General features: G+C 39.8%; 2 non-coding genes across 2 annotated transcripts; one reads left to right on the top strand and one right to left on the bottom strand.

Moving 5' to 3' along the window:
* The first annotated feature begins 22,267 nt into the window (after nucleotides 1–22,267).
* On the top strand, nucleotides 22,268–22,371 carry LOC130953067 (small nucleolar RNA R71). Its single transcript, XR_009075240.1, has one exon. It is a non-coding gene; the product is annotated as a small nucleolar RNA R71 (small nucleolar RNA).
* Nucleotides 22,372–64,896: 42,525 nt separating this feature from the next.
* On the bottom strand, nucleotides 64,897–65,004 carry LOC130953967 (small nucleolar RNA R71). The gene has a single exon (XR_009076126.1). It is a non-coding gene; the product is annotated as a small nucleolar RNA R71 (small nucleolar RNA).
* Between the last annotated feature and the right edge of the window lie 7,085 nt (nucleotides 65,005–72,089).

Consider the following 72,089-nt stretch of genomic DNA (forward strand, 5'->3'; position numbering starts at 1 on the left):
TTAAATGCCCATAATGGTACCCATTCTGGCGTTTAACGCCCAGAAAGGTATCTTTACTAGCGTTAAACGCCCAGAATGGTGCCCATTCTGGTGTTTAACGCCCTAAGATGTCTCTTATTGGCATTTTCGTGCCAGTGAGCTCCTTTTCTCTACTTCCTGCTCTGAATCCTTCTATAACTCTGTGAACTCCTGTAATTCAGAATTAATCTTGAAGATAATTTATATCAAACTCCAATAATTATTATTTAAATAACAAATAAACTATGCCAATGGCTGGGTTGCCTTCCAGCAAGTGCTTCTTTATTGTCTTTAGTTGGACCTTACTGAGCTTTAATCTAGTCTCGGTTTTGAGCATTCTTGCTCAACATTGCTTTTAAGATAATGCTTGACTCTCTGTCTATTAACAATGAACTTTTTGTCAGAGTCAATATCCTGAAGCTCTACATATCCATATGGTGACACACTTGTAATCACATATGGTCCTCTCCACCAGGATTTTAATTTCCCAAGGAATAGTCTGAGCCTAGAGTTAAACAGCAGAACCTTTTGTCCTGGCTCAAAGACTCTGGATGACAGTTTTTTGTAATGCCACATTTTTGCCTTCTCCTTGTAAATTTTTGCATTTTCGAAAGCATTGAGTCTGAATTCCTCTAGATCATTCAGCTGGAGCAATCTTTTCTCTCCAGCTAATTTGGCATCAAGATTTAGGAATCTGGTTGCCCAGTAGGCTTTATGCTCCAATTCCACGGGCAGGTGACAGGCCTTCCCACACACAAGCTGGTATGGAAAAGTTCCTATAGGAGTCTTGAATGCTGTTCTGTATGCCCATAGAGCATCATCCAAGCTCTTTGCCCAATCATTTCTACGGGCAATTATAGTCCGTTCCAGGATTCTTTTTAGTTCTCTATTAGAGACTTCAGCTTGTCCATTTGTCTATGGATGATATGAAGTTACCACCTTGTGGCTAATTCCATATCTGACCATAGCAGAGTAAAGTTGTTTATTGCAGAAATGAGTGCCTCCATCACTGATTAGTACTCTAGGGACACCAAATCTGCTAAGGATATGTTTCTGGAGGAACTTCAGCACTGTCTTAGTATCATTAGTGGGTGTTGCAATTGCCTCTACCCATTTAAATACATAGTCTACTGCCACCAGAATATAAGTATTTGAGTATGATAGTGGGAAAGGCCCCATGAAGTCAATACTCCATACGTCAAACAAGTCAATCTCTAAGATCCGTTGTTGAGGCATGGCGTAACAATGAGGCAGATTACTAGCTCTCTGGCAACTGTCACAGTTACGTACAAACTCTCGGGAGTCTTTATAGAGGGTAGGCCAGTAGAAGCCACATTAGAGGACTTTTGTGGCTGTTCGCTCACCTCCAAAATGTCCTCCATATTGTGATCCATGGCAATGCCATAGGATCTTCTGTGCCTCTTCTCTAGGCATGCATCTACGGATTATTCCGTCTGTGCATCTCTTAAAGAGATATGGTTCATCCCACAAGTACTATATTACATCAGAAATTAATTTTTTCTTTTGCTGCCTGCTATACTCCTTGGGTATGAATCTCGCAGCCTTATAGTTTGCGATGTCTGCAAACCATGGTACTTCCTTAGAGTCTCAAAGGCCTGCAAACATTCCATATCAAAGATAAATGGCGTGTCAGCAGCTAGCAGATTGCTCAGAGATTTTGCAATTTTTGAAAAATCCTTTATAAACCTCTTATAGAATCCTGCATGCCCCAGAAAACTTCTTACTGCCTTAACATTGGCAGGTGGTGGTAATTTTTCAATTACCTCTACCTTAACTTGATCCACCTCTATTTCCTTGTTCAAAATTTTGTGCCCAAGGACAATTCCTTCAGTCACCATAAAGTGACATTTTTCCCAGCTAAAAACCAGGTTAGTCTCTTGGCACCATTTCAGAACACATGCTAGATGATCAAGAAAGGAGTTGAATGAGTCTCCAAATACCGAGAAGTCATCCATGAAGACTTCCAGAAATTTTTCCACCATATCAGAGAAAATAGAAAGCATGCATCTCTGAAAGGTTGTAGGTGCATTGCACAAACCAAATGGCATCCTTCTGTAGGCAAATACTCCAAATGGACATGTGAATGCTGTCTTTTCTTGATCTTGAGGATCTACTGCAATTTGGTTGTAACCTGAATAGCCATCCAAAAAGTAGTAATAGTCATGACTTGCTAGTCTCTCTAGCATTTGGTCTATGAATAGTAAAGGAAAATGATCCTTTCTGGTGGCTGTATTGAGCCTTCTGTAGTCAATACACACACGCCACCCTTTAACTGTTCTCGTAGGAACCAGTTCATTCTTTTCATTATGAACCACTGTCATGCCTCCCTTTTTGGGTACAACTTGGACAGGGCTCACCCAGGGGCTATCAGAAATAGGATAAATAATTCCAGCCTCTAGTAATTTAGTGACCTCTTTCTACACCACCTCCTTCATGGCTGGATTCAGCCACCTTTGTGGTTGAACCACTGGCTTGGCATTATTTCCCAGTAGGATCTTGTGCATGCATCTGGCAGGGCTAATGCCCTTAAGATCACTAATGGACCACCCAAGAGCTATCTTGTGTGTCCTTAGCACCTGAATTAGTGCTTTCTCTTCCTGTAGCTCTAAAGCAAAGCTTATGATTATAGGAAAAGTGTCACCTTCTCCCAGAAATGCATATTTCAGGGATGGTGGTAGTGGTTTGATATCAGGTTTAGGAGGTTTCTCCTCTTCCTGAGGAGTTTTTATTTCCTCTAGTTCCTCTAGATCTGTTTGAACATTTTTAAAGATGTCCGCTAGCTCTGATTCGAGACTCTCAACCATACTGATCTCCTTTACCAGGGAGTCAATAATATCAACACTCGTGCAGTCTTTTGATATGTCTAGATGCTTCATTGCTTCAACAACATTCAGCCTAAACTCATCCTCATTGACTCTCAGGGTCACTTCCTCTTTTTGGACATCAATGAGTGTTCATCCAGTTGCTAGGAAAGGTCTTCCTAGAATGAGAGTTGCACTCTTGTGCTCCTCCATTTCCAGCACTACAAAGTTAGTGGGAAAGGCAAACGGCCCAACTATGATAATCATGTCCTCAATTATGCCCGATGGATATTTAATGGAGCCATCAGCAAGTTGAAGACAGATCCGGGTTGGTTTGACCTCTTCAGTCAAGCCAAGTTTTCTGATAGTGGATGCAGGTATTGGGTTGATACTTGCCCCAAGATCACATAGAGCTGTCTTGGTACAAGTACCCTCTAATGTGCATAGTATCATAAAGCTCCTAGGATCCTTAAGCCTCTCTGGTGAGCTCTTTAAAATGACTGCACTGCATTCTTCAATAAGAAAAACTTTTTCAGTTTCTCTTCAATCCTTCTTATGACTTAAGATCTCTTTCATGAACTTAGCATAAAAGGTTATTTGCTCAAGTGCCTCTACAAACAGAATCTTGATTTCAAGAGTCCTGAGATAGTCTGCGAAGCGGGCAAATTGTTTATCCTGTTTTGCTTTGGCGGAGTTTCTGAGGATAAGGCATCTTGGCTTTGTATTCTTCAACCTTTTTTGCTCCTGGTTTATTTCCTACAGAGGTGGTTGGAGAAGCCTTCTTAAAGGGGTTGCTATCAGCACTTGCAGGTGTCTAATCCCTCATTGGCATTTGAACGCCAGGATTGGGGAATGGACTGGGCGTTTAACGCCAGTTTTTCACCCCTTTTTTGGTGTTTGAATGCTAGAACTGGGCATCCACTAGGCGTTTAACGCCAGTTTTTCATCCATTTTTGGCGTTTAAATGCCAGAATCATTCCTCTCTGGGCTCTTACTGTCCTCAGAGGGATTTTGGGTGGTAGTTTGCTCATCCTTTGTCTGTTGTTCTTTTCTTGGCTTTCTATTGCTTTGAGTTGAGGTATTTAATGTTTTTCCACTTCTTAATTGAACTGCTTGGCACTCTTCTGTTATCTATTTTGATAACTGCTGTTTTGTCTGATTCAATTGTGATTCCATATCCTTTTTAGCATTTTTGGTTTCTTGTAGCATCTCCTTAAATTCTGCTAACTATTTTGTTATAGAAGATAGTTGCTGATTGAGTTCAGCAACTTGTTCCTGAGGACTAAAGTCAGTTGACACTGCCTTAGCATCTTCTTTCATGGAGGACTCACTATTTAAGTACAGATGCTGATTTCTAGCAATCGTATCTATAAGCTTTTGAGCCTCTTCAATCATCTTTCTCATGTGTATAGATCCACCAGCTGAGTGGTCTAGAGATATCTGAGCTTTTTCTGTAAGCCCGTAGTAGAAGATGTCTAACTGTACCCACTCTGAAAACATTTCAAAGGGGCATTTCCTTAGCATCTCTCTATACCTCTCACAGGCATCATAAAGAGATTCATTATTCCCTTGTTTAAAGCCTTGGATGTCCAGCCTTAGCTGTGTCATCCTTTTAGGAAGGAAATATTCATTCAGGAATTTGTCTGACAACTGTTTCTATGTTTTTATGCTTGCCGTGGGTTGGTTATTTAACCACCTCTTAGCTTGATCTTTCACAGTGAATGGAAACAGTAATAGTCTATAGACATCATGATCTACTTTTTTTATCACGTACTATGTCAGTAATTTATCAGAATTGTGCCAGAAACACAGTAGGTTCTTCTTGTGGAAGACCGGAATACTGGCAATTTTACTGCACCATAATAATGAGATGAGGATTTAGCTCAAAATTGCTAGCTTTAATGGGGGGTATACAGACCCCCATATGAAGCAGTAGTGGGATTAGCATATGACCCTAGAGTCCTTCTTGACTTTTCATTTCAACTTAGGTCCATAATGGAGAAAGGGAGATGATGTGGATTGCAAACAAAATAGATTTTTGTTTTTTTTTCGAAATAATAAAATAAAAAAAGACTAAAATAAAAAAATATTTGAAAATTTTTTTATGAGGATTTTCAAAAAAGTGACGAGAGAGAAAGTGGTTAGGAAGTTTTTAAAAAAGATGTGATTTTAAAAATCTTAAAAAGATATGATTTGAAAATTTTTGACCAAGTCAATCCAAGGGATTTGAAAATTAATGAGTAAATAAAGGAAAAGATGTATGTTTGAACTTAATGAGGAAAGAGAAAAACACACAAAAGACACAAGACATAAAACTTTTAGATCTAGCTCCCTTATTTTTCGAAAATTTTTGGAGGGAAACACCAAACTTAAAAATTTTAAGATCAAAACACATACAAGACTCAAGAACACCTTGAAGATTCACAAGAACACGAGGAACATACTAAGGAACACCAAACTTAAAATTTTTTGAAAACCAAAATAAAATTTTCGAAAATCACATGGAAAATAACAAGAAAACACTAAACTTAAAAACTGAAGCAAGATTTAAACAAAGAAAAATTATTTTCAAAAAGATTTTAGAAAGGAAGACTCAAAGGAGTAACTATTCACAAAAACATAGACACATTCAATAAATGCAAGGATTAAATAGAGAAAAAATATTTTTGAAAAAGGTTTTAATTATTATATTTTTTTAGATGACAAAAACACAAAGGACACCAAACTTAAAACATGCAACTAGACTCAATGAAAAACTAACAATTCATAAAGAAAAATAATATTTTTGAAAAATTTTTTTGAAAAGAAAGAAAGAGGCCACCTGAAGTTGACCCCAAAAGGCCTGCAAAGCTACCTTGATTTTTCAAAATAAAGTTGCTAAAAAAGCAACTAGAAAGTATCCAGAAGTCAGAACCATATAACAACAAAATAAAAAGAGTTTAAAGCCTACAAGCCGGGATATTCACAAATACACCAAGAAACAATCATAGAGGATCCAAGACTTCCCAGTTGTAGCATCCTGGGGTGAAGGAGGACGAGTCTGAAGAGGAACCGCATCAACCGTCCCATCATCCCGGTTCAGAATCTAGACATCTGGATCAGACTTAGGCTGAGCAACTTCAGCTGCCTAAACTGAAGAGGGTAGCGCAACGGAGGCTTTGGTAGCAGGAACAGAAGGAGGGTCGACTTCATCATCATCAGGGTCATCTAGGACTATCTTACCATCTTTTACGATGTTGTCCAAACTGAAAAAGAGTAAGGTCAAGATCGGGCGCAAGAACTCAAACTTGATCCCTTAGATTCTCATAAGCAGCATTTACACTGCCCACAAGATGACCCTGGAGCTCAGCATAATTAGCTCGGGCAGACTCCAACTCCTCCCTCATACCCATCATTTCTATCTAAGTTATAACATAGATATCCTTGTGCTTCAAAGCCATATCTTCAGACAACTTGGCAGAAGCCGCCAAAGCAACAACCCGAGTCTTCTCCCCCTTCAATTCTTTCTCCAACTTGGCCACTTTCACCTCGAGCTCCTCCTTCAGGCCCTTAATCTGATTAAATTCCAACTTGGCCTCCTCCATAAAGGCCTTTGTAGCATGAATAGGAAAATCTTGAGCCGTCCGGTATAAAGCTGCTCCCATGTGTGCCAGTTTAATGCCACTCCAAGTGATAAAATCCAAATGATGAAGAATGGATACATTATCAGTAGGCATGACACCATAAGGAGCAATTTGTTGATCAACAAACCTGACATCATCAAAGTCGGGAGCATCTAGATTAAAAGGCTCGACAGTCCGGGGTATTTTTGGATGAGGAACGGTAGTAGGTGAAGAAGTAGCAGCAGAGGTCTGGGGAGGATTAACTAAATGGACCTGAGGTGTTGGCATCACCCTCCTCGGCCCAGTAGAACTCGAGATCGGTCTCTTAGGAGGAACTTGAGAAGATCCCTCCCCTGCAGTCTTTGCCAAAATATTATGTACAGCAGTAGCCTTCCTCACCTTTTTAAAGGATTTCATGGAATCATTGGTCTTGGCCATCTCTGAAAAAACAAATCAAAACAAGTTACAAAACTAGAGGAAAAGAAGTAAAAGCAAACAAAACATAACAAAAGAAGTCGGTCACTACCCATTTTGGCCCGGACAAGAGAAGTGTACCCCAAAAATCTCTTTGTGTCAAGATGGGGAGCTTCCCCACAAATATCCTCCAACACAATTACAAAGGCCTGCTCGACCCCATCAAGCATCTCCCATGACTATCGAGACACTACAACATTCTTTTGCCAACACAAAGGGAAGGCAGGTTCACCATTCGCCTCTAGGAAAAAAGGTCGAGCTCCCTCAACAGCTCGAACTTTGAAAAAGTAATTCTTAAAGTCCCTAAAGGACTCATCATACATGGAAAAGACTTTGTGCCCTTGGGCAGACCTGAAAGAAACCCAAGAAGCTTTCTTTTTGGTAGTCCTAGGCTTGGTCAGAACACAAAGATATAGAAAGAGAGTTTGAGAAGGTGTGACATCTAATTCTTGGTAGAGCAACTGAAAGATCTTGATAAAACCCCAAGAGTTCGGATGGAGCTAGGATGGAGCAACGTTACACGACCACAACAAGTCAGTCTCAAAAGAAGTAAAAGGGAAAGTAATGTTTAGCTGGATGAAAAAATAGTCATAGGCATAAAAGAAGGGACGCTCCCCCTGAACCAAGGTCGGGAAACAAACCCTCTCATCAGAATCAGGTGCTACAAGCTCATAATCTTTCTCCTGGGCATGATTACTACAAATCCTATGACATTTTCTCAGCTCTGCACAGAACTCAGCATCTACCACAGAGACACACATCAACACGAGGGAGTCCAGCCAGTCGGACATGGCCAACTAGTCCTACAGCAAGAAAAAGAAAATGGATTACTAACCAAAACAGCTCGGACGACATGAAAACATCTCGGACAAACATGACTTCGAGCATACAAATAGTAAAAGGAAAACCCCACCAAGACGCACACCAAGGTCCAGGGGCATCCTTTGGAGGCAGTAACAGAGTAAGGGCTCAGAAAATATCTACAAGGCTAACATCCTAACAAAACTCTCAGCAAAGAAAATAACCCTCTTCCAACAAGCAATGTCCCGAGAGGAAAAAGATGAAAATCAAAGCAAAGTCATCAGAAAATCGTCGTCTCTTGCAAATTTATCAGCAAAACTATCAACAGGGCGAAAGTCATCAAATGAACAACCTTTTTCAAAACAGCAGTTCATAAAACCTCAAAAAATTAAAAATACGATCAGAAAGTAGTGACAACATGCGAAGCCCTAAAAACACCAAACTACCAGGAAATCCACCCAAGAAGATACATAAGGTCGAAAGAAAACTAGAAAACAAGCATCACAGTGGTAACCAAGCATGGTAATACGAAAAGGATCAAGCTTTCCAACATAAATTCAAGCAAAACCAAAACTTTACCCAGAATAGAACAATGCAAGCACAAGAAAAGAACGACGAAAGAAGTAAAAGAAACAGAAAGAAGAACCAACCTGAAAGAAAGTACTAAAGAAGCGGGAGACGAAGGGGCAAAAATCCAGAAGTTGCCTTGCAAACGGAGGAAGCTCCAGCAACCACCAATGACCCCACGAAGAGAAGCGCAAAAAAGGCTCAGGCAAAGACAGAAAAATGAAGAAAGATGGAGTTACAGCGAGCGGAAGAGAAATTGCAATAAACAAAGAGGAAGGAAATGGAAGCGAAAGGTTTTTTGAAAAAAGTTCAAAGTAAGAAGGAAACGGCGAAGGGAGGAGTTAATGGGTTTTTAAAACCCTCGCACATTCCAAAGAAAATGTAAAATGCGTGCTACAAGAAGAAACGTCACACATTTAAAGCTACTTAAAGGAAGTTCCACAAACAGACCCAATAAAAAAATGCTCGAGTCTGGCTTCCCCAAAAGAAATCGAAAACTCGACTTCAGAAGAAAGACCGAGCTCGAGCAGTGGCACTGTTCATACCCGAGGTCAAGCTGTTCGACCCGGGATGCTTAAGACAAGTCGACGGACCTTTTCAGGTCAGGACTATCCGACCTCTTCTTCAAGAGGTCGGCCAAATCACCAGGAAAAGCCCAAAAAAGGGCCCAACAGAGGAATACGACCCAAAATCCTAAATCATCCTAATCATATAGAGATAAGGGCGGTACCCTTAAAAGATAAGATGACTTTACCTGAAGATAAGATAACATAACATAACTATCTTATCTCCAGAAAGGTCACTCCTTATCATTATAAATACACTGGAGAACCTAAGTATAACTCATACTCTGATTCTACTAAAAACCTGCTTAATACACTTGCTAACTTAAGCATCGGAGTCCCTTACAGGTACCACCACCCTCCGGTGATGAAGGATCAGCACCATCACCAAGTCCAACAAGTTGGACACGACGGCTCTAGCCACCATCATCAAGTCGGACACAACAGCTCCGACCAGTACAAAAGATCTCGTTTGCTAAAGTGTTTCATGAATGGGTTCAACTGCACATTTTCTATGAAGGTCTTTCTTATGAGTCAAAGAAGGTCGTAGACCATTCATCAGGTGGCTCTCTAAACAAGAAGAAAACCATTGAAGAAGCCATATATGTCATTGAGACTGTCGCTGAGAATGACTACTTCTATGCTTCTGAAAGGAGTAATACTCGAGGAGTAATGGAGCTGAACCACATGGATGCATTGCTGGCTCAAAATAAGATGATCACCAAGTAGCTAGCAGATCTTACCAAGAAGGTGGAAGAAAACTAAGTTGCAGCAATCATCACCTCATCACCAGCTCAAGAAGGAGTAAATGCAGGAGAAGTAGGTGACTGGGAACAAGCCAACTATGTTGGAAACTCACCCAGACAGACCTATGATCCATACTCCAAAACTTAAAATTCTGGTTGGAGAAACCATCCTAACTTTGGGTGGGGAAATCAACAAGACCAAGGCCAAGACCAGAGACGCCACAACCACAAGTCCAACAACAATGCAACTCACCAACATCCCTCACAGAGATCCTATCAACACCCACCTAATCACCCTTCTCAACCACCTAACCTCAACCCACCATCACCAACCAAGGATAGACTCTCCAGAATTAAGACTCTACTTGAAGACATATGTAAAGTCCAAGATAATAGAGTGTTCAAGGATGAAGTGTGAGCCAATATAAAAAACTAGGGAGACACCATCAAGAGGCTGGAGTCCCAAGTGGGGTATCTATCTCAACAGTTTCCCAAACCCACTGATAGTTTCCCAAGTGACATAGAGAAGAACCCAAGAGGAGAAACAAAGAAAGTAAAGTGGGAAAAATGCAAGATGATCACTATAAGTGATGAGAGGAGTGTGGAGGAAGTGCACACACAAACAGAACATCTCCAAGACATTCCAAGGGAAAAGCATGAAGAAAGAAACCACGTACCCCATCCCACACAGAGGGAGGAGCTAAAGAAAGGGGAGACCCTAAACCCATATGCACCCTTTCCCCAAAGACTCAAAGGTGGTGTAGCAAGGAGAATGTATTCAGGGTTCCTCGACATGTTTGCATCTCTTGATGTAAATATACTATTTATTAAGGCCCTCCAGCAAATGCCCTCCTACATCAAGTACATAAAGGAACTGCTGGCCAAAAAGAGTTCATTGAAGGGTGGGCAAACAATAAAGATGAACAGGGAGTGCAGTGCTCTCATTCAAATAGACCCACCTACAAAGAAGAAGGATCCAGGGAGTTTTCACATTCCCTGTGATATAGGAGAGACAATGATTGATAAGGAGCTCTGTGACCTGGGAGCAAGTATCAACCTGATGCCTCTATCCCTCATGAAAAAGCTTCAAATCAATGAGCTGACACCCACAAACGTGATCATCAAATTGGCTGAAAAAACTCAAAAATAGGTGATAGGAGTGGTTGAAAACGTGTTAGTAAAGGTTGGGAACTACTTCCTCCCCACAGACTTTATGATCTTGGAGATGGAAGAAAATCACATCCATCCCATCATCCTGGGGAGGCTATTCTTAGCCACAGCCAGGGCGCTTATAGATGTGGAGCGAGGAATGCTAGTATTGAGGATACACGATGAACAGCTCACCTTCAACGCATTCAAACCCTCACAGGAAGTAGATCATGATAATGAAAAGTCAAAGGAAGAGCACAATGAAGAGCTGATAGAAGAGCCAAACAAGGGAGCACAAGCACCACACCTAAGAACTCCTATGGTTAGCAAGCAATGTGGTCAGAAGGAACAACAACCAAGTGTGACCCAAGAGGAACTAGACTCACCAGAGTTATATGAAACAAGCAATAAAACCCTCCTGAAAGAAGGAACCACAATGAGCAAGGTAACATCAAGGGAAACAAAGAAGAAGGCCTCAAGGGAATGGAGGAATAAGAAGATTCCTACAGAGGGTTTCTCTCTGGAAGATGAAGTGGTCTCTACTTATCTTCCACTCATCCCACTTCATCTCCCTACCATCCCATCTCAGCTACCTCAAGTGTACACCATCAGCAAAATTCTGTCCTTAGAACATGTGGAGCTTCTCAACAAAGCAAATGGAAACAGATTCATTGCAAGAGGGGAAGACTTGAAACACTACCAACCACCCTGACAAAGGCTGAACGTCAAGCTAATGACGCTAAAGAAGCACTTCATGGGAGGCAACCCATGTTCTATACCCTTTCCTTTTAATCTTTAATAGTAGTAATAAAGCAAAGTTCATGGATTTAAAATCAACTTTGACAAACACCTATAAAAATCTCTACATGCAGCATATGGTAAATGATAAGTTTGGTGTTCAAGGCACATCAAGAGGGCTTAAACACAACCCATATTATGTTAATTTTAGAATTCTAATCAAATCTTATTGCACCATATGATCACAAGCTAAGTTTGGTGTCACCAACGTTGCATGCATGGGTATTTGATTGGTCGGTTAGTTTGCATTCATGAATGGCTCTTAGTTAGTCAAAAGCTAAAACAAAAAAAAATAAAAATGGAGGGTGGCTAGCCTCCCCAAAGTTTTTTTTACCGCCATAATTCAAACTAATTTCCATTTCCTTTTGTTTTGGAAGGAATTTGAAGGGAATATTGGAGGAACTTGATGGGACAACCAATTGAAAAGGGGGGGTTCGGCCACCTCACCCATGGAACTACACACTTGCCTTCAAGGGGAGTATCTTGGGAAGTGTTACCATGCAACATTGGGAGTGGGATAGCCTTGGAGACCGAACCAAGACCCTCATAAAAGGAGTGATCCTTGTGCCCATCCAATGCTAAACCCCAGCCGTTCACCATTAAGCCATGCTATCAATCCACACCCTTCAATCACCTATCATCTTCCTATATAAATGACCACCACTCTACACCTTGCAATACGCAATTCTCATCCCAATCCATCTCTGTTCCTTCTCTCGAACACACACACTCAACATCTTCACACTACCAATTCTAACCTATGGCATCGTTGAGCTTGAAAAGAAGAAAAAAAAAGGAGCCTATGGAGCAGCCTCCTTTTGATGAGAAGAAATTTAGAACCTTTTACCATGAATTACAATTCGGGTGGATGGCCGAGAAAGAAATCATATACGAGTTAGGCTTCCAAGTCACAAAAACTAAGTGCCCCGAAATCGCAGAGAAGGTAGAAAAGAGAAGATGGGAGCTCCTTACTGATCTGGTCACAAGAGTAAACGCAACTCTTGTAAGAGAGTTCTATGCAAACGCGGTCAGATATGATTAGGTAGATATACAATCTTCGTAAGAGGGATGACAGTGGAATTTAGTCCCATGAACATCATGAGGGTGCTAAAGCTACGAATCATACCATTCGTGGAAGAGAGCTATCAATCAAGGATAGATAGCAGCCCCAACTATGACTAGATTGTGGGAGACATTTGCATACCAGGAGCGGATTGGAAAAGAGATCCCTATAAGAAACCCAGGTTTATAAAAAGATGAGACCTCCTTCCTGAGGCTAAGGGGTGGTTCAAAATTGTAAGAAGATCCATCCTCCCAGCTGGAAACAACTCAGAGGTAAACCTTAAGAGGGCAACAATGGTGCAATACATAATGAAAGGAGGAGAAATCAAGGCTCATGAACTCATAGCCCAAGGTATTTGAAAGTTCACTGAGAAAAGTGATTCTGGAAGAAGGTTAGGCTACTCCAGCACCATTCTCCGTCTTTACACAAAGGCTGGGGTGGTATTCGAAGATGGAAACCCCGAGTGGATAAAAGTCGGCATACCCATTACTCTTTGATGGATGCATGCCGCTGCACCTCCCCTACCTCAACGAAGACTAAGAAAAAGGTCAGCCCATCAAGTGGAAGAAAGATAAAACCCACAAGAGCAAGCCCCAGCCACCTTGGACATGCACCAATTACAAGAGGCTATTGATACACTGTCGAGGAAATACATGGAGAATCAAGGGGCACAAAAGGAGCTTCAAATGCAAATAATGGACTGCCAAGAATAATCACTCTCTAGATGGATGAATCAACAAGGAGAGTGGCAAAAACAATTGATGGAGCAGCAATTGGAACAAGGGAAACAGTGGAGTGAATCCTTCCATAACTTGAACCAAAAGCAAGATTAACAACAAGAAGCCATCTAGAAGCTAATCAACATCCAAGCACATCAAGGTGCACACATTCATGAGATGCATCAGAAATAAAGAGAACAGGCAGATCTTTTTGACGAATACAGAGCTTTTTCGGAAGGGGTTTATATGAATGAGACTGGATATCATGTAAACACCCAAGCCAGGCTCGGGTACTTAGTCAGCCAACTACCTGTACTACACCCTGGGATCACAAGATATGAGGACGTAAAGGATGAATTAGCACGAGTGGAACGAGAAAAAGCCAAAAAGAGTCATGAATCAGTAAAGAAAGAACTGGAAGATTGGAAAAAGGCCAGAATGAATCGGATGCAAGGAAGTGCAAGTGGACATCAAGAAGGATCCCAAGACAAAGGAAACAAAGTGAAATGAGCATTCCAATAAGTGAAAGGTGGTGGAGTTCTTTCTTAGTTCTATCCTTTTTCAAGCTTTAAATAAGGAAAATCATGTATGAAATAGAACATGCTTTCATAGTAGCTTAGGAATTTCCAATTCTGTCTTTAAGATTTTGTTGTTTAGGTCTAAGTGTGTTGGTCTAGGCCCTAGTTTTGATTTTCATCTTGCTTATATGTATGCTTGTCCCCTTAAGTCAATCAAAAAGAAGATGTTATAAAAAACAATAGTGGAGTTATCTGGTGAAGTAAATTCTGAATGTTTGTGGTAGGGTGATTAATTAGTTAAGTTTGTTCACCAACAAGGTATATAGGCAACTATATGCTCTAAACCACATGCTTGAAACACATCCTATGAGACTAACCAAAAAAATAAGATCCTAATAAGAAAAGAGAAAGAGCAATAAGAGTTGAAAAGGAAAGAAAAACAATAAGAGATAATGCTAGGCACCAAGGGTTTGAATATTGAGACATGTGTCTGTGGTGTTCATGTGCAAGGGATATGCTTGGATGACTAGGCTCTTAGGGGTGCCTTATCACTTGGTAACTTGGGTTAACTAATCCGGGATTACCAGCTGAAAGTCCACTATCAAGAGTAACCTTTGCTATAGAGCACTTAGTAACCCAAAGAGGTGCTGGACACCAAGGTCTCAAGAAAGAAAAATAACAAACCATGTGCCTGTGGTGTGTATGTATGGGGGAAAGATACTTGAGGGAGTAAGTCCTTAGGGGTGTCTTAACACCTAGCACCTTGAACCAACTGGTTCGGGAGTGTTGGCTGAAAGCTTATCATAAAGAGTCGTCCTCTTACAGAGCACTTAGCCTAAAAAGAATGCAATAAAACCTGAAAAAGAAGGGAGGATCAACAATTAGGAAGTCTCAAAGGATGCAATCAAGTGAGTGTTCAAGGGCATAATAAAGGCCTGAAAACCAATGAAGGAATGAACCTAAATTGCTATGCATGAAACCCCATAAACTAGGAATTTGACTTCTATAATGATTACTTGTTTATCTTGTTCTTTCACACATTTTTTCCCATGTTTTAGTACTTGTTTAGGGACAAGCAAGCTTTAAGATTGGTGTTGTGATGCCAGGGCATCTTGGCCAGTTTCACTGACCTTTTCTTTATTGTTTTAGGGTAGTTTCATGCATTTTCTTAGTAAATAAGCAAGTTTTGGATGAAAATACACTTACACCTTGATTCTAGCAATTATTGGGAACTTTACATGATTTCATGTGGATTAGGTAGGAATTGTATGATATAATTGATGATGCGTAATCTCATGACTTGGAACAAAGCTTTGATTCACTCTAATTACTTGATTTTAGGACAAAGGAAGCAAGAAGGAACCACATTAGCAGCCACGTTAATTACGTTAATCTAATTAACGTGACCACTAACGAGGATTGGTAACAAGCTTGTAGTGTTAATGGAAAAAGTAATCGCCAATAACGCCTTCGAAGCCATCATAGCCCACGTTAGTTGCCACGTTAACTACATTAACGTGGTAGCTAACGTAGAGGAGGAAGAGGAGTTCCAACGTTAGTGGTAAAAGTGATTGCCACTAACGTTCCACAAAGGCACAATGAAGCCACGTTAATAGTCACATTAATCCAATTAACGTGAACTCTAACGTGGGATGAAGAACCAATCACCAACGTTAGTGACACTCACCTTTGTCACTAATGTTGGACTAACCCAAGAGTGCCCACGTTAGTGGTCACGTTAAGACCACTAACGTGAGAGATAACATGGAGCTAAGCATGATAAGCCAACATTAGTGACACTCACCTTTGTCACTAATGTTGGAGATGGCAATCACTACCACGTTAGTGGCTGGTGGACGAAATTGTGATTCATTTGTTCTCTTTGTATTTGCATGAGATTTATTTAATGGCTCTATGCTATGTGTGGACATAACTCCGTTCAACTTAACCAGCAAGTGTACTAGGTCATCCAAGTAATACCTTACGTGAGTAAGGGTCGATCCCACATAGATTGTTGGTATGAAGCAAGCTATGGTCATCTTGTAAATCTCAGTCAGGCGGATTATAATTGATTATGGATTTTCGAATAATAATAAATAATAAATAGGAAATAAAGATAAATAAAATAAAGGGATAGAAATACTTATGTAAATTAATGGTGGGAATTTCAGATAAGCGTATGGAGATGCTGTGTTCCTTCTGAATCTCTGCTTTCCTACTGCTCAAATTACAGTTTTCTTACATCATTCCTTTCCATGGAAAGCTGTATGTAGGGCATCACCGTTGTCAATGGCTACATCCCATCCTCTCAGTGAAAAAGGTCCAAATGCTCTGTCACTGCACGGCTAATCATCTGTCGGTTCTCAATCAGGTTGGAATAGAATCCCTTGATTCTTTTGCGTCTGTCACTAACGCCCAGCCTTCAGGAGTTTGAAGCTCGTCACAGTCATTCAATCCTGGAATCCTACTCGGAATACCACAGACAAGGTTAAACTTCCCAGATTCCCATGAATGCTGCCATCAATTCTAGCTTATACCACGAAGATTCTGTTTAAGGAATCCAAGAGATATGCGCCCGGCCTAAGGTAGAACGGAAGTGGTTGTCAGTCACGCGCGTTCATAGGTGAGAATGATGATGAGTGTCACGGATCATCACATTCATCAAGTTGAAGTGCAACGAATATCTTAGAATAGGAATAAAGAGAATTGAATAGAAACAGTAGTAATTGCATTAAAACTTGAGGTACAGCAGAGCTCCACACCCTTAATCTATGGTGTGTAGAAACTCCACCGTTGAAAATACATAAGTGAAAGGTTCAGGCATGGCCGAATGGCCAGCCCCCATGGTCTAAGGACTAGGCGTCCAGAGATGTTCCAAGCTCTCTAATACAATAGTAAACTATCCTATTTATACTAGACTAGCTACTAGGGTTTACATGAGTAGGTAATTGATGCATAAATCCACTTCTGGGGCCCACTTGGTGTGTGTTTGGGCTGAGCTTAATCTATCCACGTGCTGAGGCTTCTTTTGGAGTTGAACGCCAAGTTATAACGTGTTTTGGGCGTTCAACTCCGGGTCGTGATGTGTTTCTGGCGTTTGACTCCAGACAGCAACATGTAACTGGCATTGAGCACCAGTTTACGTCGTCAATTCCTGAATAAAGTATGGACTATTATATAATGCTGGAAAGCTCTGGATGTCTACTTTCCAATGCCGTTGAGAGCGCGCCATTTGGAGTTCTGTAGCTCCAGAAAATCCATTTCGAGTGCAGGGAGGTCAGATTCCAACAACATCAGCAGTCCTTTGTCAGCCTCCTATCAGAGTTTTGCTCAAATCCCTAAATTTCAGCCAGAATTTACCTGAAATCACAGAAAAATACACAAACTCATAGTAAAGTCCAGAAATGTGAATTTAACATAAAAAATAATGAAAACATCCCTAAAAGTAGCTTGAACTTACTAAAAGCTACCTAAAAACAAAGCCAAAAAGCGTATAAATTATCCGCTCATCACAACACCAAACTTAAATTGTTGCTTGTCCCCAAGCAACTAAAAATAAAATAGGATAAAAAGAAGAGAATATACTATAAATTCCAAAATATCAATGAATATTAATTATAATTAGATGAGCGGGACTTGTAGCTTTTTGCTTCTGAACAGTTTTGGCATCTCACTTTTTCCTTTGAAGCTTAGAATGATTGGCATCTCTAGGAACTTAGAATTTCAGATAGTGTTATTGATTTTCCTAGTTAAGTATGTTGATTCTTGAACACAGCTACTTATGAGTATTGGCCGTGGCCCTAAGCACTTTGTTTTCCAGTATTACCACCGGATACATAAATGCCACAGACACATAACTGGGTGAACCTTTTCAGATTGTGACTCAGCTTTGCTAGAGTCCCTAGTTAGTTGTGTCCAGAGCTCTTAAGCACACTCTTTTGCTTTGGATCACGACTTTAACCACTCAGTCTCAAGCTTTTCACTTGGACCTGCATGCCACAAGCACATGGTTAGGGACAGCTTTGATTTAGCCGCTTAGGCCTGGATTTTATTTCCTTGGGCCCTTCTATCCATTGATGCTCAAAGCCTTGGATCCTTTTTACCCTTGCCTTTTGGTTTTAAGGGCTATTGGCTTTTTGTGCTTGCTTTTTCTTTTTCTTTCTATTTTTTTTTTGCCATTTTTTTTTGCAAGCCTTTTCTTTTTCACTGCTTTTTCTTGCTTCAAGAATCAATTTTATGATTTTTCAGATCATCAATAACATTTATCTTTGTTCATCATTCTTTCAAGAGCCAACAATTTTAACATTCATAAACAACAAGATAAAAAATATGCATTGTTTAAGCATTCATTCAGAAAACAAAAAGTATTGTCACCACATCAATATAATTAAACTAAATTCAAGGATAAATTCGAAATTCATGTACTTCTTGTTCTTTTGAATTAAAACATTTTTCATTTTAAGAGAGGTGAAGGATTCATGGAATTATTCATAACTTTAAGACATGGTTACTAAACACTAATGATCATGAAGTAGAAACACAAAACATAAATGAACACAACATAAAAACTGAAAAGCAGGAAGAAATAAGAACAAGGAATGAATCCACCTTAGTGGCATCTTCTTCTTGAAGGACCAATAATGTCCTTAAGCTCTTCTATGTCCCTTCCTTGCCTTTGTTGCTCCTCCCTCATTGATCTTTGATCTTCTCTTATTTCATGAAGAATGATGGAGTGCTCATGATGTTCCATCCTTAATTGTTCCACATTGTAGCTCAAATCTTCTAAGGAAGTGTTGAGTTGTTCCCAATAGTTGTTGGGAGGAAAGTGCATCCCTTGAGGCATCTCAGGGATTTCTTGATGATGAGCTTCCTCATGCATCTCTTGAGATCCGTGGAGGGTCTCTCTTGCTTGCTCCATCCTCTTCTTGGTGATGGGCTTATCCTCTTCAATGGGGATGTCTCCTTCTATGATAACTCCAGCTGAGGAACATAGATGGCAAATAAGGTGTGGAAAAGCTAGCCTTGCCATGGTGGAGGGATTTTTGGCTATTTTGTAGATTTCATTGGAGATGACTTCATGAACTTCTACTTCCTCTCCAATCATGATGCTATGAATCATGATGGCCCAATCCACAGTAACTTCAGATCGGTTGCTAGTGGGAATGATGGAGCGTTGAATGAACTCCAACCATCCTCTAGCCACAAGCTTGAGGTCCAGTCTTCTTAGTTGAACTGGCTTGCCTTTGGAGTCTCTTTTTCGTTGAGCTCCTTCCACACATATGTCCATAAGAACTTGGTCCAACCTTTGATTAAAGTTGACCCTTCTAGTGTAGGGGCGTTCATCTCCAGGCATCATGGGTAAGTGGAACGCGAACCTCACATTTTCTGGACTAAAATCTAAGTATTTCCCCCGAACCATTGTGAGATAAATCTTTGGACTCGGGTTCATACTTTGATCATGGTTCCTGGTGATCCATGCATTGGCATAGAACTCTTGAACCATTAAGATTCCGACTTGTTGCATGGGGTTGGTTAGGACTTCCCAACCTCTTCTTCGGATCTCATGTCGGATCTCCGGATACTCATTTTTCTTGAGCTTGAAAGGGACCTCAGGGATCACCTTCTTCTTTGCCACAACATCATAGAAGTGGTCTTGATGGCTTTTGGAGATGAATCTTTCCATCTCCCATGACTCGGAGGTGGAAGCTTTTGTCTTCTCTTTTCCTTTTCTAAACGATTCTCCGGCCTCAGGTGCCATTGATGGTAATGGAAAAACAAAAAGCTTATGCTTTTACCATACCAAACTTAAAATATTGCTCACCCTCGAGCAAGAGAAGAAAGAAGAAAAGAAGAAGAAGAAGAAAATATGGAGGAGATGGAGAGATGGTGTTTCGGCCAAGGTGTAGAAGAGGGGGTTTGTGTTGTGTGAAAATGAAGTAGAATGGAAGGGTATATATAGGGAGGGGAGAGGGTGTAGTTTCAGTCATTTAGGGTGGGTTTGGGTGGGAAAGTATTTTTGAATTTTGAAGGTAGGTGGTGTTTATGGGGAAGAGTGGATGGATGTGAGTGGTGAAGGGGATAATTGGGAAGAGAGATTGAAGTTGTTGGGAAGTGTGATATGGGGAAGAGTGTTATAGGATTAGGAGGTTAGGTGGGAATATGTTAGGTGGGGATCCTGTGGAGTCCACAGATCCTGAGATGATCCTGTGGGATCCACAGATCCTGAGGTGTCAAGGATTTACATCCCGGCACCAATTAGGCATGTAAATTGCCTTTGCACACCATTCTGGCGTTTAAACGCCGAGGTGATGCACGTTCTGGGCGTTCAACGCCCATGTGTAGCATGTTTCTAGCGTTGAACGCCAGTTCCATGCTTGTTACTGGCGTTCAGCGCCAGCTTTTCTCAAGGCACATTCCTGGCGTTCAAACGCCATAATGTTGCTTGTTTCTGGTGTTTAGCGCCAGATTCATGCTCTGTTCTGGCGTTGAACGCCAGCCAGATGCTCCTTACTGGCGTTGAACGCCAGTATGTCCTCCCTCTAGGGTGTGATTTTTCTTCTGCTGTTTTTGCTTCTGTTTTTAATTTTTATATTTTTTTTCGTGACTCCACATGATCATGCACCTAATAAAACACAAAATAAAAATAAAATAAAAATTAGATAAATAAAAATTGGGTTACCTCCCAACAAGCGCTCTTTTAATGTCATTAGCTTGACAGTGGGCTCTCATGGAGCCACAAAGTTGATCAGGTCATTGTTGTATAGTCCCAACACCAAACTTAGAGTTTGGATATGGGGTCTTAACACCAAACTTAGAGTTTGGTTGTGGCCTCCCAACACCAAACTTAGAGTTTGACTGTGGGGGCTCTTCTTGACTCTGTACTGAAAGAAGCTCTTCATGCTTACTCTCTTTTGTCACAGAGGGATGGCCATGTGCCTTAAACACAAGGTAGTCCCCATTCAATTGAAGGACTAATTCACCTCTGTTGACATCTATCACAGCTCCTGCTGTGGCTAGGAAAGGTCTTCCAAGGATGATGCACTCATCCTCTTCCTTCCTAATGTCTAAGATTATGAAATCAGCAGGGATGTAAAGGCCTTCAACCTTTACTAACACGTCCTCTACTACTCCATAAGCTTGTCTTAATGACTTGTCTACCAATTGTAATGAGAACAAGGCAGGTTGTACCTCAATGATCCCCAGCTTCTCCATTACAGAGAGTGGCATAAGATTTATCCCTGACCCCATATCACATAGAGCTTTTTCAAAGGTCATGGTGCCTATGGTACAAGGTATTAAGAACTTGCCAGGATCTTGTCTCTTTTGAGGTAAAATTTGCTGAATCCAGGTATCTAGTTCATTAATGAGCAAGGGAGGTTCACTTTCCCAAGTCTCATTACCAAACAACTTGGCATTCAGCTTCATGATAGCTCCTAAATATTGAGCAACTTGCTCTCCAGTCACATATTCATCCTCATCAGAGGAAGAATAGTCTTCAGAGCTCATGAATGGCAGAAGGAGATTTAATGGAATCTCTATGGTCTCTATATGAGCCTCAGATTCCTTTGGATCTTTAATAGGAAACTCCTTCTTGCTTGAGAGACCTCCCAGGAGGTCTTCCTCACTAGGATTTTCGTCCTTCTCCTCCCTTGTGCATTTGCCATATTGATTACATCATTGGCCTTGCACTCTTCTTTTGGATTTTCTTCTGTATTACTTGGGAGAATACTGGGAGGAGTTTCAATGACTTTCTTACTCAGCTGGCCCACTTGTGCCTCCAGATTTCTGATGGAGGATCTTGTTTCACTCATGAAACTGAAAGTGGCTTTTGACAGATCAGAGACTAGATTGGCTAAATTAGAAGTGCTTTGTTCAGAATTCTCTGTCTGTTGCTGAGAAGATGATGGAAAAGGCTTGCTATTGCTCAGCCTATTGCGTCCACCATTGTTAAAGCCTTGTTGAGGCTTTTGTTGATCCTTCCATGAGAAATTTGGATGATTTCTCCATGATGAATTATAGGTGTTTCCATAAGGTTCACCCATGTAATTTACCTCTGCTATTGCAGGGTTCTCAGGATCATAAGCTTCTTCAGAAGCTGCCTCTTTAGTACTGTTGGATGCATTTTGCCATCTATTCAGACTTTGAGAAATCATGTTAACTTGCTGAGTCAACACTTTGTTCTAAGCCAATATGGCATTCAGAGCATCAATTTCAAGAACTCTCTTCCTCTGAGGTGTCCCATTATTCACGGAATTCCTCTCACAAGTGTACATGAATTGGTTATTTGCAACCATGTCAATGAGTTCTTGAGGTTCTGCAGGTGTTTTCTTTAGGTGAATGGATCCACCTGCAGAATGGTCCAATGACATTTTCGAAAACTCAGATAGACCATAATAGAATATATCTAATATGGTCCATTCTGAAAACATGTCAGATGGACACCTTTTGGTCAACTGCTTGTATCTTTCCCAAGCTTCATAGAGGGATTCACCATTTTTTTGTTTGAAGGTCTGAACATCCACTCTAAGTTTGCTCAGCTTTTGAGGAGGAAAGAATTTATCCAAGAAGGCTGTGACCAGCTTATCCCAGGAGTCCAGGCTATCCTTAGGTTGTGAATCCAACCATATTCTAGCTCTGTCTCTTATAGCAAAAGCAAAAAGCATGAGCCTGTAGACTTCAGGATCTACTCCATTCGTCTTAACAGTCTCACAAATCTGCAAGAACTCAGTTAAAAACTGGTAAGGATCTTCAGATGGAAGTCCATAAAACTTGCAGTTCTGTTGCATTAAAGCAACTAGTTGAGGCTTAAGCTCAAAATAGTTTGCTCCAATGGCAGGAATGGAGATGCTTCTTCCATCAAATTTGGACGTTGGCTTTGTGAAGTCACCAAGCATCCTCCTTGCATTATTGTTGTTGGGTTCGGCTGCCATCTCCTTCTCTTGTTCGAAAATTTTAGAAAGGTTACCTCTGGATTGTTGTAATTTAGCTTCTCTTAGTTTCCTCTTCAGAGTCCTTTCAGGTTCTGGATCAGCTTCAACAAGAGTGCCTTTTTTCTTATTCCTGCTCATATGACAGAGAAGAGAAAAAGAAAAAAGAAAGAGGAATCCTCTATGTCACAGTAAAGAGGATCCTTATTATTAGTAGAAGAAGAAAAGGGATAATGGAAGGAGAGGAATGAATAGTCTGTATAAAGAGTAAGGATAGGAGAGGTGATAAGAGATGAAAAGAAGTATTAGTAAATAAATAAATAGAAAAAGATGAGAGAGGGATTTTCGAAAATATTTTTGAAAAGGAGTTAGTTATTTTCGAAAATTAAAGATAAGATATAATAAAAAAAATTAAAATTTAAAACAATTGAAAATAATTTTTGAAAAAGAGAGAGGTATTTTCGAAAATTAAAGAGGGAAAAGTAGTTAGGTGGTTTTGAAAAAGATAAGAAACAAAAAAGTTAATTAGTTAGTTGAAAAAGATATTAAAATCAAATTTGAAAAGATAAGAAGATAAGTTAGATAAGATATTTTGAAATCAAATTTTGAAAAAGATAAAATTTTGAAAAAGATATGATAAAAGATAAAAAGATTTAATTTTTAAAATTAAAATTAATTACTTAACTAACAAGAAACTAAAAGATATGATTCTAGAATTTAAAGATTGAACCTTTCTTAACAAGAAAGTAACAAACTTCAAATTTTTGAATCAATCACATTAATTGTTAGTGTAATTTCGAAATTTTGAAATAAAATTAAGAAAAAGATTTTTTTTGAAAATAATTTTCAAAAATAATAATAAAAATGAAAAAGATATGATTTTTGAAAAAGATTTTAAAAAGATAAGATTTTTAAAATTGAAAATTTGACTTGACTTGACTTTTAAGAAACAACTAATTTTAAAATTTTTGACTAAGTCAACTCAAATTTTCGAAAATTATGAGAAAAATAAGGAAAATATATTTTTTTTATTTTTGAAATTTTAATTATGAGAGAGAAAAACACAATTATGACCCAAAACTTAAAAATTTTGGATCAAAACACATGATGCATGCAAGAACACTATGAATGTTAAGATGAACACCAAGAACACTTTGAAGATCATGATGAACATCAAGAACATATTTTTGAAAAATTTTTGATGCAAAGAAAACATGCAAGACACCAAACTTAGAAATCTTTAACGCATGGACTCTAACAAACAAAAAATGCATATGAAAAACAACAAACAACACAAAACAAGAAAACATCAAGATCAAACAAGAGGACTTACCAAGAACAACTTGAAGATCATGAAGAACACTATGAATGCATGGAATTTTCGAAAAATACAAGAAAAAATTTTAAAAGCATGCAATTGACACCAAACTTAAAATTTGACTCAAGACTCAAACAAGAAACACAAAATATTTTTTATTTTTATGATTTTATGAATTTTTTTGTATTTTTATTAATTTTTTTCGAAAATATTTTTGGAAAAACGAAAAAGAAAAGAAAATTTTGAAAAAGGTTTTTGAAAAATTTTGAAAAGAAAATTACCTAATCTGAGCAACAAGATGAACCGTCAGTTGTTCAAACTCAACAATCCTCGGCAACGGCGCCAAAAACTTGGTGGACGAAATTGTGATTCATTTATTCTCTTTGTATTTGTATGAGATTTATTTAATGGCTCTATGCTATGTGTGGACACAACTCCATTCAACTTAACCAACAAGTGTACTGGGTCATCCAAGTAATACCTTACGTGAGTAAGGGTCGATCCCACAGAGATTGTTGGTATGAAGCAAGCTATGGTCATCTTGTAAATCTCAGTCAGGCAGATTATAATTGATTATGGATTTTCGAATAATAATAAATAATAAACAGGAAATAAAGATAAATAAAATAAAGGGATAGAAATACTTATGTAAATTAATGGTGGGAATTTCAGATAAGCGTATGGAGATGCTGTGTTCCTTTTGAATCTCTGCTTTCCTACTGCTCAAATTACAGTTTTCTTACATCATTCCTTTCCATGGCAAGCTGTATGTAGGGCATCACCGTTGTCAATGGCTACATCCCATCCTCTCAGTGAAAAAGGTCCAAATGCTCTGTCACAGCACGGCTAATCATCTGTCGGTTCTCAATCAGGTTGGAATAGAATCCCTTGATTCTTTTGCGTCTGTCTCTAACGCCCAGCCTTCAGGAGTTTGAAGCTCATCACAGTCATTCAATCCTGGAATCCTACTCGGAATACCACAGACAAGGTTAAACTTTCCGTATTCCCATGAATGCCGCCATCAATTCTAGCTTATACCACGAAGATTCTGTTTAAGGAATCCAAGAGATATGCGCCCGGCCTAAGGTAGAACGGAAGTGGTTGTCAGTCACGCACGTTCATAGGTGAGAATGATGATGAGTGTCATGGATCATCACATTCATCAAGTTGAAGTGCAACGAATATCTTAGAATAGGAATAAAGAGAATTGAATAGAAACAGTAGTAATTGCATTAAAACTTAAGGTACAACAGAGCTCCACACCCTTAATCTATGGTGTGTAGAAACTCCACCGTTGAAAATACATAAGTGAAAGGTTCAGGCATGGCCGAATGGCCAGCCCCCATGGTCTAAGGACTAGGCGTCCAGAGATGTTCCAAGCTCTCTAATACAATAGTAAACTATCCTATTTATACTAGACTAGCTTCTAGGGTTTACATGAGTATGTAATTGATGCATAAATCCACTTCCAGGGCCCACTTGGTGTGTGTTTGGGCTGAGCTTGATCTATCCACGTGCTGAGGCTTCTTTTGGAGTTGAACGCCAAGTTATAACATGTTTTGGGCGTTCAACTCCGGGTCGTGACGTGTTTCTGGCGTTTGACTCCAGACAGCAACATGGAACTGGCGTTGAGCGCCAGTTTACGTCATCAATTCCTGAATAAATGATGAGCGGATGATTTGTATACTTTTTGGCATTGTTTTTAGTATGTTTTTGATATGATCTAGTTAGTTTTTAGCATATTTTTATTAGTTTTTAGTTAAAATTCACTTTTCTGGACTTTACTATGAGTTTGTGTGTTTTTTCTGTGATTTCAGGTATTTTCTGGCTGAAATTGAGGGACCTGAGCAAAAATCTGATCCAGAGACTCAAAAGGACTGCAGATGCTGTTGGATTCTGACCTCCCTGCACTCGAAGCGGATTTTCTGGAGCTACAGAAGCCCAATTGGCGCGCTCTCAACGGCGTTGGAAAGTAGACATCCTGGGCTTTCCAGCAATATATGATAGTCCATACTTTGCCCAAGATTTGATGGCCCAAACCGGCGTTCAAAGTCACCTCAAGGAATCCCAGCGTTAAACGCTGGAACTGGCACCCAAATAGGAGTTAAACGCCCAAACTGGCACCAAAACTGGCGTTTAACTCCAAGAAGAGTCTCTACACGAAATCTCTTCATTGCTCAGCCCAAACACACACCAAGTGGGCCCGGAAGTGGATTTTTATGTCATTTACTCATCTATGTACTAAGTTTTCTATAAGTAGGACCTTTTACTATTGTATTAGAGAGCTTTTTGACATCAAGGACTTTTGGTAGCTATCTTTGTATGCTATCTTAGACCTTTGGGAGGCTGGCCATTCGGCCATGCCTAGACCTTGTTCTTATGTATTTTCAACGGTGGAGTTTCTACACACCATAGATTAAGGGTGTGGAGCTCTGCTGTACCTCGAGTATTAATGCAATTACTATTGTTCTTCCATTCAATTCCGCTTGTTCTTTTACCAAGATATCACTTGTTCTTCAACATGATGAAGGTGATGATTGACGCCCATCACCATTCTCACCCATGAACAAGGTGACTGACAACCATTCTTGTTCTACAAGCATCTGAGGCTTAGTGAATATCTCTTGGATTTCTGATTGCATGATGCATGGTTGATCGCCTGACAACCGAGTGCTCGCCTGACAAACGAGCCAGCCATTCCATGAGATCAGAGTCTTCGTGGTATAGGCAAGAACTGATGGCAGTATTCAAGAGAATCCGGAAGGTCTAACCTTGTCTGTGGTATTCTGAGTAGGATTCGATGACTGAATGACTGTGACGTGCTTCAAACCTGTAACCTACTGGGCGTTAGTGACAGATGCAAAAGAGTTATTCTATTCCGGTAGGGGAGGGAACCAAACCGGTGACTGGCAGCACTGTGACAGAGTGTGTGCATTAGCTTTCACTGCGCGGATGGGAGGTAGCTGCTGACAACAGTGAGACCCTACACAAGTTTGCCATGGAAAGGAGTAGGAAGGATTGGATGAAGACAGTAGGAAAGCAGAGAGACGGAAGGGAAGGCATCTTCATAGACTTGTCTGAAGCTCTTACACCAATGATATACATAAGTATCACTATCTTTATCTTTTATGTTATTTTCGTTCATCATCATATACACTTGAGTCTGCCTGACTAAGATTTACAAGATGACCATAGCTTGCTTCAATACTAACAATCTCCGTGGGATCGACCCTTACTCACGTAAGGTTTATTACTTGGACGACCCAGTGCACTTGCTGGTTAGTTGTGCGAAGTTGTGTAATGCCATGGTATTGAGCGCACCAAGTTCTTGGAGTTCATTACCGGGGATTATTTGAGTTGTGAAAAAGTATTGTTCACAATTTCGCCCACCAATAAAGTATGGAGTATTATATATTGATGGAAAGCTCTAGATGTCTACTTTCCAACGCCGTTGAGAGCGCGCCATTTGGAGTTCTGTAGCTCCAGAAAATCCATTTCGAGTGCAGAGAGGTCAGATTTCAACAGCATCAGCAGTCCTTTGTCAGCCTCCTATCAGAGTTTTGCTCAAATCCCTAAATTTCAGCCAGAATTTACCTGAAATCATAGAAAAACACATAAACTCATAGTAAAGTCCAGAAATGTGAATTTAACATAAAAACTAATGAAAACATCCCTAAAAGTAGCTTAAACTTACTAAAAACTACCTAAAAACAATGCCAAAAAGCGTATAAATTATCCGCTCATCAGTGGCCACGTTAATCTAATTAACGTGAACTCTAACGTGGGAAGGAGGGGCGTTTGGAGCGTTAGTGACAAAGGTAAGTGTCACTAACACTGTCGAAGCTTAGGCATTCCCACTTTAGGAGTCACGTTAGTTAGACTAACGTGAACTCTAACGTAGGGAAAGGGGGCACAAGGCAACGTTATTGGAAAAGGTGATTCCCAATAACGTTTGCGAAGGACCAAAAGGCAACATTAGTGGTCACGTTAGTGTCACTAACGTTGAAGTTAACGTTGATCATTTTGGGTTAGAACGTTAGTGGAAAAGGTGATTGTCACTAACGTTCTCGAACCCACATCCTCACTTAATGTTAACGCCACTAACGTCCTAACTAACGCCCATGCCTAACTCTCATTTTTTTGCAAACAAAGCTGAGCCCACTGAAGATTGTAACTGCTTCAACTCAAGATCAAAGGCCCATATCCAAGACTTGAAGAACTCACTAGAAGATCAAGAAGAGTAGTATATATAGGAGTAGTTTTGAACTATAGAGAAGCTGAGCACTTTTGGAGAACTACACTCTGTATATTTACTTTCTGCATTTTCTAGTTTGGGAAGCATGTACTCTTTCCTACCATTTTACATTTCCAGAGCCATGAACAACTAAACCTCTTTCATTGGGTTAGGGAGCTCTGTTGTAATTTGATGGATCAATTATAGTTTTTATTCTTCTTTCTTTTTCTTTTCTCTTGATTTACAAGAAAGCTTTCAATCTTAATCTAATTGGTTACTTGTCTTAGAAAAGAAACTCTCCATAATTGGATCTCCTCTGAGCCTTGGAAAAAGGATGAGGAGATCATGCTAGAAATGCTTTCTCATGTTAGACCAAATTGTGGTTTGGGCGGATATAGTGACATGTAATCCTCCCAACACTTTGATTTGGAAATACATGTGGTATAATCAGTGACCATACTTCATCTCTTCCCATGAGCAATTAAATAAAGGAATTGGGCAATTGTTCAAGCTTAGAGAGGTTGGATTGCTAAGGAATTGGGATCCAATCACTTAAGATTGTCAACGAGATCAATGAATGCATTGATTGAGGAAGAGATGAGAATGAACTTGATCCGGAGAATGCAACATCTCCTAAGCCCAATGAATTCCCCATATCTGATCTTACTCTTTCTCTTTACTTTATGCCATTTATTTTCATGTTCATTTCCCCATATCCGCATTTAAGATTCTGCACTTTATTTTCTGTAACTTACTTTCCCGCCATTTAATTTCCTGCAAATCTCAACTACATTTCTATTTAGCTCAACTAGCTCACTTTTCCAACTAAAGTTGCTTGACCAATCAATCCCTGTAGGATTCGACCTCAATCTATTGTGAGTTTTTACTTGATGACAATTCGGTATACTTGCCGAAAGAAAATTTGTTGAGAGACAAGTTTTCGTACATCAGTAAATTGTTTAGTTGGGACCCGTACAGGTGGCTAAGTCCTATTTTTAAAGGAGATTATGTCCAAATTTTTATAAAAGTATAAGGACTTAATCAAAATCAATATTTAAGGCTTATTTAATGATAATAACTTCAATAATTCTTTTAAGAAAAGATTATTTAGTATACGAGATTGTTGACAAGGGCGTGGGTCTTGTCCCGCGTGCGTATTTGCAATTATGAAAGAAAAAGGAAAGAGTAAAGTACTTATTGTATGATTATCTGTTGCTTGAAGCAACCCAAGAGATGTTTATTTATTTGTTTGTTGCTTAAAGCAACCCAAGAGATGTTTGTTTGTTGTTTGAAGCAACCCAAGAGATGTTTGTTTATTGCTTGAATCAACCCAAGAGATGTTTGTTTATTTGTTGCCTTGAGGCAACCCAATAGTAATTTTCCGTTCCCAAGAGTATATGTTTCTTGTGAGTAGAAAGTGGAGGCTGTCTCAATAGAGCTACTGATAATTATATGCACATTTATTTGAACGGAAAATTGTATCCGGGAAATCGTGAACTCGTGACCGGATAAATGTCGGGAATGCAGGTGCTAACCGACACATGAGCTCATGGCCTGCACTAGGACTAGACATTCATCATATGCATCAATGTGACATTATTTGGGTGTGCATATTGTAATTGGTATGCCTATGTAGAATAATTCTGTTTATCTGCTAATTGCTATACTTGATGTAATTTCTCTTGATTGTGTTTGAACCTCATTACTTGTGTTTGTAACTGATTGTTTGGTTTGTGGTGATTGGATGTTGATTGAGTTATTTGGGCCTGAGGCCGTGGCTGGTATGTTTGAGGTCTAGTTCTGTATAAAGTATCTGACTGGTTCAACATAGACTTAATGAACCTATGCTTGGAGCAGGATGATCATTTATACCGTGTAGGTAACTTCTTTTATGTTATGGTCTAGTAAAGTATGAAAAATCAAACTCTTACAGCATAGACTTAATTGAACTCATGCTTGAGACAAGTTGGTCATTCATACAGTATAGGAAAACTTTTAAGAGTTTTTATAAAGAAAAATATGGGTTTAGGATTTTGAATAATTAATTAATGCTTTTAAAAAAGGTTAGTTTCCTTTTAGATGTCTCTGAACGAAATTAACTATTTGCGCTTTATTCTTTACTTTCACGGCATTCTCGACCTCTACTGAGAACATGTGGTTTGGTTCTCACCCCAAAATTTTCCACCCTTTGATGGGTTGAAATCGGATTTCCAACACCAAAACTCACCGGCAAGTGTACCGGGTCACATCAAGTAGTAATAACTCACAAGAGTGAGGTCGATCCCACAGGGATTGATAGATCAAGCGACTTTAGTGGATGATTAATTTAGTCAAGCTAACATTGGTGAGTGATAATTGATGCAGCAGAAAGTAAATGACAAGAAAATTTAAAGTGAAAAAAGTAAATTGGACAGAAACTTAAAGAGCAAGAAATGTAAATTGTAGAAACTTAAATGACAAGAAATATAAATTGCATCAAATGTAAAGGGGGGCTTGGTGCTGAAAATTAAAGAAAGCAATGAAGCAAGCAATTAAAGAGATCTTGAGAACAATTGACAGGAAATTTAAAGTGGAGGAAAATTAAATTCAGATCACAGTAGCTCAAATGTAAAGTGTAGTAAATCAGAGAATTAAGAGATGAAGATAATTGCAAAGAATCTAAATAGAAGTGTAGATTTGCATAAGGACTAAAACAGAACTGAGAACTTGCTTCAGTATGAAATTCAAAGAGACAATTGAGATCAAATCTTTAATTCACAAAATCAGAAACAAGGAAATCAAAGGGAAAACTCAACGATGGAGAGATCCAAGAGAATTCTCCAATTAGAGTTCCAAAATCAAAATCAGAAAGAAAGTAGAAGTTGCAGAGGAAAGTAAAATAAAAACAGAAAACAATCTCAGATTTGATCTCCAATCCTTTAAATTCAAAAAAGAAAAATTAAAAGAGAGCTCTCTATTCTACTCCTACTGCTCCCTATTGGAGCCAACCTTCTTACAAAAATGAAAACGATACTTTATATAGGCTTTTTAAAGTGAAAATGAAATTAAAATTGAAAACCAATTACAATTTAAATAAAATTTCTAATCTAGCTTGTTCTTGTGCCTTTGAGTAATGATGTGGGCTTTACTTACTTTAGATTTGAAAAGAGATGGATCCGGTTGGCTTTAGTTCAAGTTAGTTTGGTGTGTAGGAACCTTCCAGGAGAGCGCTCAGTTAACTCAAATAACGTAGCGCTCCATTCTTGTGTTGTTGGGCTCATGCCAATCATTTTGGGTGCAGCAAGGTAGCGCTCAGTGAACTCAAGCAACGTAGCGCCCCTTTGTGTTGGAGTGAAACTCCCACTTCGAGCCTTGGTGAAGCCTTTTTGCTAATTTTCTCATGAAGCATACTAGCGCTCAGTGAACTAAGTCCACGTAGCGCCCTTTGTGCGCAAGGTGAGGCTCCCTAGTTCGAGCCTTGGTGAGCCCACCTTTTGCTAATTTCCTTGCTTGTAGCGTTCCTTCATGCCTCCATGTGCTTGGTTCGAATCCTGGCTCCAACTTTCCTTGATATCATGCCTTGATTTCTTCGTGAGGAGGCCACGAAAAAGGTAGCAAAGCTAACGGAGCGCTATTGCTTTCTTTGGTTCCTTGTGGCGCTCAGTGAGAACACCTAACGTAGCGCTCTTGGCATGCTTTTGTAACGCTCTTCACTTGTCTTCATGGGTGAGCCCGAAAAAGTTAAAAGATTGAAGAGAGCGCTAGTGTTCACTCCTTTAAGCTCTCGTTCCATCCATTTCCAAATAATGATGCCAATGTTCATGATGGTATAATTAAATTAAATGTATGCTTTAAGTAACGCCGCTGCCAATTTTTAATGCTTCATTCACTTGGCATTAATGATTTAATGTTTCAAGCATGCCTTTGTTAATGCATTAACACAAAGCTTTGATTTGCCAATTGCATTAGAAATGCATGGCTTTAATTAATAAGCCTAATGCTTTACGTTGCTTTCTTTCAATTTAAATGCATGCATGCTTTATTAATTTCATGATGCATGCATAAGGCATTGACGCATGCCATGGCTTCATGGTAATGGGCCACGCTTTTAAAAGCGTGGCCTAAGGTTCCAAAGCGTACTCAAATTTCAAGGTGTGCCCAAAATTTCTCTTTTTTTCTTTTTAGCTTATTTTGTGCTATTTTACTTCTTTTTTCACTTATTTTCTACAAAATTTATAAAATCAAAAGATCAAGGAAATTTACCATTTAAGCACAAAATAATGCAATATTTAAGCACTAATCATCAAAATTTTGTATGAAAAAACATAAAAAACATGACATGATGACATGTTATCACAACACCAAACTTAAACCTTGCTTGTCCTCAAGCAAGAAAAGAATCATGCAATAAGGATTGACAATCCAAGGTAAGAAGGATAGCAACTCAATGTTCATGGTAAGCTAGTTTTCTGTGCATGCTACAATCACAAAAGAAATGTAAATGATTGACATGGATGACAAACATTATCAAAGCTAAGTAATGGATGACAAACATTATGCAGGTTATTTATTCTAGCTAATTATTCCACTTATCACCAAATAAACACTTTAGCAAGACATATAAGAGTTTCCAAATTAAAATGCTTCTTCAACAATAAGGATTAAGTGCAGACACAACCTGTTGGGTTGCAGCTTTTCATTCCTCTTCCTGTTGTATCCTTCTTTTGATCATTATGCAGATTATCTTCCAATATTAGCTAATTTCCTGCATAATCTTCAAAAGTTGCTTGCTTCTCAAGCCCTTAAATGAATGGTTAATATGTATGAATTGAGTGTGTCTTTTGGATTTATTTTGGTGTGGGAACACCAAACTTAATTCCTTGCCATTGCCTCTGATGCAACAAGTTAACCATATGTGAAATCCATGTGTCTGTGCTAAAGGTTATGAAATTAAAAGCTAGAAAATAGTTAAATGGTTGAATGATTTGTCTGATTGCTTGGAGCTAGCATTGTGTAGGAAGTGAGAATGTGCTTTTAAATGAGATTTTGCTGGAACACCAAACTTAGAATCCTTCATTCTCCCTTAAATTGTTTTGGTGTGCAACACCAAACTTAGCTCCTTGCAATACATACCAATTATTCAACAGTTTTATTGAAAAATCTATGAAAAGAAAACTACCTCAGGTTGGGTTGCCTCCCAACAAGCGCTTCTTTATTGTCACTAGCTTGACATTGAACTCCCTTTAGGGTGGTTGATGGCTGTGATATCTCAACTTGTCTCCCCTCACTGTGAGCTTCCTTTTTGTTCCCTGGTGCTCAAGTTCAACATGCTCAAGTGAGAGTGATGTGTGGAAAACGATCCAACACAAAACTCACCGGCAAGTGTACCGGGTCGCATCAAGTAATAATAACTCACATGAGTGAGGTCGATCCCACAGGGATTGAAGGATTGAGCAATTTTAGTTTAGTGGGTGGTTTAGTCAAGCGAATCAAGTTTTGATTGAGTGATTTGTGTTTAACAGGAAGTAAATGACAGTAAATGTAAAGGGGAAGGGAAAAGTGCAGTAAATTAAAGAACAGAATTGTAAAGTTGCAGAATCTTAAAGAGCAAGAAAGTAAATGACTGAAACTTAAAGTGCAAGAAACTTAAATTGCAGTAACTTAAATGGCAAGAAAGATAAATGACTTGAATATAAAAGGGAATTGAGGAATGGGATTACAAGATCTAAACAAAGAAGAAGTAAATTGCAACAATTGAGTTGAGCAGAATTTGAATCAGAAGCAAAGAGCATTCAAACAGAAAGGAAATAAAATGCAGTAAAGGTTCACAGAAGAACCCAAAATGAACTGTGATCTCAGGATCCCAAGGGCTTAGGTAGCAGAGCCTAAAACCCAATTTCCTTCCCAGATCTGAATTATCTAAGCAATTGACAGAAAATTAAAGAAGAAGCAATAGAAGAACAGAATTGAAACTGAATTATGCAGAAAACAAAGTGAGGAGAGTTTGAATGGGAATTGGGACAGAATTTCCCCAATTTCACACACCCAAAACTCAAAAACAGAAGAGTAGAATTGCCCAAGGGAAATGAGGAAGGAGATCAGTCAATTCTCCCTTGATCCTCTTAGTGCTCGGCCAATTCTCTCAAGAAAACTCAAAGAAAGTGAAACTCAAAATGAAAGTAAAAATTCAAAGCTCAAAGTAAAGGTAGCTAAAGGTCCTAATTACATCAAACTAACTCCTATTTATACACTTTCTATTCTTGGATAATGGGATTTGGATGGGCTTTTGAATTGGTGAAGAAATGGATTCAAATGAATTTTTAATTTGAATTCTGGCCCAAAAGTCACTCCCAGGAGGCTGCCCTGCCCTTGTGGAGGGCAGGGCAGAAAATTGAAGCTTGGTGCGTGGATTTGGTGCGGCCATGTGCGAGTTTGGTGCGCCAGAGGCTGCCCTGCCCGCGCCAAGGGCAGGGCGGGAAAGCTGATGCGCCAGGATGTGAGGCGTGCGTGCGTTGGTGCTGCCAGGAAGAAAACTTGGTGCGCCAGAGTTGATTTGGGTGCGTGGGACGCAAAACGCTGCCCTGCCCGCGCCAAGGGCAGGGCAGGAACGGTTTGGTGCGCCAGGGAAGGAACGCGCGCGCCAGATGCTGCCAGGACGAGTGTTTGGTGCGCCAGGAAGCAAAGTTGGTGCGCCAAGGTTTTGTGTGTGATGCGCCAATTCAAATGCTGCCCTGCCCGCGCCAAGGGCAGGGCAAGGTCCTTTCCTTCATGGCCCGTGTTCGAAACTGGGAGGAAGCAAACACGTTATTATTTTTCTTGGCTTCTTGGCATGGCACTCATCTTTAAGTCTTGGCTTCCTCATGGTTCCTTGTTCGAACCTTGTAGCATGCATGGGTGGTATTTTCCTTTGGATTTCTTTCCTTATGGAGCCCGATTCTGCCCTCCACAAGGGCAGGGCAGAGTTTGCTTTCTCTTGGTCCCAAGGCACCATTTTGTGCTCTGCCCTTGTAGTGGGCAGGGCAGAGTTGCCTATTCTTGTTTGGTTCTCTATGTTGCTCTCCTAGAGGGCAGTCTGCCCTTGTGGAGGGCAATGTTGCTTCCCCCATTGTAATGCGGCACGCTTCTCTCCTCTTTGGCCACGCTTTCCTTTTCTTGTGTCACGCTTCTTAGGCCACGCTTTTCATTTTCTTTTCTTTTCTTCACCTACAATAAACCAAACAACCACTCAAAGTATCACTAAATTCAAGAGGCTTATAAATCAATTAAAATTCAATTAAAATTAGCTTAAACCTCATGGATTAACATTAATTTCATGGTGGTTGCTTGATTTAAAGAGTTTATGCATTTTCACTCCAAATCACTTACTTAGGATGCAAGAAAGTGCATAAATGCTAACAAAACAAGTGAAATTAGCTTGAAAAATGGGTATATGATGACTTGTCATCACAACACCAAACTTAAACCTTGCTTGTCCCCAAGCAAGCATCAAAACTAAGAGTAAATGAAATGAATAAGAAAAGAATGCATATCCTTATTATGCAGATAGCAGAACTTGATCTATGGGGCATTTATGCAGACAATGACAACTCATTTATTGTTGCTGCTGCATAATACACATTTTGCATCAAAGGTTTGCTAGACTTGCTGTTATAAGACTCACTTTGTTACTCTCTCCCTTGCTAACTTTTCTTGGCTTACAAAGCTTAACAAGCTTATTATTCTTTTATAGGTTGGGTGTCGAATGCTGCAGCCTAGCCTTTGGCTTTATTTTTTTCTTTCTTTTTGCTCAACATCTCTCCACCACAGACACTTGGCTTGCTAATTCTTCCTAGGATCATTGATGCCCAGCATCTCTTTGGATCACTAAGTGCTTTGTATCTAAGTTGCTCTTTATTGTGGATTTTCAATTGGCCATCCCAAATCAGTTGATCTAAGTGACCAGGTTTCAAAATACCCCTTAGAATTTACTCATCCAAGCAGATCTTAGTACAAGAACACCACAGGCATATGTCCTAAGATTCAAGCTATTGGTGTCCAACCTTTATTCTTTGTTTTTCTTGCCATTTTGGCTTTTTCTTTCCCTTTTTCTTTCTGTTTTTGTTACCAAGGGTTGTTTCATTCTTGATAGGAGTTTTTATAACAGCAAGCTAACTCACAATTGATTGAGAATGATGTTATGCAATACTTATTTCATGAGTTATGCATTTAATCAAACACATATGCCACCACCAATTTCCATTCATACTCATGCAACATTGGATGCTTTATTTTTCAATTCAAACCAAACTCTTTTATTCAAGCATATGGGAAACAAAGCAATATTTAAACTAAGTGATGGATACAAGCATTATGCAGACTTGGCATTTTCAACAAACAATTTCACTTGCAACTATATAAACACTTTAGCAAGACCTACAAAGGTTCCCAAATTCAAAACATCACACAACAGCATGGATTAAGTTCAGATACAACCTTTGAAGTTGCAGCTCTTTGATTTTTCCTTCTGTTGTGTCCTCTTTGAGTGAAGATGCTTAATGTCTTCAATTGTTGACTCATGTTCTGCATAGTCCTCAAATTTGCTTGCTTCTCAAGCCCTTGATCATATGGTTAGTGAGCATAATACTGAGTGTGGTTCCATGATTTGTTTTGGTGTGTGAACACCAAACTTAATTGTTTTACCACTGTCTCAGATGTACCAAGTTAACCATATTTGAAACCATGTATTCTTGCTAAAGGTTAATGGAATTAAAGCTAGAAAACAATTCAATAGTTGAATAATATGTTTGATTGCTTGGAGCTAGAATCATGCAAGAGGTGAGAATGTGTTTTTAAATGATATTTTTGGTGGAACACCAAACTTAGAAGTTTTCATTCTCCCTCAAATTGTTTTGGTGTGCAACACCAAACTTAGCTCCTTGCAATGCATACCAATTATTCAACATTTTTATTGAAAAGCTATGAAAAAAAAACTACCTCAGGTTGGGTTGCCTCCCAACAAGCGCTCTTTTATTGTCATTAGCTTGACATCTTCATTTTTGCTTCAAGAGGGATTCAGGTTTTGGACCTCCTTTTCTTTGTTCCATTGCCCACCTAAGTACAGCTTTGCTCTATGACCATTTGCTGTAAATTGACTCTTTGTTGCTTCATCTAGCAACTCAATACTCCCATAAGGAAAAACCTTGGTCACCAAGTATGGACCAGTCCATTTAGACTTGAGCTTGCCAAGGAATATCTTGAGCCGTGAATTATACAAGAGTACTTGTTGTCCTGGTTTGAACTCTTTCTTCAAAATTTTCCTGTCATGCCATCTCTTAGCTTTCTCCTTGTATATCTTGGTATTTTCATAGGCTTCTAGCCTAAACTCATCTAGCTCATTCAGCTGCAACAATCTTTTCTCTCCTGCTGCTTCAGAATCCAAATTTAGAAGTTTAGTGGCCCAAAAGGCTTTGTGCTCAAGCTCTACAGGGAGATGACAAGATTTGCCATATAGTAGTTGGAATGGAGACTTCCCAATAGGAGTTTTAAAAGCTGTTCTGTATGCCCAAAGTGCATCTTCCAACTTCCTAGCCCAGTCCTTTCTTGTGCTACCAACTGTTTTTTCTAGGATCTTCTTTAGTTCCCTGTTTGCTAATTCTGCTTGACCATTGGTTTGGGGATGATATGGTGTGGCTACCTTGTGAATAACTCCATATTTGTGGAGAAGTTTCTCCATTTGTCTATTACAAAAATGGCCACCACCATCACTGATGAGACCCTTGGGTACTCCATATCTAGTAAAGATGTGCTTTTTCAAGAATTGAAGAACCACTTGTGCATCACAGGTAGTTGTGGCTATGGCTTCCACCCATTTTGAAACATACTCTACTGCTACCAAGATATATCTGAATGAATAAGAAGGAGGAAAGGGTCCCATGAAATCAATGCCCCATAGATCAAACAATTCTACTTCCAAAATGAAGTTCTGTGGCATCTCATTCCTTTTTGTTATTCCTCCTGCTCTTTGGCATTCATTACATTGATGGACAAATTCCCTGGCATCTTTGAAAATGGTTGGCCAATAGAACCCACTTTGTAGTATCTTTGCTGCTGTTCTCTCTGGACCAAAGTGTCCGCCGTACGCAGAGCCATGGCAATGCCACAATATATCTTTTATTTCACTCTCAGGGACACATCTTCTAATTATTCCATCAGAACATCTTTTGAACAAGTAAGGTTCATCCCACAAGAACTTCTTTGCTTCATTGATTAACTTCTTCATTTGTTGCTTAGTGAATTCTTGAGGTACCTTCCTTCCCACTTTGTAATTAGCTATATCAGCAAACCATGGTGTTTGTTGGATTTGCATGAGATGTTCATCTGGGAAGCTTTCATTCACAGGTAATGAAGCCTGTTGAATTGTCTCTGGTGGTAGCCTTGACAAATGATCAGCAACCAGATTTTTAGTGCCTTTCCTGTCCCTCACCTCAATGTCAAATTCTTGTAAGAGTAGAATCCATCTGATAAGCCTTGGTTTAGCATCCTGTTTTGACATCAAATACTTGAGAGCAGCATGATCAGTATAAACCACAATTTTAGCTCCTATCAAGTACGATCTAAACTTATCAAATGCATAGACCACAGCTAACAATTCCTTCTCTGTTGTGGTGTAATTTTTTTGAGCTTCATTTAATACCTTACTTGCATAATATATGACATGATGCAAGTTTCCCTTTTTCTGTCCAAGTACAGCACCAATTGCAATTTCACTTGCATCACACATAAGTTCAAATGGTAAATTCCAATCCGGGGGTGTGATGATTGGTGCTGTTGTGAGTTTATGTTTTAAAGTTTCAAAAGCATGCTGGCAATTTTTATCAAAAACAAAAGGTTGATCATTCATCAAAAGGTTACTCAAAGGTTTGGCTATTTTAGAAAAATCTTTGATAAACCTTCTGTAAAATCCTGCATGCCCCAAGAAACTTCGAACAGATTTCACATTAGTTGGTGGAGGGAGTTTTTCTATTATTTCCACTTTTGCCTTGTCAACCTCTATTCCTCTTCTCGAAACTTTATGACCAAGAACAATCCCCTCAGGTACCATGAAATGGCACTTCTCCCAATTTAAAACTAAATTAGTTTCTTGGCACCGTTTCAAGACAAGAGTTAGATGGTTTAAGCAAGTATTGAAAGTGTCACCAAAAACAGAGAAGTCATCCATGAAAACCTCTAAAAATTTTTCAACCATATCTGAGAAAATGGAAAGCATACACCTTTGAAAAGTGGCTGGGGCATTGCATAATCCGAATGGCATTCTTCTATAGGCAAAAACTCCAACTGGGCATGTGAATGAAGTCTTTTCTTGGTCTTTTGGATCCACCACTATCTGATTATACCCAGAATAGCCATCAAGGAAGCAATAATAAGCATGGCCAGCCAACCTTTCAAGCATTTGATCAATGAAGGGAAGTGGGAAGTGATCTTTGCGTGTGGCATCATTCAACCTTCTATAATCAATACACATTCTCCACCCTGTCACAGTTCTGGTGGGAATGAGTTCACTCTTCTCATTAATAATAACTGTCATCCCACCTTTCTTTGGTACCACTTGAACTGGGCTTATCCATGGGCTATCAGAGATGGGATATATGATTCCTGCATTCCATAATTTCATTACTTCCTTCTGGACAACTTCCTTCATTGCAGGGTTGAGTCTTCTTTGAGGTTGGATTACTGCTTTGGAATTGTCCTCCAAAAGAATCTTATGCATGCATACTGTGGGACTGATGCCTTTCAGGTCATCAATGGTCCATCCCAAGGCATCCTTGTGAGCTCTGAGAACATCAAGAAGCTCTCCTTCTTCCTTCTTTGTCAAAGCCGAATTGATGATCACCGGGAGGCTTTCTGAAGTGCCAAGGAATGCGTATTTGAGATGAGAGGGTAATGGCTTCAGTTCTTGCTTTTGCACCTCTTCTTTCTTACTTAGTTCTACCTCTTTGTTTATGAAAGCTTCAGCCACATGTTCCTCTGCTGTCTCTTGAGTATCTTTTTCTTGCTCATGCTGATCGATGTCTAACATTTCTTCCACCAGGCTCTCTATCATGTCCACCCTCAAATGATCTTCTTTCTCTGGGGGGTGTTGCATTGACTTAAAAACATTGATGATCATTTGCTCATTGTGTACTCTGAAAATCATCTCTCCTTTTTCCACATCAATAATGGTTCTTGCAGTTGCTAGAAATGGTCTGCCTAAGATGATTGAATTGTTGCCTTCCTCATCGGTATCTAGGATTACAAAATCTGCAGGGAAGACAAACTCTCCTACCTTTACTAGCAAATTTTCCACAATTCCATTTGGTATCTTGATTGATCTGTCTGCCATGACTAGTGACATCTTGGTGGGTTTGAGTTCTTTTATGGCCAACTTCTTCATCATGGACAAGGGCATTAAGTTGATACTAGCTCCAAGATCACAAAGAGCTTTGTCCAAGGATAGTTTGCCTATAGTGCATGACACTACAAAACTCCCTGGATCCTTGAGTTTTGGTGGGATTCCCTTTTGGAGCACGGCACTACATTCCTCACTAAGCATCACCGTTTCCTTCTCATTCCAATCCCTTTTCTTGTTGATGAGCTCTTTTAAGAACTTGGCATACAGGGGCATTTGCTCCAAAGCCTCTGCCAAAGGTATGTTAATCTCCAACTTCTTGAAAGTCTCAAGAAATTTGTGGAAGTGCTGGTCCTTTGTTTCCTTGTGAAATCTTTGTGGATAAGGGAGTGGTGGTGTTGAGCTCTTCTCCACTTGATGCTGTTTTGGAGTTGGTTCCTCCAAGATCTTCTTTCCTTTCTTCAAATTCTGGTGCTTGTTGTCTTCCCCTGTGAGCTTTTCTGGAGCATTCTTGCTTATCTTGTCTTGGTTGATGGTTTCATCATTCTTTGTTGGCTCAGTGTCATTCTCCATAAGCTTCTTTATTGCTCCTTGGCTGCCATCTGTTAACACTCTTCCACTTCTTAGTTGCACCACCTTGCATTCTTCCTTTGGGTTGGGAATGGTATCACTAGGTAGTGAACTTGATGGCTTCTCAACAGAGATCTTCTTAGAGATTTGTCCAATTTGCCTTTCTAGATTCTTTATAGAGGCTTCTTGGTTCTTGGTTGTCAATTCTTGGCTCTTCATTAGTTTCTCCATGAGTAGCTCTAGATTGGTAATTCTTTGTGAGTCTTGGGAGATGGTTTGATTTTGGGGTGTTGATGGATGAAGATAAGTGTTTTGGTTAGTTGGGTGGCTATTGGGTGGATATTGGTTAGAATTTAGGTAGTTGTTTTGTGGTTTTCTGTATGAGTTTTGGTTAGTGTTTGGCTGGGGGTTGTGGTTTGTGTTCTTCCAATTGTTTTGGCTTGTGTTTCTTTGCCATGGTTGTTGGTTTTGGTTATGGTTGTCTCCCCATCTGAGGTTGGGATGGTTCTTCCAAGATGGATTGTAGGTATCCCCATAGACTTCATTTGTTCCAGGATTTTGGTTGTGCATGTATTGGACCTGCTCTTGCTGTTGTTCTTCTTGAGTTTCTTCACTTTGCACCCAAGTGGGTTGAGGTTGGCTTGTGGTGCTCACTGCTGCCACTTGCAAGCCATCAATCCTTTTGGCCATTTGTTCAAATTGTTGTTGGATCTGCTGCTGCATCATCTTGTTCTGAGCTAAGATTGAATCAACTCCTTCCAACTCCATGACTCCTCTTCTCTGTGATGGTTGGCGTTGTCTTTGATGAGCAAAGAAATATTGGTTATTGGCCACCATCTCAATGAGGTTTTGAGCTTCCTCTGTGGTCTTCATGAGTTGCAAGGATCCTCCTGCAGAATGATCAAGAGCTTCTTGAGCTTTAAGAGTGAGTCCTTCATAGAAGTTTTGCAACTTATCCCATTCAGTAAACATTTCTGGGGGACATTTCCTCAATAGAGCCTTATATCTTTCCCATGCTTCGTATAAGTTCTCGGCCTCCATTTGAGTGAATGTTTGAACCTCTGTCTTCAACCTTAGGACTCTTTGAGGGGGGTAGAATTTGGCAAGAAACTTGCTCACCAAGTCATCCCAAGTGTTGATGCTTTCTTTTGGAAAGGTCTCTAACCATTGAGTGGCTTTATCCCTGAGAGAGAATGGGAAGAGTAGCAACTTGTAACTATCAGGAGGTACACCATTTATTTTCACTGTGTCACAGATTCTCAAGAAGGTGGATAAATGTTGATTTGGATCCTCCAAAGGCCCTTCTCCAAAAGAACAATTGTTTTGAACCAGAGTTATGAGTTGTGGCTTGAGTTCAAAGTTGTTTGCATTGACATTGGGAGGAAGAATGCTACTCCCACAATGCCTAGCATTTGCAAATGTGTATGAAGCCAAGACTCTTCTCTGATGCTGATTATTATTGGCTCCTCCTTCAGGTTGATTGGTATCTCTTTCCATGTCTTGGAATTCCTCCTCAGATTCTTCTTCTTCTCCAACAATATTCTTCCCTCTTTCAGCTCTTCTTATTCTCCGAAGAGTCCTTTGATCAATTTCAGAGATGATAGGGGAAGATCTTCCTATACCTGACATACAAACACACAACAATAAACACACAAACCCAGAAATACAATGGAACTTCAATCTGTAGCTTAGAATGAAGTTTTAGTTAGCTTAAGCAAAAATTCAAACAGTTAGTGTGTTAGTAATAGTTAGAATAACAGAAAAAGAAAAAATGCTTAATCTAGACCTCCACTTCACTTAATCATTGTCAATCTATTTCAATCCCCGGCAACGGCGCCAAAAACTTGATGTGTGGAAAACGATCCAACACAAAACTCACCGGCAAGTGTACCGGGTCGCATCAAGTAATAATAACTCACATGAGTGAGGTCGATCCCACAGGGATTGAAGGATTGAGCAATTTTAGTTTAGTGGGTGGTTTAGTCAAGCGAATCAAGTTTTGATTGAGTGATTTGTGTTTAACAGGAAGTAAATGACAGTAAATGTAAAGGGGAAGGGAAAAGTGCAGTAAATTAAAGAACAGAATTGTAAAGTTGCAGAATCTTAAAGAGCAAGAAAGTAAATGACTGAAACTTAAAGTGCAAGAAACTTAAATTGCAGTAACTTAAATGGCAAGAAAGATAAATGACTTGAATATAAAAGGGAATTGAGGAATGGGATTACAAGATCTAAACAAAGAAGAAGTAAATTGCAACAATTGAGTTGAGCAGAATTTGAATCAGAAGCAAAGAGCATTCAAACAGAAAGGAAATAAAATGCAGTAAAGGTTCACAGAAGAACCCAAAATGAACTGTGATCTCAGGATCCCAAGGGCTTAGGTAGCAGAGCCTAAAACCCAATTTCCTTCCCAGATCTGAATTATCTAAGCAATTGACAGAAAATTAAAGAAGAAGCAATAGAAGAACAGAATTGAAACTGAATTATGCAGAAAACAAAGTGAGGAGAGTTTGAATGGGAATTGGGACAGAATTTCCCCAATTTCACACACCCAAAACTCAAAAACAGAAGAGTAGAATTGCCCAAGGGAAATGAGGAAGGAGATCAGTCAATTCTCCCTTGATCCTCTTAGTGCTCGGCCAATTCTCTCAAGAAAACTCAAAGAAAGTGAAACTCAAAATGAAAGTAAAAATTCAAAGCTCAAAGTAAAGGTAGCTAAAGGTCCTAATTACATCAAACTAACTCCTATTTATACACTTTCTATTCTTGGATAATGGGATTTGGATGGGCTTTTGAATTGGTGAAGAAATGGATTCAAATGAATTTTTAATTTGAATTCTGGCCCAAAAGTCACTCCCAGGAGGCTGCCCTGCCCTTGTGGAGGGCAGGGCAGAAAATTGAAGCTTGGTGCGTGGATTTGGTGCGGCCATGTGCGAGTTTGGTGCGCCAGAGGCTGCCCTGCCCGCGCCAAGGGCAGGGCGGGAAAGCTGATGCGCCAGGATGTGAGGCGTGCGTGCGTTGGTGCTTCCATGAAGAAAACTTGGTGCGCCAGAGTTGATTTGGGTGCGTGGGACGCAAAACGCTGCCCTGCCCGCGCCAAGGGCAGGGCAGGAACGGTTTGGTGCGCCAGGGAAGGAACGCGCGCGCCAGATGCTGCCAGGACGAGTGTTTGGTGCGCCAGGAAGCAAAGTTGGTGCGCCAAGGTTTTGTGTGTGATGCGCCAATTCAAATGCTGCCCTGCCCGCGCCAAGGGCAGGGCAAGGTCCTTTCCTTCATGGCCCGTGTTCGAAACTGGGAGGAAGCAAACACGCTATTATTTTCTTGGCTTCTTGGCACGGCACTCATCTTTAAGTCTTGGCTTCCTCATGGTTCCTTGTTCGAACCTTGTAGCATGCATGGGTGGTATTTTCCTTTGGATTTCTTTCCTTATGGAGCCTGATTCTGCCCTCCACAAGGGCAGGGCAGAGTTTGCTTTCTCTTGGTCCCAAGGCACCATTTTGTGCTCTGCCCTTGTAGTGGGCAGGGCAGAGTTGCCTATTCTTGTTTGGTTCTCTATGTTGCTCTCCTAGAGGGCAGTCTGCCCTTGTGGAGGGCAATGTTGCTTCCCCCATTGTAATGCGGCACGCTTCTCTCCTCTTTGGCCACGCTTTCCTTTTCTTGTGTCACGCTTCTTAGGCCACGCTTTTCATTTTCTTTTCTTTTCTTCACCTACAATAAACCAAACAACCACTCAAAGTATCACTAAATTCAAGAGGCTTATAAATCAATTAAAATTCAATTAAAATTAGCTTAAACCTCATGGATTAACATTAATTTCATGGTGGTTGCTTGATTTAAAGAGTTTATGCATTTTCACTCCAAATCACTTACTTAGGATGCAAGAAAGTGCATAAATGCTAACAAAACAAGTGAAATTAGCTTGAAAAATGGGTATATGATGACTTGTCATCAGAGAGTACTTTGCATATAGTGTAGTAATCATTGATTTGTTGGCTTGTTCCCAACTGTTGATAAATCAACTGCACTTCATCACCCTTGGAAAACCCTTCAGTGGGGATTTTCTTATTCTTCTGTCCCTTCTGAGCTTTCTTCTTGCCTTTCTTTCTTCTTCTTGTTACTCCTTCTTTTTTGACAGCAGCCTTTGTTTTTGGACTCTCCTTCTTAGTGAGCACTTTAATTCCTTCTTGATTTCCTTTTTCCCCTTGCACAGTCTCAGTCTTCTCTTGCTCTGATATGTTGCTTGTTTCTTGTTTTGGAAGATGATTTTCAACTATCTTGCTAGTTGCTTCCTTCCATTGCAAATCTCCTTTGTCAATCTCATTGCAGTTGTTCTTTTCATTACTGGGTTGTGTCTCTAAAAATACATTCAGGGTGATGTTTTCCTCATGCATTCTAAGGGTTAGCTTTCCTTGTTCCACATCTATAATGGCCCTAGCAGTGGCCAAGAAAGGTCTCCCAAGTATGACAGAATCACCTTCATCCTCATCTGAATCTAAAACCACAAAGTCTGCAGGGTATATGAATTTGTCCACCTTGACTAGAAGGTTTTCAATGACACCCCTGGGGTATACCACTGACTTATCTACCAGTTCCAGAGACGTTTGTATAGGCTTAACTTCCTCTATACACAACTTTTTCATCAAAGAAAAGGGTATTAGGTTGATACTTGCTCCTAGATCGCACATTGCCTTGTTGATAGTCAATCTCCCAATGGTGCAGCACAGAAAGAAACTTCCAGGGTCTGCAAGCTTAGGGGGAAGCCCTTTCTGAATCAAAGCCCTGCATTCCTCAGTAAGCAGTATGGTCTCTTTCTCATCCCAACTTTTTTTCTTGTTGATAAGCTCCTTCAAGAACTTGGCATACAGAGGCATTTACTCCAATGCCTCGGCCAAGGGAATATTCATCTCTAGCTTCTTGAAAGTCTCAAGGAACTTATGGAAGTGTTGATCTTTTGCTTCTTTGTGGAATCTTTGGGGATAAGGTAGTGGAGGTGTAAAGCTCTTCTCCACTTGCTACTGTCTTGGAGTTGGTTCTTCCATGATCTGCTTCCCTTTCTTCAAATTTTGTGGTTGATTGTTCTTTTCTGTGAGCTTCTCTGGGACATTTTTGCTTGTTATGTCCTTGTTGCTAGCTCCCTCTTTTTCTGTTGGTTCTTTGTCACTCTCCATAAGCTTCTTGGTTGCCTCTTTGTTGCTGTCCACCAATGTCTTTCCACTCTTTAGTTGTACAGCCTTGCACTCTTCTTTTGGATTAGGGATGGTGTCACTTGGTAGTGAGCTTGAAGGTCTCTCAATAGAAATTTGCTTGGAGAGTTGTCCAATCTGCCTCTCCAGGCTCTTCATGGAAGCTTCCTGGTTCTTTGTTGTTATTTCTTAGCTCTTCATCATCTTCTCTATTAGCATCTCCAGATTAGTGATCCTCTGAGATTCTTGTGAGATTGGTTGGTTGTGGGGTGTTGATGATTGATGGTAAGTATTTTGATTAGTGGGTTGATTATTGGATGGGAAATGGTTGGAGTTGGGGTAATTATTTTGGGGTTTTCTGTAAGGATTTTAGTTAGTTTGCTGCTGGTTGTGATTTTAGTTGTTTCTTGGGGTGTTTTGAGTTGAGTTCATTTGCCATGGTTGTTGATTTTGGTTGTGGTTATCTCCCCACCTAAAGTTTGGTGGTTCTTCCAAGATGGATTGTAGGTGTCACCATACACCTCATTTTGTCCAGAATTTTAGTTGTGCATATACTGCACTTGCTCTTGTTGCTGTTCTTCTTGGTTCTCTTCATTTTGCCCCCAAGGAATTGTTGGTTGGTTTGTGGCACTCACTGATGCAACTTGTAGGCCATCAATCCTTTTGGCCTTTTGTTCAAATTATTGCTGAATCTGCTGCTGCATCACTTTGTGTTGAGCCAAAATTGTATCCACTCCTTCCAATTCTAGCACTCCCTTCCTCTGTGATGGTTGGCATTCCCTTTGGTGAGCAAAGAAGTATTGGTTGTTGGCCACCATATCAATGAGGTTTTGAGCCTCCTCTACAGTTTTCATCAATTGCAATGATCCTCCAGCTGAGTGATAAGGTGCCTTTTGAGCCTTTAGAGTGAGTCCTTCATAGAAGTTTTGTAGCTTATCCCACTTAGTGAACATCTCTGGTGGACATTTCCTCAACAGAGCCTTATATCTTTCCCATGCCTTATATAGATTTTCAGCATCCATTTGTGTGAATGTCTGCACCTCAGTCTTCAATCTAATGATCCTTTGAGGGGGGTAAAATTTGGTAAGAAACTTGCTCACCAAATCATCCCAAGTGTTGATGCTCTCCTTTGGGAATGATTCTAGCCATTGAGTGGCTTTATCTCTGAGGGAGAACGGGAATAACAGCTGCTTGTAGATGTCAGGGTGCACTTCATTGCTTTTAACTGTGTCAAAAATCCTCAAGAAGGTAGATAGATGTTGATTCAGATCCTCAAGTGGTCCTCCTCCAAAAGAACAATTGTTTTGAACCAATGTGATGAGTTGTGGCTTCAGTTCAAAGTTATTTGCATTAACATTAGGGGTAAGAATGCTACTCCCACAATGTCTAGCATTTGCAAATGTATAAGAGTCTAGTACTCTCCTTTGTTGTGGGTTGTTGTTGACCTTTCCTTCTGGATGATTGGGATTAGATGGATCTCCTTCCATCTCTCGGAATTCTTCTTCTGACTCTTCTTCTCCAACAACAGCCTTCCCTCTAGCTTCTCTTCTCAACCTTCGAAGAGTTCTTTGGTCAGTTTTAGAGAAAATAGGGGTAGCTCTCCTTGTACCTGACATACAAACACAACACAAGAAACACACAAAACCAGAAAACTAGTGAAACTTCAATCTATTTCTAGAATAAAGTTTTGGTTAGCTTAGGCAAATAGTTAAACAATTAATATGTTAGTTGAGAACAACAGAAAAAAATGCTTAATCTAGATCTCCACTTCACTTAATCATTGTCAATCTATTTCAATCCCCGGCAACGGCACCAAAAACTTGATGTGTGGAAAACGATCCAACACAAAACTCACCGGCAAGTGTACCCAGGTCGCATCAAGTAATAATAACTCACATGAGTGAGGTTGATCCCACAGGGATTGAAGGATTGAGTAATTTTAGTTTAGTGGTTGATTTAGTCAAGCAAACAAGAGTTGATTTGAGTGATTTGTGATTGACAGAAGCTAAATTGCATGAATTGTAAAGGGAGAGGGAAAAATTGCAGTAAATTAAAGAGCTAAGAAATTAAAGTGCTGAATCTTAAAGAACAAGTAAAGTAAATGACAGTAACTTAAAGTGCAAGAAATGTAAATTGCAGAAACTTAAAGTGCAAGAAATGTAAATTTGCTTGAATGTAAAAAGGGAATTGGGAGTTGTGATTGTAGAATTTAAACAAGAACAAGTGAATTGCAATAAACAGAAGAGTAAAAGATGAATTGAAGTAAAGTGGATCTTGAAGAGAAAAGTAAAAGTGATTGAAGATTTAGAAACAGAAAGTAAATGTAGCTCAATTGCAGAAATTAAAAGAAAGATTGCAGATCTCAGGAGTGGAAGAGACTAGAAAACAAGTCTAGATCTCAAATCCTTCCTTGATCCAGCAAGAACAATTGCAAAAGAAAATAGAAAAATGAATTGCAGAAGAAATAAAAGGATGAAAGTAGTAAACAGAAATTGAATTATGCAGAAAGAGTAAACAAGAGATCTCAAGGTGAGATTGAAACAGAACTTCTTCAATTCTCCACCCAAGATCCAAAGTAAGAAGTCAAGAATGCTCAAGCAAGAACAAGGAAGAAGAGAGATCAATTCTCCTCCCCAATTCTCTAAGATGTAGAATCAGAATGAAAACACTCCCAAAACTACCAAAAAGAAAAGTTCAAAAGTAAGGTAAAAATCTAAAAGTAAAGAAAAGGTAAAAGGTCCTCTCTAAATCAAACTAACTTCTATTTATACACCTTCTATTTTTGGATTTTAGAATTTGGAATTGGCTTTTTAATTTGGTGAAGAATTAAATTATATTGGATTTTTAATTGAATTTCCAGCCCAAATGTTGTTCCCAGTAGAGTGCTCTGCTCTTGTGGAAAGCGCAGCATTGGGCTTCACTTCTTGGTTCCTTTGTAGCGTGCCAAGCCTTGGGTGCATCAGGATAGCGCTCCGCTCTTGTGGAGAGCGCAGCATTGCTGCCTTGGTGCTGTCCTGCGCGTGCAATTCCTCCATGGCCGTGTCAAGTTGTTGCTTGAAGAGTAGCGCTCAGCTCTTGGTGAGAGCGCAGTACTCCCTTTGCTTTGGTGAGGTCCCAAGTTCAAATCCTTGGGAAAGCATTGCTGGCCAATTTCTTTTGTGAAGGAAAGCAAGCTAGCACATGCTTTGAGTGGGGCGTCCTTGGTTCGAATCCTTGTGAGTGCACTTAAGCCAATTTTGGCTTATTTTCTTGCAAGCATAGCGCCTCTTCCCCCCTTTTGGTCATGGGTTCGACCCTTGTGGCTTTCACTAGGAAAACTTTTCCTTGAATTAATTTTTGGGAGGAGCCCGATAATTCTCTTGATAAGAGTGCAGCACTATATCTCTCCCCCTCTTTCTTGGTTCAAAAATAGTGCTCAGCTCTCAAGGAGAGCGCAGCATCCAAGCCTTGCTTCCTTGGTTCATTGTTGTGCTCCCTTGGAGAGCATTGTGCTCTTGGGGAGAGCGCTGTAGCTTCCTCTCTTGATATGCCACGCTTCTTTTTTGCTTTTGCCACACTTTTCTCTTCCTTGGGCCACGCTTCTTAGGCCACGCTTTCTTTTTTTTCTTTTCTTCACCTACAAGTAATCAAAACAACCAATCAAAGTATCACAAAATTCACAAAGGCTAAAATTCATTTAAAAACCATTTAATTTTAGCTTAAACTTCATGATTTTGTGTCAATTAAAGGGTGGTTGATTGATTCAAATAAACCATACAATTCAACTCCAAATTACTTACTTATAATGCAAGAAAGTGTATAAAAACTAGTGAAACAAGTGAAATTAGCTTGGAAAATAAGCATATGATGACTTGTCATCACAACACCAAACTTAAATCTTGCTTGTCCCCAAGCAAGCATCAAACATAAGAGGGAATGAAATGAAAAAGAGAAGCATGCATATCCTTATTAGGCATATAGTTTGAACTTTGTTTATGGAGTTTTTTTGTATACAATGATAACTCAGTTATTGTTTGCTGTTACATAAGAGGTGTTCCCTTAAAGGCTTACTAAACTTGCTGCTACAAGGCCTCATTTATGCTTGTTCCCTTGCTAACTTTTCTTTCTTTGTTTTTGCATTAAAGAGCTTATTATTCATTGAGGACTTGGTGGTAAATGTTGTAGGAGCCTTTGGCTTTATTTTTGCTCAACATTTCTTCACCACAGGCACATGGCTCACCCTTTTCCTCCTAGGATCATTGATGCTCAGCATCTCTTTGGATAACTAAGTGCTTTGTAACTAGGTTGCTCTTTATTGTGGACTTTCAGTTGGCAATCCCAAATCAGTTGATCTAAGTAGCCAAATTTTGAAATAATCCTTAGAACTTACTTGTCCAAGCATATCCTAGCACAAAAGCACCACAGGCATGTGTCCTAGTGTCCAAGCTATTGGTGCCTAGCCTTATTATTTTTTTCTTTTCTTTGCCACTTTTGGCTTTTTCTTCTTCTTTTTCTTTTTGCTTTATTTTGTTATCAAAGGATCCTTACTAATATGAACACTTATGACAACAAGCTAGTTCACACTTCAATGAAAATGACATCATGCATCATTTATTTCATGAGTTATGCATTTAATCAAACACATACCACCACTAGCTTCCATTCACTACAAGAAAATAAGCTTTCTGCCACACTTTTAAAGCGTACCGAAAAGCACAAAAAAGCGTGCCGATAGCTATTCGCCACGCTTTTTGAGCTATCGGCACACTTTTAAAAGGGTCACATCTGCTAGCGTGCCGATTGCTCTATCGGCACGCTTTTGTAGATCTATTGGCACGCTTTTTTTGTTGCCACGCTTTCATCTCTTGCCACGCTTAAAAAGCGTGGCCGTAGGTCTTAACCTATAGGTACACTTGAGAAGCGTACCTATAAGTGTACATATCGCCACACTTTTAAAACGTGCCCAGAAAGTTGGTTTTGGATACATTTCAAAAGCGTGCCGATAAAGAAAAAACTACTGCCACGTTTTAAAAGCGTGGCTATATCCTTAGCAAATTTAAAAAATTAGTATAAGCTTTTTTACACACTCTACTACACTCCAAAAAATTAAAAAACATTAACAAAAATATGTAATGTCATTTAAAAAATTAATCAATAAAAAATAATATTACATTAATAGAATTCAAACCAAATTAGCCATGTCATCTCTATACATGCAACCACAGTGTACATGAAATTTACAAACATAACAAAAATGAATTTCTAGGAAGGAAATTAAGAAATGTCATTGAATCACCCCAAGCTTGTACTAGGCCTTCCTCGGATAAAGGAATCAAATGGAAAGCTCCACAATACACTTCAAGAATAATCTGCAATTATGATCATATGAATAACGAAAAAACAGAAGGTAAGCAAATTATAAAGCATCTTGCCATGATAAATATTAAAGAAAGGAATCAAGTAGTCACCAAATTCATACTTAACTAAATAGCCACCAAGAGCCACCAACTGTGCATTCCTTAATCAATAATCACCAAATTCATACTTAATTAACAAACAAGAAAACAAGTGGATTCTTCTCAAGTGAGGATGATGAAGTCAATGATAATTCCTTTTATTTTCCAAACACTTTGATAAAAGAAAAAAAATTCTTTCACTACAAACAAAACTCACTTTTAATTTTTCTCAAACGACTGTAGAAAGAGCAAATAAAATATAATAATCAAGTTATAAATCAGAAATTGCACAATGAAATAACAAAAAACAAAGAAGGGAAACAAAAGAAATCAAACCATCTAGCTCAAATTGAAAAAAAAATTTAAGTGAAATATATGCCAAACAGGAATTCTGGACAAACATCACTACAAAGGAATTCTGAATTCCTTGCATCACAAATTCAGCAAGGTTGATGTATAACTTCATATGCTTAACTTCTATTTCAATTTGAGAATAAGTTGAGAATGAAAGCTGATTTAAATAGGAAAGTATAAATGAAATTACGCAGGAAAGATCAAAATTGGCTAACGAAAGTTTGGTTGGTAGATACTAGTCATCATACCTAACATTGCTATCAACTGAAGAAGGGCCGTGTTTCCCAACAGTGCAATACTGATCTGAATCTAGCTCCCAGAGTGCTGGTTTTCCCTGTTGTGGCTGAAAATGGCCCAAGAACCTAACCAAATATAAATCAAGCAACACAGTTTAATCTTCCACTATAATGCAACTAGGATAAGTATATAACTATATATCACTTCTTATGGAAACAATTATCTGGACGTAATCCCTCCTACTGGAAATAATTCTCTGGCCACTTAGCAAAATCCATTTTTCTTTAAAAAAGAATTTTCTATTTAGGAAATCTAAGTAATATTAATAAATTTATTTCAATCTTATTCCCGATTAAATAGACGAGTGTAAGTGGGTAGAAATAATTTAGGAAGAAAGAGAATTTAGTAAGGATAATTTTCTAAATCTAAGTTTCCTAACAATAAGGTTATTTAAATTATTGCTTAGAATTTCCAAACGGGTTAATGACAACAAATGACCCTGTTTCTTACAAGTTAATTGCTTTTTGTTTATTGCCATCCAAGTACGTGTTGCTATAATAACGCTGAAAGGATCGAATATACTCCCGTGATTGAGTTGCAGCCTTCCATTGTCCTCTTTTCTCAGAAAATATCTGTATGGAAGAATCAAATACAGGATTATCAGACACATGAAGAACTAAATTCAGACCAAACCTTTGCAAAGAAAGAAGGACAAGCAAACAGACAGAAGGGTAAGTAACAAATAAATCTGGTTTGAATTTTTAAATGAGTTTTGAACTGTCATTCACATGGTGAAAGTTTAGAATATGTCTTGAGTGCACTCTCAGATTTTCATCCACCATCTACCTACGGTAGAGAAGCTAGTTTATAAACTGCCAACTGACAGTAACCATTATCTAATAAAAGAGGCAAGGAAAGAATTAACTAATTAAGAAAGCAAAGTGGCAACAAACATTACTGCATGATTAGTAATTTAGTAAAAGGAAAAGAACAGTTGCACACACACACAAAACACAAAACACGCAAGAAGAAATGATCTTCGAGAAGTTGGAGAAGTTGCATAAAGCAATGATAGTCTTCTTTCTTATCTTGAAATGCTTCTTGCACTTGTGTCATATAATCTCTCGCTTCTTCATACGTTGCCACCATTTCTAGTTCTTTCACTCCTGATCGAGAAAAAGAAACTCAGCCGAGAAAATAATGTTGATAATGGGTTAAGAACTCAATTAAAAAGTTGCAAGGTCAGTTAGTTAATTTAAGGAACAATTTAGTTTTTTCTTTTTTAATTTAATTTAGTAGATTCTTTGGTGTTTACAAAATTTTTGTTTAACTTGTCTAAAGTAGAGATAAAGTAAGACTCGCATCTTTATTTTTTAAGTCTATCAGTAAATGTTAGGCACTATAGAAGAGACCTTAATTTTAGTAGACTGATAGCATCATAGTTGCATAGAACTTCCAATACACCTCTATCACGGATACACTGCTGCACCATGACCGTTCTAGGTGACGGTGCATCAGACATACTCACACCCTCAAGAAACCCCCATTTAGTATTTCTTTACCAAAAAAATTAAAGACAAAAATCAGAAACCATTCCAATAAGCAATTTTCATCATAACCAAACAAAATAACAAACGATCATATCACTCAAACCTTGTATCAAGTATCTGTACTATTCGAACAAATGCATGTGTGTCATAATAAAGTATAATTCATATACTAAGATTAAAAGAATACCAGTGAATGAATCTCATTATCCAAGTTGAAATAAATTTCATATACTCCAATATAAGAAATCAGTACAATTCATATACCAGTAGTGACTTGATAGTTTTCCATGCAGATCCCACTGAAGCCAGGGGTTTTTTTCTTGTAGTGTAATTTGTCACAAACTATGAATTTATCTAAAAATTTTATTCATTCAGACTTCAAATATGAATATGATCAATTAAAACCCTAAAAAATAGTAGGATTTGTACCTCTTGGATAATTTGAAGAGCAACCACTCCTCTGCTTTTCTTCATAACCGGTTTTCTTCTTCGTCCAACGGCGGTCGGAGATGAAGTTGGCTAAAGCTACGCACAGCAAAATGGCGGCCACCGAAGCCAACGGCGCGAGGGATGAGCGACTAGTTGGGGAACAAATAGAAGATTAATAGCAAATTAAACACAGCAAAACCAATTTAATAATAGAACCAGAACAAATAGAAGATTAACAGAGAGAAGAGAGGTCTGGAAGATTTAAAAAACAGAGTAGTTAAAAGGAGAATTTCACAAACCAGGAATCAGGAAGAACGACGGCGGCGTTCAGGACGGGGAGGACAGCAACGTTCACGGGACGCGGAGGACAGCGACGCTCACAGGACGGGAGAGTAGGACGCAGACATTCACGGGATGGAGACGACACGACGAGGAGAACACGCCTTGGACCGAGACCGCGAGACGTCCGAGTCTGCGATGGCGTGTGCGAAGGGGATTCTGTGCGACGGCGGTTCTGGCGTGTGCGAGGGACAGAAGAGAGCGAGAGAAGAGACTTAGGGAGTTAGGGTTCCAGTGAGGGAGGGTGATTTTAGATTTAGGGTTCGAAGGCATGGGTGATGAACGATGAACGATGAACGATGGAGATGGTGAGGGTTGAGCGTCGATTGAGGGAGAGGAAGCGCCGATTGGGGGAGAGGAAGCGATGATTGAGGGAGGAGCGAGAGAGAGGCAGCGTCTTTAGTGTTTAGGGTTTGCGAGAGAGAGAGATCGCTGAGGGAGCACGCCGAGGCAGGGTGTGCCGACGGAGAAGCGCCGATAGAAGGTTGCAAGAGAGGGTGCGAGGGTTGGGAATCCGAGGAGGAGGCTTGCCGTTTAGGTGCGAGAGAGGGTGCGATAGAGGGCTACGAGAGAGGGCTGGGTGTGATGGTTCTCGGTGGTGATGAAGATGAAGGGCTGGGGTAGAGGGCGTGCATGGGTTCTCATTAGCAGTGATGAATTGGGACATGGTAGTGATGAAGATGAAGGGGCTGGCAGCTAGTGTCCGAGGCTTGAGCAGTGAAAAGATTGTCACTTCTTTAGGGTTGAAGTGTTTAATTGGGAAAAAATTGAAGTGTGAATAAAAAATTGGTGAAAATTATGTCGCTACGCTTTTTTAGAGTGCCTATAGGAAGACAAATCAGCCACGCTTCAAAATCGTACTTATTTCTCTCTATGGCCACGCTTTTGACGGGTGGCAAAAAAAAGCGTGGCCAAATCAATAATCAGTCGCCACCCTCATAAAAGCGTGCCGATTTCTCTCTATGGCCACGCTTTTGAAGCGTAGCAAAAAAAAGCGTGGCCAAATCACAAATTAGTGGCCACCCTCGCAAAAGCGTGGCCATAGACCACTTTTAGGCACGCTTTAAAAGCGTGGCAAGAAAAAAGTGTGCCGACAGGCCTTTTTTCTTGTAGTGATTCTCACTTATGCAACATTGGACATTTACTTTCTAATTCAAATATTTCTCTTTTATTCAAGCATATGGAAAACAAAACAGAATTCAAAGCTAAGTAATGGATGACAAACATTATGCAGGTTATTTATTCTAGCTAATTATTCCACTTATAACCAAATAAACACTTTAGCAAGACATATAAGAGTTTCCAAATTAAAATGCTTCTTCAACAACAAGGATTAAGTGCAGACACAACCTGTTGGGTTGCAGTTTTTCATTCCTCTTCCTGTTGTATCCTTTTTTTGATCATTATGCAGATTATCTTCTAATATTAGCTAATTTCCTGCATAATCTTCAAAAGTTGCTTACTTCTCAAGCCCTTAAATGAATGGTTAATATGTATGAATTGAGTGTGTCTTTTGGATTTATTTTGGTGTGGGAACACTAAACTTAATTCCTTGCCACTGCCGCTGATGCAACAAGTTAACCATATGTGAAATCCTTGTGTATGTCAAACTCCCACTTCAAGTCCACAAAAAGAAAAAAGGGATGCCAAAACTGAACATCTCAAGAGCTCCATATCCTCAGCAGTTGAAGAAAAAGGAAGATGACAACCAGTTCGTGAGACTCTTGGAAATCTTCAAGAAACTACAAATCAACATACCCTTTGCTGAAGCAATAGAACAAATGCCACTCTATGCCAAGTTCCTAAAGGAGCTGATGACTAAGAAGAGAAGCTAGAAGAACAATGAGTCTGTGATACTAACCGAAGAATGTAGTGCTATCATCTAGCACAAACTACCCCAGAAGTTGAAGGATCCTGGGAGCTTTCAGATCCCTTGTATTATAGGGGAAATCACAGTAGAGAAGGCCCTTTGTGACTTAGGAGCCAGCATCAATTTGATGTCAGTAGCAATGATGAGAAAGATGAAGATCGAGGAGGCTAAACCAACAAAAATGGCCTTACAACTGGCAGATCGATCGTTCAAGTTCCCTCATGGCATAGTAGAGGATTTGTTGGTGAAAGTAGGAGACTTCATATTCCCGGCAGATTTTGTAGTGTTGGACATGCAGGAGGAAGCCAAGACCTCCATTATTTTGGGAAGGTCGTTCTTGGCTACTGCTGGAGCTATCATTGATGTCCAAAAAGGTGATCTTACCTTGAGATTACACAATGAAAAGATGACATTTAATGTGTTCAAGGCCATGAGTTACCCACCAGAACAATCGGGGGAATGCATGAGGTTAGACGCACTTGAAGAAGAAGTGCAGGAGTGTTTTGAAGAAGAAGAGCATGAAGAGCCCGAGAGATCAATGGAGGAGGAGTATATATCAAGTGAGGATGTTGCAACAGTAGAGAGTCCTGTTCAAGATGCACCAAAGGAAGAGACTGAAAAGTCAGAGGCACCCAAGGTTGAACTCAAAGCATTGCCACCCACTCTCAAATATGCATACCTAGGAGAAAATGAAAACTACCCAGTGATCATAAGCTCATGCCTCAGCCAAGATCAAGAGGATGAACTGCTCAAGGTGCTGCGGGAGCATAAGGATGCCATCGGATGGACCCTTGCTGACCTGAAGGGAATCAGTTCAGCTATATGCATACATAAAATACTGTTGGAAGATGATGCAAAATCATCCATTATTCAATCCCAAAGAAGGCTGAACCCAATCATGAAGGAAGTGGTACAGAAAGAGGTTATGAAGCTTTGGCAAGGAGGAGTAATATACCCGATCTCAGACAGCCCTTGGGTCAACCCCGTGCATGTTGTGCCCAAGAAGGGAGGAATCACTGTGGTTCCCAATGAGAGGAACGAACTAATACCACAAGGACCGTCACAGGATGGCGGATGTGCATTGACTATCGGAAACTCAATGAAGCTACACGAAAGGATCATTTCCCTCTCCCATTCATGGATCAGATGTTGGAAAGACTCGCAGGACATGCTTATTACTGTTTTCTTGATGGTTATTCAGGATATAACCAAATAGTGGTTGATCCTAGAGACCAAGAGAAAACTTCATTTACCTGTCCATATGGAGTGTTTGCCTATAGGCGCATGCCATTTGGGCTATGTAATACACCTGCGACTTTCCAACGCTGCATGCTTTCTATCTTCTCAGATATGATAGAGAAATTCATTGAAGTTTTTATGGATGATTTCTCGGTATTCGGAGATTCTTTTACTAGTTGCTTGAATCACCTAGCCTTGGTGTTGAAAAGATGCCAAGAGACCAATTTGGTCTTGAACTGGGAGAAATGTCACTTTATGGTGACCGGAGGAATAGTTCTTGGCCATAAAGATTTCTAACCAAGGAATCGAAGTGGACAGGGCTAAAGTGGAACTTATTGAAAAGCTTCCTTCACCCAGTGATGTCAAGGCAATTAGAAGCTTTTTAGGGCATGCTGGCTTTTACAGAAGATTTATTAAAGATTTTCCAAAAATAGCTAAGCCCTTGAGTAATCTCCTTATATCAGATACACCATTCATCTTCGATGAAACCTGCATGTTGGCATTCGAGCATTTGAAAGAAAGATTGTCTTCTGCCCCTATCATCTCCCCACCTGATTGGAACTTACCCTTTGAATTGATGTGTGATGCATCTGACTTTGCAGTAGGGGCAGTGTTAGGGCAGAGGAAAAATAACTTAGTCCATGTAATATACTATGCTAGCAAGGTCCTCAACGATGCTCAAAGAAATTATACCACTACTGAAAAGGAATTGCTAGCCATAGTTTTTGCATTTGACAAGTTTAGATCGCACCTCATTGGTGCTAAAGTAATTGTTTTTACAGATCACACAGCACTTAAATATTTATTTTCCAAGCAAGAATCAAAACCAAGACTAATAAGATGGATCTTATTATTGTAGGAGTTTGATATTGAAATCAGAGACAAGAAGGGAGTGGAGAACAAGGTGGTAGATCACCTATCCAGGATTCCTCATAAGGAAGGGGGAACACATGATATGAGTGTGAACGAGCTCTTCCTTGATGAGCAATTAATGACAGTGCACAAAGCCCCATGGTTTGCAGACATTGCCAACTTCAAGGCAACTGGGGCTCTACCTCCAGGGATCAATAAACATCAAAAGAGGAAGCTCATGAATGATGCAAAATACTTTGTCTGGGACGAGCCTTATCTCTTCAAGAAGTGTTCAGATGGAATCCTTAGAAGATGTGTCTCAGAAGAGGAAGGACGAGAAGTACTATGGAATTGCCACTGCTCATGCTACGGAGGCCACTTTGGAGGGGACAGGACTGCAGCAAAGGTGTTACAAAGTGGATTCTTTTGACCCACCCTTTTCAAGGATGCCAAAGAACTGGTAAGGAGCTGCAATGAATGCCAAAGATCTGGGAACTTGCCCAAAAGAAATGCCATGCCACAGAATTTCATTTTGGAACTGGAAGTATTTGATGTGTGGGGAATAGATTTCATGGGACCATTCCCAACCTCATATGCAAACAAGTACATCTTGGTAGCAGTGGATTATGTGTCCAAATGGGTAGAGGCCATTGCAACCCCAACAAATGACAACAAAGTGGTAATGAACTTCCTCAGGAAGAATATCTTCAGCCGGTTCGGAGTCCCAAGAGCCCTCATCAGTGATGGAAGGAGCCATTTTTGTAGCAAACCACTAGAGGCTCTTCTCCTACGATATGGGGTGAAACACAAGGTAGCCACACCTTATCATCCCCAAACAAGTGGACAAACGGAGATATCCAACAGAGAGCTAAAGAGGATTTTGGAAAAGACTGTGGGTGCATCAAGAAAGGATTGGGCGAAGAAGCTTGATGATGCTCTTTGGGCATACAGGACAGCATTCAAAACACCACTGGGAATGTCCCCATATCAACTGGTTTACGGAAAAGCTTGCCATTTACCACTAGAATTGGAATACAAAGCTCTCTGGGCCATTAAGATACTAAACTTTGACAGCATTGCTGCTGGTGCAAAGAGGATCTTACAGCTGCAAGAGATGGAGGAATTCAGGTCACAAGCCTATGAAAATACTAAGATATATAAAGAGAAGGCAAAGAGGAGACATGACCTGCATCTTGCACCCAGGGATTTCGAAAAGGGGCAGCAAGTACTCCTCTACAATTCCAAATTGAGACTGTTCCCAGGAAAACTCAAATCGAGGTGGTCCGGGCCTTTCATTGTCATAAAAGTCTCACCATATGGACACATCGAAATCATGGATAAAAGGTCAGAGATAACTTTTACAGTGAATGGACAAAGACTCAAGCATTATCTGGGCAACATGGGGGAAAACCCCAAAGTAAAATATCATCCCAAGTGAAGTAAGGACCCGTCGAGCTAGCGATGATAAAAGAGCGCTTTGTTGGGAGGAAACCCAACCTTAGGTAACTACTTTTTCAGTTTCATTTCAATAAAGATCACAAGTTGTTTCCCCTGCATTGCAAGGAGCTAAGTTTGGTGTTCCACACCAAAATAATTCAAGAGTGAAAGTGTGATTCTAAGTTTGGTGTCCTACCAGAGGATGCTAGTTAGAATCACACTACACTCTCAAAGCACATTGCTAGCTCTGACCAATCAAGGGAACCACTTAGATATAGGTTAGTCTTTAGTTAATTGGTTGCTAACAGCAAGATACGAGGTTCTACGCATGCATGCAAGGTTTTGTAGTAGGCAAGGAACTAAGTTTGGTGTTCACACACCAAAATAAGTTCAGAAATCATAAGCATACATGCGAGCTGACTATTTCTCAAGAGCTTGGGAAACAAGCAACTTCCAATAACCTTGCAGGAAGCTTATGAGGAGATGGTGCACCTTTAACTAAGAAAGTGAGGCATCAAGAACTATGACAATGACAACAAGAGGGCAACTGGATTGGTGTAGCAAACCATCTCCCAAAGGTTGTATTGCTACTTAATTCCATCTACTCATCGTGTTAAAAATTGGAAGTCCAAATGCAATGCTAATTAATAGTCATGTGTTGATTGGAACCTAGTTCAACTCTGCATTTTAAGTTTCTATTGCTTAAGTCTATGATTTCTGGTTTAAGTGTTACTGCATCATACCATTACTTATTGTATGCTTGTCTTTTAAATCAAATGAAAAGAGAATGTTTATGCTATAAAAGACCAGAGTGGAGCTCATAATATGGAAGTGCATTCATGAGTCTTTGGTGTGATCATAAGTTAGCTAAGTGATGAGCGGATAATTTATACACTTTTTGGCATTGTTTTTAGTATGTTTTTAGTAGTTTTAGTTGAGTTCTTAGTATATTTTTATTAGTTTTTAGTTAAAATTCACTTTTCTGGACTTTACTATGAGTTTGTGTGTTTTTCTGTGATTTCAGGTATTTTCTGGCTGAAATTGAGGGACCTGAGCAAAAATCTGATCCAGAGACTTAAAAGGATTGCAGATGCTGTTGGATTCTGACCTCCCTGCACTCGAAGTGGATTTTCTGGAGCTACAGAAGCCCAATTGGCGCGCTCTCAACGGCGTTGGAAAGTAGACATCCTGAGCTTTCCAGCAATATATGATAGTCCATACTTTGCCCAAGATTTGATGGCCCAAACCGGCGTTCAAAGTCACCTCAAGAAATTCCAGCGTTAAACGCCGGAACTGGCACCCAATTGGGAGTTAAACGCCCAAACTGGCATAAAAGCTGGCGTTTAACTCCAAGGAGAGTCTCTACACGAAAATGCTTCATTGCTCAGCCCAAGCACACTCCAAGTGGGCCCGGAAGTGGATTTTTATGTCATTTACTCATTTCTGTACACCTTAGGCTACTAGTTTTCTATAAGTAGGACCTTTTACTATTGTATTAGCATCTTCTGGTCTTTGGAACCTTTTTCTTTAGATCTTTTGATCACTTTGGGAGGCTGGCCATTCGGCCATGCCTAGACCTTGTTCTTATGTATTTTCAACGGTGGAGTTTCTACACACCATAGATTAAGGTGTGGAGCTCTGCTGTACCTCGAGTATTAATGCAATTACTATTGTTCTTCTATTCAATTCCGCTTGTTCTTTGTCCAAGATATCACTTGTTCTTCAATCTGATGAAGGTGATGATTGACACTCATCATCATTCTCACCTATGAATAAGGTGACTGACAACCATTCTTATTCTACAAGCATCTGAGGCTTAGTGAATATCTCTTGGATTTCTGATTGCATGATGCATGGTTGATCGCCTGACAACTGAGTGCTCGTCTGACAAATGAGCCAGCCATTCCATGAGATCAGAGTCTTCGTGGTATAGGCAAGAACTGATGGCGGCATTCAAGAGAATCCGGAAGGTCTAACCTTGTCTGTGGTATTCTGAGTAGGATTCAATGATTGAATGACTGTGACGTGCTTCAAACTTTAACCTGCTGGGCGTTAGTGACAGACACAAAAGAGGGATTCTATTCCAGTAGGAGCGGGAACCAAACCGGTGATTGGCTGCACTGTGACAGAGTGTATGAGCATTAGCTTTCACTGCGAGGATGGGAGGTAGCCACTGACAACGGTGAAACCCTACACGAGCTTGCCATGGAAAGGAGTAAGAAGGATTGGATGAAGACAGTAGGAAAGCAGAGAGACGGAAGGGAAGGCATCTTCATACGCTTGTCTGAAGCTCTTACACCAATGATATATATAAGTATCTCTATCTTTATCCTTTATATTATTTTCGTTCATCACCATATCCATTTGAGTCTGCCTGACTGAGATTTACAAGATGACCATAGCTTGCTTCATACCACCAATCTCCGTGGGATCGACCCTTACTCGCGTAAGGTTTATTACTTGGACGACCCAGTGCACTTGCTGGTTAGTTGTGCGAAGTTGTGTTTATGCCATGGTATTGAGCACCAAGTTTTTGGGATTCATTACCGGGGATTGTTTGTGTTTTGAAAAGTATTGATCACAATTTTGTGCACCAAGTTTTTGGCGCCGTTGTCGGGGATTGTGTTTGTGTATGGACAACTGACGGTTCATCTTGTTGCTTAGATTAGGCATTTATTTTTTTTCGAAATTCTTGAAGATGAATTCTAGAGTTTCATGATGATTTGCTGAAATCTGGCTGGCTGTAAAGCCATGTCTAATTTCATTGGACCAAGGTTTCAACTTATCATCACAAGAGCTTGTTGATCTTGCTTTTGGAGCAGTGATCTGCTAAGGCTTGGCTGGCCTTTGGCCATGTCTAGTGTTTTGGACCGAAGCTTTCTTTGAAAGCTTGGCTGGCTGTGAAGCCATGTCTAATTCCTGGACCGGAGTCTTAGACTAGCATTGCACTGATTCCTGGAATTCTCATTAAGAATTTTGATGTTTTCAATTAATTTTCGAAAAATCACAAAAACCATAAAAAACCAAAAATATTTTATGTTTCTTGCTTGAGTCTAGTGTCTCATCTTAAGTTTGGTGTCAATTGCATGCATTCATTCATGTGTCTTAAGGATCTTCAAGTAATTCTTGATGATTTCTTACTCTGATCTTTGAATTCTTTTGACTTGAGTGTTTATGTGTCTCATGTAGTGTCAGTAGTATACAAACTGCTAAGTTTGGTGTCTTGCATGCATTGTTATTTGATTCTTGTTGCATTTTGATTATTAAAAATCCAAAAATATTTTTATTTGTGTCTTTTCAAGTCAATAACACAAAGAATTAAAGATTCAGAACATACTGCAGAGGAATTACACAGAAAAAGCTGAGCATTCAAAAATGCCCAGTGAAGAAGGCAGACTGGCGTTTAAACGCCAGCCAGGGTACCTGGTTGGGCGTTTAACGCCCAAAAAGGGTGCATTTTGGGCGTTAAACGCCAGAATGGATACCATTCTGGGCGTTTAACGCCAGGATGGCAAAGGGGGAAGATTTTGTTTTCAAATCAAATTTTTTTCAAGTTTTCAAAGTTTTTCAAAATCAAATCTTTTTCAAATCATATCTTTTCAATCAAATGTTTTCAAAATTAATTTCTTTCCTTTTTCAAAGATACTTACTAACAATTAATGACTTGATTGAACATCACAAGATTGTTGCCTTTTCTGTTGAGAAAGGTTTAATGTTTGAATCATATCTTTTCTTGTTAGGCAAGTCATTTATTTTTAAAATCAAATCTTTTTTAAAATTGTTTTCAAATCATATCTTTTAAAATTATTTTCAAATCAAATCTTTTCAATCATACCTTCTTAACCACATCTTTTTCAAAATAGTTTTCAATCAAATCTTTTTAATTTCTAATTTCAAAATCTTTTTCAAAAATCACTTGATTTCTTTCTCACTTTTATTTTCGAAAATCAATTAAGTGTTTTTCAAAATGTTTTCAAAATCTTTTTAATTAATTTTCGAAAAAATTACTTCCCTCCTTCTCACATCCTTCTATTTATGGAGTACTACTCCTTCTCAATGCACAATTCGAACCTTATCTAAGTAAAGTTCGAATTCTTCTTCTCCTTCTTCTTTCTATTTTTCTTTTCCTCTGACACCTCAAGGAATCTCTATACTGTGACATAGAGGATTCCATATCTTCTTGTTCTCTTCTCTTTCATATGAGCAGGAGCAGAGACAAAGGCATTCTTGTTGAAGCTGACCCTGAACCCGAAAGGACCTTGAAGAGAAAGCTAAGAGAAGCCAAAGCACAACTCTCTTTAGAGGACCTGACCGAATTCTTCAAAGAAGAAGAACTCATGGCAGCCGAAAATAACAACAATACTAACAATGTAAGGAAGGTGCTGGGTGACTTTACTGCACCTACTCCTGATTTTTATGGGAGAAGCATCTCTATCCCTGCCATTGGAGCAAACAACTTTGAACTTAAACCTCAATTAGTTTCTCTAATGCAACAGAATTGCAAGTTCCATGGACTTGCAATGGAAGATCCTCATCAGTTCTTAGCTGAATTCTTGCAAATCTGTGACACAGTCAAGACTAATGGGGTAGACCCTGAGGTCTATAGACTGATGCTATTCCCTTTTGCTGTAAGAGACAGAGCTAGGATATGGTTGGACTCTCAACCTAAAGAAAGCCTGGACTCTTGGGAAAAGCTAGTCAATGCCTTCTTGGCAAAGTTCTTTCCACCACAAAGATGGAGTAAGCTTAGAGTGGAAGTCCAAACCTTCAGACAGAAGGATGGCGAATCCCTCTATGAAGCTTGGGAAAGATACAAACAATTAATCAGAAAATGTCCTTCTGACATGCTTTCTGAATGGAGCATCATAGGTATCTTCTATGATGGTCTCTCTGAACTGTCCAAGATGTCTTTGGATAGCTCTGCTGGAGGATCTCTTCATCTGAAGAAGACGCCTACAGAGGCTCAAGAGCTAATTGAAATGGTTGCAAATAACCAATTCATGTACACTTCTGAAAGGAATCCTGTGAACAATGGGACTAGTCAGAAGAAAGGAGTTCTTGAGATTGACACTCTGAACGCCATTTTGGCTCAGAATAAAATATTGACTCAACAAGTCAATTTGATTTCTCAAAGTCTGTCTGGAATGCAAAATGCACCAAACAGTACTAAGGAGGCTTCATCTGAGGAAGAAGCTTATGATCCTAAGAACCCTTCAATGGAAGAGGTGAATTACCTAGGAGAACCCTATGGTAACACCTATAATTCTTCATGGAGAAATCACCCAAATCTCTCATGGAAGAATCAAGAGAGACCTCAACAAGGTTTCAATAATAATGGTGGAAGAAACAGGTTTAGCAATGGCAAACCTTTTCCATCATCTTCTCAGCAACAGACAGAGAATCCTAAGCAGAACCCCTCTGACTTAGCAACCATGGTCTCTGATCTAATTAAAACCACTCAAAGTTTCATGAATGAAACAAGGTCCTCCATTAGGAATTTGGAAGGACAAGTGGGACAGCTGAGCAAGAAAATTACTGAACTCCCTCCAAGTACTCTCCCAAGCAACACAGAAGAAAATCCAAAAGGAGAATGCAAAGCCATCAATGTGGCCGAATTTGGAGAGGAAGGGGAGGAAGTGAACGCCACTGAGGAAGACCTCAATGGGCGTGCACTAGCCTCCCATGAGTTCCCCAATGAGGAACCATGGGAATCTGAGGCTCAAAATGAGACCATAGAGATTCCATTGGAATCACTTCTGCCATTCATGAGCTTTGATGAGTATTCTTCCTCTGAAGAGGATGAGTATGTCACTGAAGAGCAAGTTGCTAAATACCTTGGAGCAATCATGAAGCTAAATGACAAGTTATTTGGAAATGAGACTTGGGAGGAGGAACCTCCTTTGCTCACCAAAGAACTGGATGACTTGTCTAGGCAGAAATTACCTCAAAAGAGACAAGATCCTGGGAAGTTTTCCATACCTTGTACCATAGGCACCATGACCTTCAAGAAGGCCCTGTGTGACTTAGGGTCAAGTGTAAACCTCATGCCTCTCTCAGTAATGGAGAAGCTAAGGATCTTTGAGGTACAAGCTGCAAAAATCTCACTAGAGATGGCAGACAACTCAAGAAAACAAGCTCATGGACTTGTAGAGAATGTTCTGGTAAAGGTTGAAGACCATTACATCCCTACTGATTTCATAGTCCTAGAGACTGGGAAGTGCATGGATGAAACCATCATCCTTGGCAGACCCTTCCTAGCCACAGCAAAGGCTGTAATTTATGTTGATAGAGGTGAACTGATCATTCAAGTGAATGGAGAATCCTTTGTGTTTAAGGCTCAAGGATATCCCTCTGTCACCATAGAGATGAAGCATGAAGAGCTTCTCTCAAATCAGAGTCAAGAAGAGCCCCCACATTCAAACTCTAAGTTTGGTGTTAGGAGGCCACAACCAAACTCTAAGTTTGGTGTTGAACCCCCACATTCAAACTCTAAGTTTGGTGTTGGGAGGTTCCAACATTGCTCTGAGTATCTGTGAGGCTCCATGAGAGCCCTCTGTCAAGCTACTGACATTAAAGAAGCGCTTGTTGGGAGGCAACCCAATGGTTATATTTTATATAGTTTCTTTTGTTATTTTATGTTTTTTGTAGGTTGATGATCATAAGAAGTCACAAAATCCATTGAAAAAGCAAAAACAGAATGAAAAACAGGAAGAAAAACAGCACACCCTGGAGGAAGATGCTGCTGGCGTTCAAACGCTAGTAAGCCTAGCAGTTGGGCGTTTAACGCCCAGTCTGGCACCATTCTGGGCGTTTAACGCCAGAAAGGGGCACCAGACTGGCGTTAAACGCCAGAAAAGGGCTAAAACCTGGCGTTAAACGCCAGGAATGGGCATCAGCCCGGCGTTTAACGCCAGAAATGGGTCAAAACGTGATTTTTGATGCCATTTGGTGCAGGGATGACTTTTCCTTGACACCGATCGACCCTTGCTCACGCAAGGTATTACTTGGACGACCCAGTGCACTTGCTGGTTAGTTGTGCGGGATTGCAAAAGTGTTATTGCAATTTCGTGCACCAAGTTTTTGGCGCCGTTGCCGGGGATTTTTCGAGTTTGGACAACTGACGGCTTATCTTGTTGCTTAGATTAGGACTGTTTGTTTTTGTTGGTTTAGAGTCTTTTATTTGAGTCTAGTTTCATATTCTAAGTTTGGTGTCCATTACATGCTTTTATTTTTTCTTTTTAAAATTCTCGTTTTTGCATGTTCTTAGTCCCTTTTTGATTCATAAAAATTCTAAGTTTGGTGTCCTATTTGTGTTTTTCTCTTTAAAATTTTCGAAAAAATTAGTGTTTGATTTTCTAAAATTTTAAGTTTGGTGTCATTTTGTGTTTTTCTCTTTCCTCTTTTTAAAAATTAAATCTTTTTCATAAAAACTTTTCAATCATATCTTTTTAATTGCTGTTTTCAAAATCTTTTTAATTAACTAATTGATTCAGTTCTCAATTTGCTTTGATCTTCTTTTCTTTTTGATTTTCGAAATTTTATTCTTTTTTTTTATTTCTTTCTGTTTTTATTTTTATTTTTCGTTTAATTCAAAAAAAAAAACAAAAAAAAACAAAAAAAAACAAAATTTATCTCTTTGCAATCATTATCATTTCCCTTTTGTCCATTATGGACTCAAGTGGAATTAATCAGTCCAAGAGGACTCTGGGGTCATATGCCAACCCCATTACAGCTGCATATGGGAGTAGCATCTGTATACCTCCCATCAAAGCAAGCAGCTTTGAGCTAAACCCTCAACTCATTATCATAGTGCAGCAAAATTGCCAGTATTCTGGTCTTCCACAGGAAGAACCTACTGAGTTTCTGGCACAGTTCTTACAAATTGCTGACACAGTACATGATAAAGAGGTAGATCAGGATGTCTACAGACTATTACTGTTTCCATTTGCTGTAAAAGATCAAGCTAAAAGGTGGTTGAATAACCAACCTACAGCAAGCATAAAGACATGGAAACAGTTATCAGACAAATTCCTGAATCATTTCTACCCTCCAAAGAGGATGACACAGCTAAGGCTGGACATCCAAGGCTGTAAACAAGAGGATAATGAATCCCTTTATAATGCCTGGGAGAGGTATAGAGGTATGCTTAGAAAATGCCCCTCTGAAATGTTTTCAGAGTGGGTACAGTTAGACATCTTCTACTATGGGCTTACAGAAAAAGCTCAGATGTCATTAGACCACTCAGCTGGTGGATCTATACACATGAGGAAGACAATTGAAGAAGCTCAAGAGCTTATAGACACTGTTGCTAGAAACCAATACTTATATTCTAGCAGTGAGTTCGTTCCAAAAGAGGAGGTCATGGCATTAGTCACTGATCCTAATCTTCAAGAACAGATGATTGAGCTTAATCAACAATTGCTCCTGATAACAGAACAGTTAGCAGAATTTAAAGAGATGCTCTATGAAACTAAAGTTGCTAACAAGAACATAGAACTGCAGTTGAATCAAGCAAAACAGCAGATATCTAAACAGATAACAGAAGAGTGTCAAGCAGTTCAACTGAGGAGTGGGAAGACACTGAACAACACCACTCAAAAGAGCAAAAAGTCAAATAAGGAACAATTGACAGAGGAGAGCCAAACCATTATCCAAAATCCCTCTGAGGACAGTAAGAGCCCAGAGAGGAATACTATTGGCGTTCAAACGCCAGAAAAGGGGGGAAAACTGGCGTTAAACGCCCATTCCCTGCCCAGTTCTGGCGTTCAAACGCCAGAAAGGGAAGAAAAGTTGGCGTTAAACGCCCAATGGGTAGCCAAGTCTGGCGTTCAAACGCTACAAAGGGGTCAGACACTTGCAAGTGCTGATAACAACCCCCTTAAGCATGCTTCTTCAACCACTTCTGTAAGGAATAAACCTGCAGCAACTAAGGTTGAAGAATATCAAGCCAAGATGCCTTATCCTCAGAAACTCCGCAAAGCGGAACAGGATAAGCAATTTGCCCGCTTTGCAGACTATCTAAGGACTCTTGAAATAAAGATTCCGTTTGCAGAGGCACTTGAGCAAATACCTTCTTATGCTAAATTCATGAAAGAAATCTTAAGTCATAAGAAGGATTGGAGAGAAACTGAAAAGGTGTTTCTCACTGAAGAATGCAGTGCAGTCATTCTGAAAAGCTTACCAGAAAAGCTTCAAGATCCAGGAAGCTTTATGATACCATGCACATTAGAAGGTGCTTGCACCAAGACAGCCCTATGTGATCTTGGAGCAAGCATCAATCTAATACCTGCATCCACTATCAGAAAGCTTGGGTTGACTGGAGAAGTCAAACCAACCCGAATATGCCTCCAACTTGCTGATGGCTCCATTAAATATCCATCAGGCATAATAGAGGATATGATTGTCAAGGTTGGGCCATTTGCCTTTCCAACTGACTTTGTAGTGCTGGAAATGGAGGAGCACAAGAGTGCAACTCTTATTCTAGGAAGACCTTTCCTAGCAACTGGACGAACTCTCATTGATGTACACAAAGGGGAAATAACCCTGAGAGTCAATGAGGATGAGTTCAAGTTGAATGTTGTCAAAGCTATGCAGCATCCAGACACACCAAATGACTGCATGAGCACTGATATTATTGACTCTTTGGTGGAGGAGGTCAATATGACTAAAAGTCTTGAATCAGAGCTGGATGACATCTTTAAAGATGTTCAGCCTGATCTGGAGGAACTAAAGGAAATAAAAGAAATTCCGAAAAGTCCTCAGGAAGAAGACAAGCCTCCTAAACCAGAGCTCAAACCACTACCACCATCCCTGAAATATGCATTTCTAGGAGAAGGTGGCACTTTTCCAGTGATCATAAGCTCTGCTTTGAATCCACAGGAAGAGGAAGCACTAATTCAAGTGCTAAGGACGCACAAGACAGCTCTTGGGTGGTCCATAAGTGATCTTAAGGGCATTAGCCCAGCAAGATGCATGCACAAGATCCTATTGGAGGATGATGCTAAGCCAGTGGTTCAACCACAAAGGCGGCTAAATCCAGCCATGAAGGAGGTGGTGCAGAAAGAGGTCACTAAGTTACTAGAGGCTGGAATTATTTATCCTATTTCTGATAGCCCCTGGGTGAGCCCTGTCCACGTTGTCCCTAAGAAGGGAGGCATGACAGTGGTTCATAATGAAAAGAATGAACTAGTTCCTACAAGAACAGTTACAGGGTGGCGCATGTGTATTGACTACAGAAGGCTCAATACAGTCACCAGAAAGGATCATTTTCCTTTACCATTCATAGACCAGATGCTAGAGAGACTAGCAGGTCATGAATACTACTGCTTTTTGGACGGCTACTCAGGCTACAACCAATTGCAGTAGATCCTCAGGACCAAGAGAAAACAGCATTTACTTGCCCTTCTGGCGTGTTTGCCTACAGAAGGATGCCTTTTGGTCTGTGCAATGCACCTGCAACCTTTTAGAGGTGCATGCTCTCTATCTTCTCAGATATGGTAGAGAAATTTCTGGAAGTCTTCATGGATGACTTCTCAGTATATGGAGACTCATTCAGCTCCTGTCTTAATCACCTAGCACTTGTCCTGAAAAGGTGCCAAGAGACTAACCTAGTTTTAAACTGGGAGAAATGTCACTTTATGGTGACTGAGGGAATTGTCCTTGGGCACAAAATTTCAAGCAGGGGAATAGAGGTGGATAAGGCAAAGGTAGAGGTAATTGAAAAATTACCACCACCTGCCAATGTTAAGGCAATCAGAAGCTTTCTGGGGCATGCAGGATTCTACAGAAGGTTTATAAAGGATTTTTCAAAAATTTCCAAACCTCTGAGTAATCTGCTAGCTGCTGACACTCCATTTATCTTTGATAATGAGTGTCTGCAGGCGTTTGAGACTCTGAAAGCTAAGCTGGTCACAGCACCAGTCATCTCTGCACCAAATTGGACATTACCATTTGAACTAATGTGTGATGCCAGTGACCATGCCATTGGTGCAGTTTTGGGACAAAGGCATGGTAAGCTTCTGCATGTCATTTATTACGGTAGCCGTATTCTAAATGATGCACAGAAGAACTACACAACCACAGAAAAGGAGTTACTTGCAGTGGTTTATGCCCTTGACAAGTTCAGATCTTATTTAGTAGGATCAAAAGTGATTGTGTACACTGACCATGCTACTCTTAAATATCTACTCACAAAGCAGGATTCAAAACCCAGGCTCATAAGATGGGTGTTGCTTCTGCAGGAGTTTGATATAGAAATAAGAGACAGAAAAGGGACAGAGAATCAAGTGGCTGATCACCTGTCCCGGATAGAACCAGTAGCAGGAGCATCCCTCCCTCCTACTGAGATCTCTGAGACCTTTCCGGATGAGCAATTGTTTGCTATTCAGGAAACTCCATGGCTTGCAGACAGTGCAAACTATAAGACTCAAGGTTCTCCTTCTGTAACCATGGAGAGGAAGCATGAAGAGCTTCTCTCAAAACAGAGTCAAACAGAGCCCCCACAGTCAAACTCTAAGTTTGGTGTTGGGAGGTCACAACCAAACTCTAAGTTTGGTGTTGGGAGGTTCCAACATTGCTATGAGCCTCCGTGAGGCTCCATGAGGGCCCACTGTCAAGCTACTGACATTAAAGAAGCGCTTGTTGGGAGGCAACCCAATGTTATATTTTATCTAATTTCCTTTGCTATTTTATGTCTTTTGTAGGTTGATGATCATAAGAAGTCACAAAATCCATTGAAAAAGCAAAAACAGAATGAAAAACAGGAAGAAAAACAGCACACCCTAGAGGAAGAACTCACTGGCGTTTAAACGCCAGTGAGGCTAGCAGTTGGGCGTTTAACGCCCAGTCTGGCACCATTCTGGGCGTTTAACGCCAGAAAGGGGCACCAGACTGGCGTTAAACGCCAGAAAAGGGCAAGAACCTGGCGTTAAACGCC

Source organism: Arachis stenosperma, chromosome 9 (genome assembly GCF_014773155.1).
Source record: "Arachis stenosperma cultivar V10309 chromosome 9, arast.V10309.gnm1.PFL2, whole genome shotgun sequence".
Lineage (NCBI taxonomy): Eukaryota > Viridiplantae > Streptophyta > Magnoliopsida > Fabales > Fabaceae > Arachis > Arachis stenosperma.